The 72,089-nt window shown below is 31.7% G+C and overlaps 3 protein-coding genes across 4 annotated transcripts in view; 2 read left to right on the top strand and 1 right to left on the bottom strand.

Annotated features, from left to right (window-relative positions):
* LOC123209389 (GTPase LSG1-2-like) overlaps nt 1–2,637 on the top strand; it is a 5,593-nt gene extending 2,956 nt beyond the window's left edge. Inside the window, exons 5-6 of the mRNA XM_044627428.1 lie at nt 1,004–1,083; nt 1,177–2,637. Coding sequence (XP_044483363.1) covers nt 1,004–1,083; nt 1,177–2,326 — 1,230 coding nt within the window. The 3' untranslated portion in view covers nt 2,327–2,637. The remainder of the gene's footprint in view (nt 1–1,003; nt 1,084–1,176) is intronic.
* A 26,079-nt stretch (nt 2,638–28,716) lies between these two features.
* LOC123208273 (serine/threonine-protein phosphatase BSL3) lies at nt 28,717–44,859 on the top strand. The gene is made up of 21 exons (XM_044625653.1): nt 28,717–29,492; nt 31,357–31,417; nt 31,551–31,629; nt 31,769–31,848; nt 31,933–32,027; nt 32,218–32,317; nt 32,575–32,644; nt 34,378–34,479; nt 34,597–34,678; nt 36,264–36,443; nt 37,232–37,499; nt 37,580–37,808; nt 37,919–38,089; nt 39,274–39,512; nt 42,026–42,110; nt 42,210–42,308; nt 42,390–42,589; nt 42,676–42,751; nt 43,753–43,888; nt 43,961–44,100; nt 44,192–44,859. The coding sequence occupies exons 1-21, from the start codon at nt 29,069–29,071 to the stop codon at nt 44,273–44,275; spliced, it is 3,000 nt and encodes a 999-aa protein (XP_044481588.1). The 5' UTR covers nt 28,717–29,068; the 3' UTR covers nt 44,276–44,859.
* A 9,122-nt stretch (nt 44,860–53,981) lies between these two features.
* LOC123209728 (dnaJ homolog subfamily C member 8-like) lies at nt 53,982–70,379 on the bottom strand. 2 transcript variants are annotated; one of them, XM_044627859.1, is made up of 10 exons: nt 70,157–70,379; nt 63,697–63,787; nt 63,523–63,583; nt 57,039–57,116; nt 56,625–56,698; nt 55,369–55,482; nt 55,165–55,272; nt 54,560–54,598; nt 54,358–54,452; nt 53,982–54,203 (listed from the first exon to the last, which is right to left on the bottom strand). In XM_044627859.1, the coding sequence occupies exons 1-9, from the start codon at nt 70,240–70,242 to the stop codon at nt 54,366–54,368; spliced, it is 738 nt and encodes a 245-aa protein (XP_044483794.1). In that variant the 5' UTR covers nt 70,243–70,379; the 3' UTR covers nt 53,982–54,203; nt 54,358–54,365. The 2 variants fall into 2 exon arrangements, with proteins under 2 accessions (XP_044483794.1, XP_044483792.1); XM_044627857.1 differs by having other exon boundaries at nt 53,982–54,452; nt 70,157–70,378.
* Between the last annotated feature and the right edge of the window lie 1,710 nt (nt 70,380–72,089).

Here is a 72,089-nt window from a genome sequence, read left to right as displayed (position 1 = left end):
CAGTTTCTTAATCTGGCTTGAAAGTAATTAGTGTTATTTTGTTTTGTTGATTTTGAATTTGTTAACTTTCTCCTCATATTTTATTAGGCTGCCGTCTTGCAACTTATCTTGAAAATTAAGGTCTCTTGTGGTAGATCATTGAGAAATAGAGTAACTGTAGTTTTTCCTTCTCTTCTGGGAGGTATGACCTCCTGGCAACCAAAATTTTTTTAAGCTATTATCATTATCATAATGGTTGGTCTGAAAGGTTTAGATTAAAATGTTAGTATTAAGATAGAAAACATTAGAATGTCAATTAATAAAAGTTTAAATGGGCCCAGATCTCAGCGTTAACCAGTTGCATTCTCTATTCTCAAACTAGTGTAAGAGAAGTCTTATTGGCATAGATGCATGGCAATTAAATCTTAAGGGAATTGGCTGACTCTCAATCTTAATTTAATCTTGCGTACATGCCTCCTTAAATTTGAGTGTCTCAAAGGGGGAGGATCTAACAGGTTGGATAGCTGGGTCAATCATTTTTTGAATACTAGTTTAGTGCGAGAAGCATAAAAATTTTTTTATTCTTTTCGTGTACAAAATGAAGCTTGAGTGGTGTTAATATATTGTGATAGCTGAAGATGCAGTATCATCCCTTGATTTTGCGGAGGAGCTCTAAATGTGGTTTTACACAAGTGTCTATGAAGATTATACACAGGAGCTTGCTAAGCTTGTCAAAGATTTATCACATGTGAATACATAATTCAATTCAAATGACATTTTTTAAAGAAAATAATAATTTGTGAATGGAACCTCAATGTTTGGGTAAAATCTGCTATATTCTTTTCTTCTTTTAAGTAGTTTGGTGTCTTGGAACTTCTACATAACCTAGTAGATGCTATGTGGAGCCATATTGAAAAATAAAGTAAATCTCCAGTTTTTCTTAGAGTGCAAGGGTTTGATTGCATGTTTTTTTCTTAAACAGCAGTATAATATATGATTTTGACATTTGTTTGTTGTGATGCAGGCATATGCACGAGAGATTGATGCATATAAGAGGACACTGCTTTTGGTGAACAAGGCAGACCTTTTACCGTTTTCTGTAAGGTTAATATCTGGACTTTAAAATCTTTGTTGCGGCCATTAAATTCTCCTATGTTGCAACCTGTTAAAATTTTCTGTCACTTGGCTTTCTTTCAGGGAAAAATGGGCTAAGTATTTTCGAGATCATGAAATTCTTTTCGTGTTTTGGTCGGCTAAAGCTGCTTCTGCAGCTCTGGAGGGAAAAACAATCAGTGGCCCATGGAGGACTCAGGATACCCACCAAAAGGTGGATGACCCTGATACAAAAATATATGGTAGGGAAGAGCTTTTGGTCCGTTTACAGTCTGAAGCAGAAGAGATTGTCAAAATGAGAAGGAAATCAAGGTGCAGTAGTACAGGAACATCTAATGCTCAATCTCTCAGTGGAAATCCAGCACCAAAGAACGTAGTTGTGGGATTTGTTGGGTATCCTAATGTAGGGAAAAGCTCAACAATCAATGCTCTGGTTGGCCAGAAACGGACAGGTGTCACCTCTACACCAGGGAAAACAAAGCATTTCCAAACATTGATAATTTCTGATGAGCTGACGCTATGTGACTGCCCTGGATTGGTGTTCCCTTCCTTCTCAAGCTCAAGATATGATATGATTGCATCGGGGGTGCTGCCAATTGATCGGATGACTGAGCACAGAAAGGCTGTGCAGGTTGTGGCCAACAGAGTCCCAAGACATGTGATTGAGAATGTGTACAAAATAAATTTGCCGAGGCCCAAGCCATATGAACCACAGTCTCGGCCTCCCCTGGCCATAGAACTTTTGAGGACTTATTGTGCCTCTCGTGGATATGTTGCTTCAAGTGGACTGCCCGATGAAACAAGGGCAGCCCGCCAAATTTTGAAAGATTTTCTTCATGGGAAGCTACCCCATTATCAAATGCCCCCTGGAATGTCTGGTGAGGAAAATAATATGGAAGATACTCAAGGACCCAGCTTGTCTGACATTCAAGAGTCAGATGAATCTGATATTGAAGATTCTCCAGGAAATGACCATGATTTTGAAAGTACAGATTTTGAAAGTGCACCTGTACTCGAAGACGTGCTGGATCATCTCAACTCATTTGACTTGGCAAACGGGCTTGCTTCAAAGAAGGCAGCTGTTAAGAAGCCCAATGCATCCCATAAACACCACAAGAAGCCACAGAGGAAAAAAGATCGGTCATGGAGGGTTGGAAATGATGATGATGATGGAATGCCAGTAGTAAGAGTTTTCCAGAAGCCAGCGAATACAGGTCCTATGAAGGCTGGATGAAACTTAAATTCAGTACCAATGTCTTGTCTTGTTTGAGTGTGCTTCACCACTCACAAGGTGCGTTTTTATGACTTCAAATTGAGTACTTGGCTATTTATATGCGCGCATATATATATAGAGTATTGTTTTTTCAGAAATATATGCAAAATAAGCATTAATGCAGTAGAAGTCCAGTGATCTGTTTAGAAGATGATTCCAGGGGTGTGTGTGTTTTAGTTCTGGATTATAAACACATAAATTAGCCCATTTTCTTGTTGTTTGTACCAAAAATCTGCCTATGAATGCCAAAGTGAGCCCCTTTTTAAGTAAAATCACCGATTATTCAATTTTATGAACCATGATTCTAATGAGTTCCGACTTTTTTTTTGTTAAATTAATATTTTACATTTCGTATTCCGTGGGTGGGAACTTCATAATCCTTAGGTGTAAAATAGTAATTTATAACTAAATTGAAAAAGTTTTTCAGAGTTGCCAATAAGGAGTTTGAGCATAGAGCAACTTTACATGTGCACATTTTGAATTGCATATCAATTACATAATGGTATATCATTTGTATACATGAATTGTATATCAAAAATTGGTATACATAACATTGCACATATATTAAATAATAGATATGATATTATGAATTTAGTTTCATCTATTCACAAAAATGAATAATTAGGAGAGTTGAATCTTGAGCTATGTCCACGAGCAACAAATCAAGATTTCAATTTCACCAAATAATTAATTTGGTTATTAAAAGACATCAACATTTTAGTAATTTTTATACATGTCTTCAAGTCATATTCTCCCTTGTGCAGGCCAGGAATAGAGAAATTGATAAGCAAATCAAATTAACTAAAAACCAGGAAATCAAAACTTTACAAGATAATTTCCAGCATAATTTATTATTTTTATATTCTCAAAAGTTTCCAGACGAAGCTTCTCTTAGGCCTTCTTAAGGTCTCTACTATTTTTTATGCTACGTAACTTAATTACTCCCTTAAGTCTCTACTTTAAAAAAAATAAATAAATAAAATCGAACTTGTTTTACTAATAAAATACCTGTATAAATAAATGTGTAAGCCTAATAATTCATCAATTTCCTGGATTATTAATTAATTAAAAATCACTGCTTCTTAATGTGTCTATACGGAAGTAACTAACAATTCAAATCTTATACCCATGCAACCATCAGAACGAAGTTTTTTTTTCTTTTTTTACTTGTGTCAGGAGATTTTTTTGGTAATTGGGTGGCAAAAATAGATTGGGTTTGTGTCCACATTGGGAAAATGTTAACTTAAAAATTACAAATGTCTGGTAATATATCAATCTCCCAATTTATTTTACAATTATTTAACATTTTAAGAAATGTTATTGATATATGTTTAGGAGTTGTTCAAATTTTAAGAATCATTAATTATTTTGTTTAATATTTTGTTTCCAATTATGATGCAATATCAGGTTGAAAAAAGCAAAATTGTGGGGTCAAATGGCCAAAACAAATGGGGTCGATGAGATGTTACATGGTCATAGACACTTTAGGGCGCAAGTGATTGTCCAATAGCATAAGGACATAATGGGTGACATACAAAAGAGGTAGATTGATAACTCGTTAAAGCTCTTCAAGGAGACTTGTTTCGAGTCATTTTTGGAGTTGGACAGTAAGGGAAGCCCTACTGATGAGTTTTGGTTTCCTCTTAATGTGGTATATGTGTGATTCAATAGATACAAGCTCACTCTTGTGATTGGTTTGAGGCTTAATAATGTCAATGACTTCTCCAAATACATTTCTCATCAAACTTAACATAGAATACAAGATAGATATTTTTTAACAAATATGGATGGGGTATAGGGGTGTGGAATTTGACCGTCAATTCACTTAAAAGTTGATTCCTCCAGAGGTTATTGCCAGCAATAAACAAAAGAAAAATCTACATCTGACTAAGAATAGTCTAATAGGTTTCCAATTAACTTTTGTGTTTTATAATTAATTATTTAATTGTTTATAATCTTATATCTTTAATATAAGAAGGAAACTCAAATCCATATTCCCAAACCATAAATTATATGCCTAATCCAATATAAGATAAAAAAGAAATGATAATTCAAGAAATCTAGCAAATTACCTAATTGATGTGTCACTCTTGATCTCATAAATCTTGTCTCTTTTTCTTAACATAGGGTTTTCTCTTTCTTTTTTTTCTTTTTTTCCAAAATACGATATACCTACAAAACAAACCTTGGAATGCCCATAGGACTAGGGTTTCTTTTCTTTATTTTTAAATTACACATTTTCTAATTCTTTTAAGAAATATATATATATATACACACACACACATATATATGTATGTATGTATGTATATTCGTATGTATGCATGTATATTTCTTTTTGTAATATATCATTCTCCTTCCAAAGTCCACATAGTATAGTAATATTATACGTATCTATTTTTGAATACATAAATAAATACGTATATGATATGTCATCATATAACTAGATATTATTTTATCTTTAATTTAAAATTTTTTAATCATTTCATGACACATATCAAATATGTGCTTATTTATATACTCAAAATGAGTATACATAATTTTATTGCAACAAAATAATATATATAATTATAATTGGATATCTTATTTACAAAAAAGTGTTATCTAATAATTAATATGAAATGTTATTACTTTCCCTATTTTAAAAAATTCAATATTAAATTAAATTTATATTTTAATATATATTTTTATACAATCTCATAATACATTAAAACACTAGACAGTATTATTTGTTATCCAATTCTGGCCTAAAAAGTTAGTTCAAGCCAGTCCAATTCCATCTTTCTACTTTGTGTGTGTGTGTGTTACATTCCTTCAATGTTAGTGACTCTTTTCTTAAGTGATTAAAGGGTACATGAGAATCATCGGATTTAAATAAGGATAAAATTATGCGTATGAGTAGATTATATAAATTTATCTGAATAAACATTTTTAATAACTTATAATTAAGTGATGTGACTGTTTATTTTTTTCTCACCTCAAAATCACTCAATCAATGCTACCACATTAATTGGTTTAGGCAAATTTATACAATTTATTTATATATGTAATATTATTCTTCAAACAAATCTCTCGTCCACTAATTTCTCAAGAGGCAACATTTGCGAAAGATTATTTACACTACTCAACAATTAATAATGTTATTAGGTGATTGTTTAGTGTAATTTATTTAATTCATATTATCGAATTTAATTAAATAATCATGTTCATTTTTATAAATAATCTAGTTCTAGATTATATACAAATCATAATAAAAGGGCTAGTAACATTTTTTTTTCTACTATTGGATTTAATGAACTTTTTATATTTCTAATTATGTCTCTTAATAAATTCTAAAATCTTCTTTTTAATCCCAAGTTAGGTTAAACTCTCAAAATCTTCATTTTTAATAAATTAACCGATGCACAAATCAACACATGGATTTGTGTGATTTGCATAAATTTGTGCAATAAAATCCAATCCTTTTAGTCAATTTTTTGTGGTTTTTACGTCAAAAAACCACCAGGGAAGAAGATGAGGTGTTGTTTATAAGGTTGATAATATGTTGGAAGTGAATCACTAAGAAGAATGATTGTCGAAAATAGGAAATGAATTTTAGGGGTGTAAATACAATGTTTTAAATTTTGAGGGAGTGGTTGTTAATCCTAAAGTATGAAAACCCTAAGAGCCCTAGATGGTAGAAGTGAAAAAATATTTTTTTAAAAATTAAGTTATGGGAGAAATTATTAGTTCTCAAAAAATAAAAGTGAGAAATGAGGATGAATTATTTTTTCTTTAAATGAAATCTCAAAAAGACAATTTTACCCTTAACAGTAATAATAAAATTTAACAGATAGGTGAGTATTTAAGTTTTTGAAAGATAATAAATGAAAACTTGAGAAAAGAGTAAACTTTAAGTAAGAATAAGTCCTTTGGTCATATTTTTATATATTAATTTTATTTAGTTTATTTCGGATACCCAAATATATTAGAATTTCTAACTCCCTATAAAAGAGAAATATCATCTTCTCATTTTTTCGATCCGAATAGCCCCCTCAAAATGTATAAGAATTGTTTATCAAGACACTTTTATTCTTGTACAATGTGATAGAGAGAAGCTTTGGTGCGTGGAAAAACAAACATGAAATTTTAGAAAAAATGTCATACATTCATTTCAAGCATCAAATCTTAGTTGTTATAGCATCCATAACAATTCATTATTTCATTCACATAGAAGTCATTGAAGATCCTAACTTTGAAATGTATGATGTCAATCTTGATGATATTGTCTCAATAGCACAAGAGATTGCAAGTGTTGATGATGTCCCCTCTGTTGTGTAAGAGATTGCAAGTGAAATACAAAATGATTATATAATAAATGGTGTTAGAAATGGGGTTATATTTGAATTAAGTTTGTTCGAATTCATAAATAAGTTTGGCTTGTACAAACTCAACTCAAGTGAGCTCGAGTTCAAGCTCAAATCTAAGAGTTAAATATTTTTTAGCCTTAACTTTAGACATGTTCAACTCGTTAAGCTTGCAAATCTAGAAAATTTTTATACAAATCAATAAAATGATGTTATTTTAATCAATAAACATCAAAACAATATCGTTTATTCTTTTTTTTTTTGCTCAATTGTAATATTGAGTAAAGTTTAAACTTAAGTCAAACTCAAGCTTAACTATCCTCAACTCATTAAAACTCGAACAGCTTTAAGACAAGTTCGGCGAGTTTTGTTTCACTCTAACTCAATTCGAATATTACCTTAGTTTGAAATAACACAAGTTACTACATCATGTAAATAAATTTATAAATCAACTATATAATTAGCTACTTATGATACTTATTACTTTAATGGCATACATCTGAAGTTAATATTAGACATTTTAAAATGTAAATATTCGTATATTATAAAATTCGTTATATTGGCGTTATATTATCTATCAAATAGTTATAATTGGATTATGATTATTCATAATATAAAAATCCTAAGCTGTTCCAAACATATAATATTACTAAGTACAAAAGATAAATTAAAATAATAAATAAGATTGTGCGAGAAAAACACTGCTTCCCAAATATAATATTTTATAAAAATTTATTTTGCAATGTTAAAAAAATAATATATATTTTTAATTTAGTTTAATATTTAAGATTAAAGAGTGTTATATCAAATAAAAATAATATAAGTATATAGTATATAAGTGCGATAGATTAAATTTTAATAAAAATCAATTAATTTTATGTAATATAATTTACAATCTTAATATTTATATATCTAATATATTTTTACATTTAGAATTTTGAGCATAACAATACATTAATAAATAGAAATTAAAGTATTAGATATAATAGGCATTTTAACACAAATAATTAAAATTTTAAATTATTTTTAAATAGTCATAGTTAAATTAAGATTATTTATAATTTAATAATTATAAATTATGTCAAACATACAAAAAAAATTAATTATTGCATAATCAATTGTTTTTATAATTAATTTTTAATAAAATTATAATATTAAATACCATTTTTAAATATTATTGATATAATAATAATATTGTTTCATTTTGGACTACGATTAGATGAAAATAGGGTTGGTTGTGTTATTTTTTATGAGGGTTAGAGTTTTTAGGTTTTAAGGTAATTTGGTTGATTTAGAATTAGTTTGGTTAGCATTTTCCGGATAAAAAGTCAAATTTTGTATTGTGATAATTTATTTGACATATTTAATAATATGTTTGTTCGAATTTTGTTTGATTGTATTATCATCGATGGCAAAAAACAACATGTGAAAGTCGTGAATTTTCATAGAAAATTCAAGCAAAGAAATGTGCTCGCGAACCTTGTAAAATACAATTCACGTATACGAAAATCATGCAAACCCAACAAACATGCATTCGTAAGTGTATTTTAATTCTAAGAAATCATGTTTTTGCTTTTTCATTCTCATCTAAATATTAGAATTTGTTCTATTTTTATTAATATAACAAATATAAACTGTCTACCAGTAATATAATTGATAATTATTAATAAATACAACAAAAAATAAATCTTTTTTAGAAATTAATATTTAAAGTTTTAATTTTTATTAATGAAAGTTTTTACGACAAGTTTTGAATGAAAATTTTGATTTATATAAATATAAATTACAACTACTTTCAATGTGATAATGTTGTAGTAGAAAGAACATTATTAGAGTATGTTGTTGCCGAGTATGTCGAGAAAGAACACTGTTAAAGTAAAGGTAAACTACAAGAAAAATGTATTATTAGAATAAATTATGAGTTTATTTAGAAAAATAATTACATCAAAAGTTAACATAAAAAGATTTAGATAAAAATTTTTATTTATTTATTTTAATTAATAAATCCTAAAGGAATCCCATAAAAAAATTTAATTTTTTTTTATTATCTTTGAACATAATAGTATAATACGTCCATTTGATTGCAATGTAAATTTGTACTTAAAATTATATATTTAATAGCTATATACAAATAGATAATTATTCACAACTATATGACATTCTTTCACGGCCTAAAGTAATTTAGAAAAGCAATATTATACTTATCCATTTTAGGTACATATTTATATATATTATTAAATTATTAGATGTTATTTTATTTTTAATTTAAAATTATTCAATTACATAATAATATATATATCAATATATATTTATTTATGTATTTAAAGTGAGTACATATATTTTTATTGAATTTAAAATAATAAAGCCTATACAATTTTTTCATAACTCAAACAAAATTTTGGAGCCGAAAAACATTAGAAGAAGAGATAATGTGAAGGTACTTTGAAAATAAATTGTGGTTGTATATTAATGACACATATCTAATATGTATCTATTTATATATTTAAAATAAATATAAATAATTTTATTAAATTTAAAATAATAAAACCTGTACAATTTTTTCATAACTCAAAATTTTGCATGCGGACAAATATTAGAAGAAGAAATAATGTGAAGGTACTTCCAGAATAAAAGGGGTGGGGGTTATCTATGTGCATATATATATATATATAAAATTTTTAATGAACGGCAGGATGATGACTTAATTTGATTTTTAGAAATCAATTCATGTTTCTAAACTCCTTTTGCCCCTATCCAAAATTTAGAAACTACAACTAAGGCAGAATTTAAAGAGAGCTTATTCAAGTTTGAACAAGTTTTGCTTAAACAAACTTGAACATGAATATAAGATAACAAATTTGAGTATGAACACTAGTTTGGGAGTACAAACGAAAATATGTCTGAACCTGAATATGTGTCTTGCTCAGCTTGCATGGCTTGGTTTTGTTAGTAAATCCTCTAAAAACCTGAATATATGCACTTACACTCCAAAACCCCTAAAATCCATATATAGTGAAAGTGAAAGAATAATTTTTTAAAATTAAGCTAAGAGAAAATTATTAGTTTTTAAAACTAAGAGAGAAAAAAGAAATTAATTTTTATTTATTTAAATAAAAATCTCTAAATAATAATTGTATCTTTGACTATAACAATCAAAACTAACAAATGAATAAATATTCAGGTTTTTTAAAATCAGAGAGGTTATTTCAGGATTTCAGTATACCTTTGATAGAAATAAGTCTTTTGGCCTATTATAAATAATAGAAAAGCTCTGTCACGTTATTTTTGGCAACGACTGAGACCAAAATGCTTAACAATATTCAGAATTTGGCCTCAAAATATTATATTTTCTTGTTTACTTTAAAATTTTATTTGAATTATGAAGGGCATGTGAGTTGCTAGGCCCACTCAGCATACTTAGAATGTGAAAGATTCCAACAACATATGATTTCTATTATGTAATGAAATATGCAAAAGCTAATTAATTCCCTATCTTTCTCTATCATTCTTTTGCCAACTATTATGCTCACACCCCACTTCCATATTGCTTTTACATTGAATTTTTATATAAAAAAAAAAAATAACATGAAAATTGACAACTTAATTAGTTATTATTTTAGTGAAAGCTTTGATGGGGTCACTCACTTAATGTCATTTTAGAGAAATAATGAAGAGCAAAGATTTACAATATTTTTTTTTAATTTTTTATTTACTCTTAAATCATTTTTATTATATAATAAAAAAAATGAAACTTGATATTGGCCAAAATCTTTATATATTGGTAATTGTCAATTTTTCTGGTCCCATTAGAAAGAATTTATTAACTAACTTGATCTTGATATGATAGTTTGCTACTCACCACATGAACAAAATCTGATATTTATATGAATTATAATGATCTCTTTCCATATATTATGGATATGTGTCATAAATGTACCAACAATTGCAAACTTCTTACATCACTTGTCCATGTGTCCATGTCTATTACTGCCCACCTGCCCCTTTTAGCTACCCTTTTTTTATTTTAAATAAATTTTAAAATTGAATAAATTTGCCTCCATTTTATTTATAAAAGATAGTATCAATGGAAACATATCTTTAAATGGGACTTTCTTATTCCTCAAAAAGTAATAAATTATAATAATATAATGTAGGCTTGTATATGTGATGGTTTTTGGATCAAATCTTATTCACACGCGCTTCCACGCTGCACTTTCCTACACTTATTTTAATAAACAAATAAATACATGATTTATTATGACTTCATTAAAATCTTCTTGCTATAAAAATTCACATGTTAGATGTAGAATGATAGCAATGTTGATGGTAAATGTCCCATCAATGAGAAGTGGGCAACATTAGTGGTATGATTTATGCAAGTGGCTGAGAATAAGAGGAGTTAAAAAAAAGTTTTTAAAGTAATTTGGTTTGCTATTCGAAAAACCTACGTCTATTATTATTAAATTCTTTAATAAAAGTTTGGCAAAATGAAAATATGGAAATACTATATGTTGCATCTTTGCTTATATACAATATTATATTTGTATAGGACAAGAGGAAGGGATAATGTTGTAATTGCATAAGTAAATACATAAGGATTCTAAATGAACCAAGATATCTAAGGATGCCCGATGGTCATGTTATCCCATGGAAATATGAGATAATTGTTCAATCTTGTGAAAATAGATGAGAGATGAAATGTGATCCTGTTATAACAAGAGACAAAAATTGCATGTTGAGGAGATTGTAAGAATGATTGATATTGTCAAGAGTCACTTTTTTCGTTGTTCTAGATAAAATGGCTTTTACCAATACTTCAAGTTGATCTTTGTACAGGTGACATGTACTATATGTCACTTACATGGCTAGTTGGTTTTTCAGTGTAGCTCTCATTCATTTTAACTAAGAAGGTGTCTAATCGCATAATAATTGTCTTTCAATTTCTCGAGTATGGCATCATATACTTACTATGATAGTTCAAATCATCAAGATTTCATATTAAACATGGTTCGTATACCTTTATAGATCAATGGCATATGTCATTGACTTAACTTGGATGACCAAGGTGATTCTTGGTGAGTCCCAAATTGCCTATAAAAACGCCTTTAAAACCTTAGAGATTTCATTGAGCATTCCAAAGTTTGAGAACCTTCAAGCTTTCAAACTGTTTAAGTGACTTTTTTGAGACCTTTTTTATTTTTTCTCCAAGCAAATGTCATCTGAGTACTTTCTTTACATCTGAATGAACACAATACCAACATTCTCACCAATTCATTCACAGGGTAGGTTTTCTTGACTTTGTATATTGTATTTCTGTGTTGTTTTCTCTGAAGATGATATTTGGGTAAACTTTAAGGCATGACAATTGAGTTTTAAGGTAGAAAAATATTGTTGGGGTTTTGAATTGACATTAGTGCTAGCTAGTAATTTAGTTAAGTAAGGTTAACAATTTTTGTCAGGATTTGTTTGTAGTCAATCATTGGTTGCTCTCTTAGGAAAACTAATATGTGCCTTTGAACTATGTTTTTAGATGTTGTTTGGAAGTTTAGTCATTGATAGAGTTTAAAATGACCTTTTTGGCTCAGAGCTAATAGGCTAAAAAACCTCTTCCATAAGTAGTCAGGTTCTCTTAGTAAAGAAAAAAGTCACTCAATTGGTTACAATGGAACTACATATCAGAGTCATGTTTAAGGCTCAACTTAGTGGCGTTAAACCTAGTAGAGAGCAAGCTAGAGAGAACGAGCCTTTATGGGGAGAAAACTACTCATCCTCTAACATAGGTGATGATGATGTCATTGACACTGACGATAGTAAGGATTACAAATTTAGAGCATAAACATGACTCACGTTGCATTCCCTTCAAATTGCAAGAACTAGGGGATCAATCGTATCACGTGTGTAAAACCCTTATCTATAAGTATGACCCTTTATATGAAAATTTTGTGGAATTTAAAATATCTTGTAAATTTATTAGAATACTCTATATTAAAATCATCCATAAAAAACATAAATGTCAAAAGATGTCCAAACATAAATACTCATAACAAAGCGTATATTTCTTAACACATACATAACATGAACATAAATATATAACATTAAAATATCATGATAAATATGTAGAAATTTGTGGCTTTCAATAGCAAAATAACTAAACAAATTTGCAACAAACATCACCACAAATCCTACTTCGGGTCATCCTTATAGAATGATTAATTCATAAACATACAATCAACATTTAGTGTGTTTAAAGAGATATACATGCGTAAGTGGCTTATTTGTCTTTCATTGATGAAAAGAGGCAATGAAGTTGCTCTTAAACTAAGTGTAAGCCTACACCTTTGTTTTTGCACAAGACACGAATGAAATAGAGGTCGAAAAATGTAATTGGATTATGTTAGGACTTAAGGATGGTTGTGAGTATAGATGAGAGATATAGGTGTTTACTCTTACGTGACCAGGGTTGTAACATATATAAAGATACGTGAGAAAACATTTGTATACATACATATTCAAAAAGGCCTACCCAATCCATGTACAAGGACCTAGTGGTCTTGTCTTTTCTCACCTAGTCCTTACACTTGGACTAGGTGGTCTTGTCTTTTTTTGTTGCATACACTTGGTTCTTATATAAAGATTGTTGCACACACTCTTTAATTTTTGTTTTGTGTTTGTTCATTTATTGCTTAAATTACTATTGTTGTTATTATTGTTTATTGTTATTGTATGTCCTATAAAATTTGTTGTGGTTTTTATTGCTACTTTCCTTTAATTTTTTTAAGTACCTATTCACCTCTCCTTGAAGTTCATATTAGCTATTACATAAGTGATTAAAACATTGGTTGCACTCTTAGGACAACTAATATGTGCCTTTGAACCATGTTTCTAGATGTCATTTGGAAGTAATTACCATTTTAGCTCAGAGCTAATGGGTTTGAATACCTCTTCCACAAGTAGTTAGGTTCTTTTAGTAAGGAAAAAAGTTACTCGATTGGCTACAATGGACCTACCTATTGGAGTCATGTCTAAAGCTTAACTTAGTAGGGCTAAACCTAGCAGAAAGCAAGCTAGAGAGAACGATCTTTTATGGGGAGAAAACTACTCCTCCTCTAACTTAGGTAATGAGGATGTCATTGACACTGAGGATAGTAAGGAGTACTCCATGATTATGGTTACAAATTTAAAGCATAAAAAAAAATCACATTGCATTCCTATCAAATTGTGAGAATTAGGGGATCCATCATATCACGTGTGTAAATCCTTATCCAGATGTATGACCCTTTGGAGAAAAGTACTTATATGATTGAAATTTAAAATATCTTATAAATTTATTGGAATATTCTAAATTAAAATCATCCATAAAAAACAAAAACGTCAAAAGATGTCCAAACAAAAATACTCATGACAAAGTGTGTAGTTGTTAACATATACATAACATGAACATAAATACATAACATTAAAATATCATGACAATATATGTAAGGATTTGTGGCCTTTAGCAACAAAATGATTTTTTTAAAAAATTCAAAAAAGCATCACCACAAATCCTACTTCGAATCATCTTTATAGAATGATTATTTCACAAATATACAATTAAACACACATAGGGTGTTTAAAAGGATATACTTGCATAGTGACTCTTTTATTTTTCATTGATAAAAAGAGGCATTGAAGTCACTTTCAGACCAAGTGTAAGCCTACACTTTGGTATTTGCACAAGACACAAATGAAATAAAGGTAAAAAATCATACTTGGAATCTGTTAGGACTTGAAGATGGTTGTGAGTCTAGGTTAGAGATATAAGTGTTTACTCTCCAGCGACTATGGTTGTAATGCATATAAAGATATGTGAGAAAACATGTGTATATAAACACTTTAAAAAAAGCCTACTCGATCCATGTATAAGGAGGTATGACCAAATGTATATTACCTTAGCATTGTTTGGTCCTTACACTTGGATTGAGTGGTCTTGCCTTTTTATATTGCACATACTTGGTCCTTATATAAAGATTGGATGGCTTTCACCTCTTTTGAAGGCTCACGCCTCGAACATGAATAAGTTATGTCTAGGCCTTGAAACATCCCGCCCAATCCTTGCACTCAGACTAAGCGATCCTTTTTTATTCCCAATCTCATAATTTTTGACAATCAAACAAAATCACAAGTGTGGATAAGGATAAGACAAAATCCTTATCCACCTACAATCAATGAATAAGATCACTTGGGCTAGGCTTAAATTATTCTAATTGGAAAAATCTAATCATATATTTTCTCACATAAACCATAACCTTTTAGGATTATTTCACTTTAGTCCCGAAGTACCATAACACATACATTTAGACCCAAAGACCTTTTTAAGACTAGAGACCCTCTTTCTGAAATCCAAACCATATCTAACTCAAATACTCTTATACCTTTAAAGTTTGATTAATTTTTTTTTTGTGTGTATAACTTATAGACTCTCTGCTAGATTGGTAGTAATTAGATTCATGTTAGACATTTGACCAAACATCTATCTAGAAATAGACTAAGATTGGCCTCAAACAAAGCATCATAGTTAATCGATTAGTAGAGTGTTAATATTTAACTTCTTAACTTGTTAGTGATATGATTACTCATGCAATTCGATCATTTCATCATATATATCTCTTCCAGTTGAGTTATATAGACAAAATGTCTCCCTCAAGGATCCTCGATTCATATAGGCTAACTTTTTATCAATGACTAAAGGGTATCAGATCAAACACTGACTTAATCACACTATGACCATAGGTTTAATTAGTTATCATCTATTAGAAGACCTTAATTGAGATATCAACTTCCATGCTTGAGAGTGATAAATAATCTATTAACCTACCATAGTCTTTGTATATATCTCAATATGGCTAATCATCATCTTTTAGGTAATCCTCTAACTGGACTACGTTGGACTAGTGTTAAACCATATTAATCTTTGCATAAGACAATTAATGACTTCAAGTCTAAGGATTATATGTACCTCTATTCATTAAGATGATATATTTTATAGACACTAGAGCAACCATCCACATAGAATCCTTTTGACAAGTCTGTTTGGTCAATACATCCACAATATGCACCGTGTGTTATACCAAACTATCAATAAACAACTTTGATAAGTGAGAATTGCCACCATCTTTCAATAGGGTAATTCAACACTATATATGATAGCTTTATCAGCATTAGCCATGCCCTTGGTCATGGTAATATTGAAGCTATAAATATTTTAAAAACAATTACCAATGTGCTTATAAGGTTCTCATCATTAGGTGTCATTTACTTATTCCCTTATCATGATTCAACTATTCTTAAGGTAATTATCTAATTTGTAAAAAAATAAAAGAAAATGAAACGTTATATTTATTAATTAAAATGCCAAAGATCACATAAACTATACAAAAAGTTATAAATGGCTCAAGGACATTACCCAACAATCTCTTACTTGCAATACAACCAATAAGTCTTTTGTCTAATGTTATATGAAGTTATATGTATGTCATGCTTTTGCTATGATAAAGGTTTTGTCAATGGGTTAGCTAAATTATCATCAGTATCTACTTTTTCTATCTATATATCTCAATGCTAAATGATATATCTAATTAGGTGGCATCACTTGAGTATATGTAGACCTGACCACGGTTCATGAACCACTAGTTTCGGTTCGAAATCATGGGTTCATGGTTCGAAAAAATAAGGACCCTGAACCAAAACTATAATAGGACGGTTCGTCCACGGTTTAGAACCGACAGTTCCGGTTCATGGCCTGGATTTGGAACCGACGATTTTGGTTCGAAACTGATATTGAACCGTCAATTCTAATACATGATCTTGATTTAATTTTTAAATTATTAATTACAATAATTGAAAATTAAAAGAAAGGCTTGGACTTAATTTTTCAATTAAGCTTCATACGTATCTTCTTGGGGTTTAGAATAATCAAAGCCTACGTAGTTCTCTTACCTTTGCATATCTAATAGCTGTCAGTACCCCCTTACCTTATCATTCACCTCCACTATCTTGAGTATTATTTTCCGTCATCGAACTATCCATAGTTAAATCAAGCGATTCTTCATTGAAGTCCACTTTTATTTCTTGTTGGCGTAATTTGGCTCTTGTCCAATCGTCCACGCATACTTGGGCTTCAATAGATTCGGGAGCCAAACTTGATCGTCTCTCATCCAATATATTACCCTCTTGACTAAAAGCTTGTTTTACTGTGACAGTTGATACTGGTGCTGCTAGAACTTGTTTAGCAATAACTGCTAATATTGAAAAAGTTAATGCGTGTCGACTTCACCATTCTAAAACTGGAAAGTCTTTACCTATATTACTGTCACCAAACTCAAAAATAGTAGTTAAATAAATATCAAGCTCCGAGGTGGAGCCTAATGTTCCTCTTGGTCTTTTGCGCATTTACATCATAATACGATTATCATAACTCATATTTTGGGTTGATAATGGGGCAATAGATGGTAGAGAGAAAGAAGAACCACCATAAATTAATTAATATTCAGCATAAATTTCTTTAATTAAATTTATAATATTAGTTATAGTTAATGGAATATTAACTTCATATAATTGCAAACATTCATAATATAATGTCAAATAATCTGTGACACCATCTAATTTAAATCTAGAATCAAAAAAACATGCAACAAGAAAAAGTTCTGGAATTGTTTTATAGTAACTTAACCATTTTGTTTTCATTAAAAAAATAACTTCTTGTAGAATAATATCTTGTTTGGCTTCTTGTAAAGCCCTAATAATATTAACAACTTCATTTAAAAACAAATGAGAAGTGGGATAATAAACCCCACTTAAAATATATGTTGCATTATTAAAATTTCTTAATACATTTAAAACTTTTTTACAAATATCTCAATGTTGGGGATATAATGTAACTTGTGGCACATGTTGTGAAATAAATGAGCATAATAAATCCTTATAATCAAAAGACTCGTTGAGTAATCCATATGTAAAATTCCAACAAGTCGACACGTCTTTAGGAAATCTTTCTGGTATTTTATTATATTGTTTACAAAATTTACTCCATTCTTTCATAGTTTGGGGATGTGTCCATAAAAATGAAATTGCTATTTTTATTGGACTAATAAAATTATTAAGACAATGTAAACCATTTTGTACACATAAATTTAATACATGACATACACATCTAATATGAAAAAATCTACCACCTAAATTAGGTTTACAAATATTAATTAAATCATTTATTAAGGCAGTATTTGAACGTGCATTATCAAATGAAATTGAAAAAATTTTATAACGTAATTTATATTCTTCTAATATTCCTTTAATTATTCTATAAATATTATCAGTTGTATGTCGTTCATCAAACACCCTAAATAATAAAATCCTTTTTTGCAATAGAAAATTGTCATCTATCCAATGACAAGTTATACCCATATAAGAGTGAACTTGCCAATGGTCACTCCAAATATCACTACATAGAGATATACGTCCACTAAAATTTGTAAAAAATTGAATTAATTCTTTTTTTTTGTTTTTTATATAAACTAAATAATGTTCTTTTTAATGTATTTCTTGGAATAGTTTTATGTGTAGGATTTAATGCAATTTTACAATAATTATTAAAACCTAAATTTTCATCAAAACTAAATGCTAAATGATCTATTGCTACCATTTTTGCAATTTCTTCTTTACTTTTATTATCACTATATATAAATAAATATTTGTGTGTAGAACCATACTCGGTTATTTATGTTTGGCCTCGGCTTTGCCCCATTTTTTCTAGATGCTTTGACTCTAAGTGCCTTTTGAATGTCCCGTATCCATCTCTTTGTTTGAATTTATAAATTTGCCTACAATAATTGCAAGCAATATCGAAATTATCATCTTTCTTTTGTATTTTCTTGAAATGAATCTTGAAAATATCGGATGTAGAAATTTTTGAGAGTGTTGTTCTATCTCCATTTGTTGTTGATGTTGTTGTTGTTGCTCTACCTCTTCATATTGGCTTTCACTTTCTTGTGTTGAAAAATCATCTATAAATTGATTTTCATTCACATTTGATATATATGAATATTGACCAAATCTCCTATTACCAGAAAAATTTCCACTACTTGCCATTTTTTGATAATAAATAAAATTAATTATATAAATAAATTATATGATTAATTATAAAAGATAATAAATAAATAATAAATAAAATTAATTATAGAAATAAATTTTATAATTAATTATGAATTGTATAATAAAAATTGAAATTGAAATTAATAAAAAATTAAGAAAGAATTTAATTAAATTTAAGAGAATTTGATTGAATTGAAAGATTAAGAGAGTATTAAAAGTAGAACGAATGAGAATGAGAGTTTAAAGGATTGAGTGAGAGAGTGGAGAGATTGAAATTTGAGAGAATGAAATTTGAATGGGTATATATAGGAAAAAACTTTTTTGAAAAAAATTAAAAATAGGAGGTGAATTGAGATTTTAAAAATGGGAATTTCTCCTTCAGGCTTCAACAAGCCAACGGTTCCCTGTGCAGGGAACTGTTGGCTATTTAAATAAATTTAAAAAAATTCAAAAAATTCAAAAAATTCAAAAAAAATTCAAATTTTTTCGGTTCAGCATAGTAAACTGCCAGTTTACATGTCGGTTCATAAATTAGGTGTGAACTGGCGGTTTCATGGTTCAAATTTATGTAAACCAGAACCGAACCGCAAAATTCCAATTTCGATTCCGGTTCAATCCAGTTCCGATTTTATCCAGGCTGGTTTCGGTCCAGTTCACGGGCCTAACCGGCCCGTGGTCAGGTCTAAGTATATGTTTAGATCGTTAGTGAGACTATGACTCATTTGCTTGTGCTATCATTTTGTTGTTATCACAACGAAGCTCTATAGGATTTGCTATAGATGGAACCATGCCAAGTTGTGTTGTGAATTTCTTTATCCATACTAATTCCTTTTACCGTATCTGACAAAATAATGTACTCAAACTCAGCTATAGAATCAACCACAATACTTTGGTTAAAGCTTTTTCAACTTACTACCCTACCATTTAGGCAAAATAAAAATCTTGATTAGAATTTGAAGTTATCTCAATTTGTTTGAAAACTAGCATCATTATATTCTTTCATACTGAGCTCTGATTTTACTCCGCAAATCTAGAACATATTCTTAGTCATTTTCAAGTACTTTAGTAAATTCTTGACAATTGTCCAATGTTGTTTGTTTGGATCTGATTAATATTTACAACAAATGCTTAAAACATATGAAATATCAATACTTGTACATAACATGACATATATAATCGATCATATTATTGATGCATACGAGATTCAATCTTATCTCTCTCTTCTTATATCATAGGACACTTCATAGTAGAAAGATATAGGCCATGACGCATTAAAAGAAATCCCTTTTTAGATTCTTCCATGTTAAATATTTTCAACACTTTGTTTATGTACGCATTTTGACGTTGTCCAAATAGTTTATGTGATCTATCTTGGTAAATCTTTATTTCAAGGATATATGTTGTTTCTCCTAAATCTTTCATAGAAAAGCATTTTGATAACCAAGTATTTACTGATTACAAGTTGTTATGTCATTTTTTATGATTAAGATATTGTTGACATACAATATTAAAAATGCTACTTTGCTTTCATTGAGCTTCTTGTATACAAATGACTCATCTTTGTTTTCAATGAATTTAAACTCTATTATAATGTCATCAAAATGGATATTCCAACTCTTAGAAGTTTGCTTGAGTCCATATATTGATTTCTACAATTTGGATACTTTATTCTCTTGTCTATCAAGAATAAAACCATTAGATTGTGTTACACACACACACACACACACACACACACACATATATCCACTATTAGGTTTTCATTTAGAAAAACGGTTTTGACATTTATATGCCAGATTTTATAGTTATAGTATGCAACTATTATAACCATAATATGAATAAACATTAACATAATAATTGGTGAAAAGGTTTCGTTATAGTTTATGTCATGTTTTTAGGTGAATCGTTTTACAACCAATTGCGTTTTACAAGTATGCATGTTACTTCCATGTTGGTCTTCTTTTTGAAGACTTATTTACACCCTATGGGTTTCATCCTTTCAAGTTGATCCACCAAAGTCCATACTTGGTTTGGGTATATGAAGTTTATTATTAGATTTCATGGTTTCAAGCCATTTTACTGAGTTGAATTTGAGATAACGTCTTCGTAAGTGCTAGGTTTGTCATCTTAGATTAAAAGATAACCAAACCTTTTAGGCTCGTGACATACTTGTTGAACCTATACAGATTGCATGTAATTTGAGTTAGTTGTGATACACCCTCCTTATGATGGTCAACCACTTAGGGTGGCATATCTTCTTGTACTATATTTGTGGTATCTTACGTTTCCTAAACTTTATTGAATTCTATCTTTCTCACACTCATTCTTTTAGAAATAAGCTTCTTTTCTCAGAAAAACTTCGATTTGAGCAATACAGACTTTTTACTCATTTGGCGGTAGAAATAATATCCATTGATTTCTTTAGGATACCCCATAAAGATACATTTTTCATATTTAGAATCAGTATGTTTTAAATCAATTTCTTAACATAAGCTTCTCTACCTCAAACCTTTAGATGATTTAGATTAGATTTTTATTGAGTACCTAACTCATAGGGAGTTTCGTCCACATATATACGAGACTTGATTTAGTGTATACGCGGTTATTTCTAGATCATAGCCCCAGAATGATGACGGTAAGTTAGTAAAGCGTATCATAGACCTAACCATGTCTATCAATGTTCTATTATTTCATTCAAATATACCATTGTGTTGTGGTGTACCATGGGGAATGAGTTGAGATCCTATTGCATGTTCCTTTTAGTAGTTTTTGAACTTAATAGATAAGTATTCACTTTCTCGATCATTTCAAAAGATTTTTATACTATTTTCAATATGCTTTTCCATTTCATTCTTGAATTAAAAAAATTTTTTAAAGTATTCAGACTTGTGTTTCATCAAAAACACATTGTCATATTTATTGAAGTCATTATTAAATATGACAAAGTAAGAATACCTATATATGACTTATACTGTTAGGGGTCTACACGTATCACTATGAATGATGTATAACAATTTAGTTGCTCTTTTAGTGTGTCTAGTAAAGGTTAACTTGTTTATCTTTCCTAATAGATATGATTCGCATTCACTATAAGATTTGAGATAAAATGATTATAAAAGTACATCTTTGTGGAGTTTCAAAATATGTTTTGATCCTATGTAACCAAGCTTATATGTGGTGTTCAGATAAAAGTCGTTAGTTCTTTCATTTTCAATACTGAGTATTTTATCATCTAAATCAAGAACATAAATACTATTTATCAAACTAGTAGTTCCATAATGAATATTATTCAAATTGATGGTTATAAAACTGCTAATAATCAAGAAATACTATTCAAGTTTGTTCAAAATAGACACAAAAATTAAATTCCTAGAAATGCTATGCACATAAAAACACATATTTAGGTCTAAAATAAGCCCATATTACAACTAATGAAATAAGTTCCTACGATTAATGTAGCAACTCAAGCTCTATTACCAAGTCCACTTTTTCTTTAGAGAGTAGTATACTTTGTCCTAGTTCCTGAATATCAGAGCATATATGATGAGAAGTTAATCTTAGTAATGAATATACTTGAAATTAAAGCAACAAACTTCTTCTTCTTACTCTTAAGGTAGAATGTACACTGTTTCCTTCAATATCCAGTCTTACCACAATGGAAACAAATAGTCTTACCTTATCATATGACACCAATAGGATGCACTGTAACACCCTCGGGTCTATTCTAGAGGTTATTGTCTTTTTTTGAAATTTTTATTATATTTTATTCAAATCAAATTTAGATCAAATCAGGGTCAAATTTGAAAATTAAATTCTAAATGAATTGAAAACAAGAGGGCTATGCTTAGGCTTGATAGGTAGCCCAAATATTTGTTAAAATAAAAAAAGAAACAAAGAAAAAAAATAGAATCCTAAATAAGGTGGGAATGTGCTAATATTTAAACAACTTTCCACTAAGTTTAAAGGCAAATTCCATCACCCTTCCTTCCCTATGAAAGCAGAAAACTAGAAAGTAACCTTCTAGCAATTGGAAGGAACAAATTCGACAATTAGGGACCATTCTTTAGCATCCAAAATCCAAAAGAAAATTGAAAGAAAATCAGCCTGTCGCGAACTTTATTGGAGTAAGTTTCAAGTAAGTAGGATTGTCATTCTTCTCTCAATTTGTATGAGTTTTGACTTGATTTTGCTTAAATCTAGCACAAATATGAGTTCTTAGGTTGACATGATTGCTTTTTGCATGTTGAATTTTATATGTTCAAAGTAACTCTTGTAAGAATTTGATTTTTGAAATTATTTCTTGTTTCATATGTTTGCATGTGATATAGTTATATGTGTGATCATGTGCATGGTGTGGTTGCTAAAAAGGGTGTAGAACTGTATGGTGTATGGTTGGTTTTGGTTAAAAAAAAAAAAAAAGAAAACAACAAGAACTTTAGGATGGATGTGGTTGTCGAGTGGGAGAAGGAATAAGAAGAAAAAAAATTTTCAAGGTTCCTAAAAAATTCAGGTTGGTTGGTAGACTATGTTTTGGTAGGAAAGTCCGCTTAATAAGAACACTAATGAGTTTCTAAAAGGTATCCTGTGAAAGTGTCACATACATTCTTAAATTTGAGTTACAAGTTTGGATAGGTTTTTTGGTAAAAAGATAGACCATAAGTTGCTTGAGAATCAAACCATAAAGAAAAAATATTGTATATGATTTGTTGATGTAGATTAGACAATATACCACTTTTTGACTAGGAAATCTACCTTTTGGGGATACCAACGAACTTATGAAATGTAGCTCATGAAAGTATCACGCACGTTCTTAAACGTGATGTGTTTAGGTTAAAAGTTCAAATTGGTTTTTTGGTAAAAAAAGTAGGTCATATGTCACTTGAGAATCAACTTATAATGAGACATTTGTATATTATATGTTGATACAAGCTGGTTGGTAGGCTATGTCTTGGCTAGAAAATCTGCTTACGGGGAATGATGACAAGCTTTCAAAAGGTATCCTGTTAAAGTTTCACACATGCTATTGAATGTGATACGTTTGATTCACAAGTCCGAATTGGATTTTGGGCCAAAATGTAGGTTGTAAATTGTCTTGAAAATCAACCTATAAATTCCTTTCGCAACTATTGATTTCTAATTTCTTGGAAATTCTTTTCCTACTATCACAAATAGGTTTTAAAATAAAGTTTCATATACGATAAAAGAAAATACAATGAACTTTAATCAACTTTGGTAATGTATACCTAACTGGGGTGAATTGTACATCAGCTTATCAACTTAAACGTCCAAATACGATTGAAGATTTTTCATATTTAAATGAAAATTATATATGGAAGTAAATAGATCACTTGTAGGCTAAATATTAAGCAATTAACAAAAATTAATATTAATGTGATTTAAATTTAAGGTCGAGAGTTACCAAGAGTTATCAGAGGGATTAAATATGATCAGGAGAAAAAAAATCTCAAATAGAGAATTGATTAGACTTGAGATAAGTTTAAAAGTATTTTGAAAAAATGGGTATCAATAAGGACCAGATATCCCATTGAGATTTACAAATATTTGATACCTATGAGACATAGAGATTGAGATAATTAGACTAATAAGGGAGTGCCCATGACCTAGACATACTCGTAGATAGGGTAAAGTCTGATGATTGGTGTCTTTAGATTGAAAGGTATATCATTGTCAAAACTGTTTATTGAGTGGCTAAGACTTTTCAAGACAAAGGTAGTTCACAAATTTAAAGTTTATGACTTATTAAGATGTAGATAATTCATTGATTGATTTAGTTAGGACTATGAATTTGTCGAATGATGATGACTAATTAGATAACCTAGACTAGAGAAAGATTATCTAGACAGTGGTCATTAGAGTAGATATATTGATTCCCTAAGATTCGATTTAGATATTGACAACCTAGGATTGAGATCAAGATAATTTGGGTACTAAAGGAAAGGGATAAATTGAGGTTTGAGATCATAGGATATATCATCCTTATTGAGTTTTATACTCATCTTATTCAGTTGCATTTTTAAGTGATAATTTAGAGATGATGGTGGCGGTGAGGCGATGACTCAGTGATCAAGCAACACAAGAGAGATGGACTCTTAGGCTTAGATAGCTTGATTTATGAACTTGGATAAAATTATGATTATTGATTTTATTTTATTTTCTAGTACATGGATTAATTATTAGGTGGAGTTTTATTCTTATGCTTAGAGATTGTTTTGTAAGACTTAGTTTTTATTTTTACAACAAAGACTTTGATAAATTATTTAGATATGAGATTTTTACATGTTGATGTAGGGTTCATAGATTAATTTTAAGTAGATTTTAATAACACTTTACTTTAAAAGATAGGATATTTGGGGTCGGGTGTTACATGTATTGTAATGGAAGCCTATTTTTGGACATTGGGTTTGGACTTGGCATTTCATGCCTTGGTATCAACTAGATACACATTGGCAAACTTCTTTACCTTATGCTTAGTAATCCTCAATAATCCTAAAAGCTTAAAGAGTGATTTTTTGTTCTCATTGATACGGTAGTTCATGATGAATGTCTCATCTTATACGAGTTAGGAAGGGACTAAAAGATAAGGTCGATGACCAAGTCATTATCTATTACATTACCCAATGACACCAAACACTCAATGTAGCTAATCATTTTGACCACATGAAGGTCTACTAGCTCTCTTTCAGATGTGTTGCACCTATAGAGTACTTTTGACACTTGGTATATTTCATATCTTACACTAGTTGCAAAAATCTTGCGAAGATGAAAAAAAATGGATTGGGCATCCATGTCCTCATATTGCTTTTATAGCTTAGGTTTCATCGATGCCAACATTAGACATTGGACATCGTTAGAATCATTTAGATACTTATTATAAACATCTTTCTACTCTTGGGTGACATTGAGACCAAACTTAAAAGACATAACTCCTTCAAGAATATACAATTTTTTTTCTTAATAAAATACAATGTAAAAGTTTCGGTACTAGTCATAAAAGTTATTGCTTTCAAGCCTGTTATCCTTTTCTAAGATTGATCATGCATTAAAATTATTTAACATGGTTGGTATGATCTACAGGTGCAAAAAAGTAAATATTAGTAGTCTAAATGATTTTGAGAGTCATATATAACATCAATTATGTCTATGGAAGACATCTTGAAGCCATTGGGTAGAGGTATATGGTGCACAATTAGAGAGAATGAGTATTATCTAATTCAAACATCTGGTTCATCCTCTTAGGTGGCTAAGATGTGAAAGGCTTGCTTAAGCCTTATAGAGGAATTTATGCTAGGTTGTGTTCGACCATCTTCTATGGATAGGCTAGTCAAACATTCAAGTATTCATGTAAGTTGGGTCTTTATGTGCGACTACCCAGGTTGCCTAATCTATCAAAGACATTTTTCTGCAGCATTGTGTGGTGGTAATGAGAAAATGATATCTTATGACATGAGTTGTTATAAGTACCTTACATGTGATCAATTATTGTCTTCACCTGCTTGTTGTGAGTTATGTTTTACAAGTCGACAGTCAATGCCTTCATGGTATGGGTTATTTTCTACATGACTCATGTTAACACCTTGACTTACTTGACAAGAGCAATGCCTTACAATTTGAGAGTTGGCTTGTGAATTATGTTTTGCACAACGTATGTTCACAACTTAAGTTTCTTTATGTGAGTTATATTCTACACATCAAAAGGTATTGCCAACATATTGTGAGTTAAGATCTATACAATGCATGTTGATGTTTTAATCTAGTTGATGCGAGTTATGCTTTATATGTCAAGAGATAATGTCTTCATGACATGAGTTATTGTTTACACGTAGAAAATAATATTGGTTTTTATGTTAGAGATCACCTTGATCTTGTCTTTATTGTTGGAGACAAGAAGTAGTCGTGTTATAAGGTTGTGTTCTTCTAATGGCTTGCCACTCGAAGGGGATTAAGGTCCTTGATAAAGGTATTAGGGCAGTGTTATCCATTTACTAGATCAAAGTATTGATGACATTAGCCATGCCTTCAATAGTATTGTTTAGTTATGCATTCATGTCAAGTGTTATTGGTTGTGCTCCAATTGTCAAGGCTAGTTAGTTTTTCAACAATAGGTTAGAGTGGTTTTGTAGAAGAAACACTCTAACTGTCCTTAGTAGTTTTACAAGTTAGGGCCTTTTTGGACTTCCCCCATGGGAAACCATCGAAAGATTGTGCTAAAGAAAGTAAGAATAACTTTTTGGAGATTCTCCTTTTAGTGTCAAATTGTTAATCGTAAAAATCCACCAATGAAAAGTACACAAGATCAATGGTGTGATCTTACGCAAGTAATTAAGAATAAGATGAGCAAAGACAAGGTTTTTAAAGTAGTTTCGTTTGTTACTTGAAGCCTACGTCTATTGTAATATTATTGAATTCTCCAATGAAAAATTGTCAAAATGATAATATGGAAATACGATTTGCCATCCATTTACTTTTGTATAACCTTGTATTTATAGGACAAAATGAAATGACAATATTGCAATTACATAAATAGATACACTTATATCCTACTACAATGAGATTGGACATCTAAGGAAATCTAATGATTGTTTTATGTCATTGAAATAAGATAATTATGAAATCTTGTGAAGGTAGATGATAGGGATAAAATGTGATCCTTTAATAATATGAGATAAGAATGTCAAATTAAAGAGATTATGGTATTGATTGAAACTGTTAAAAGTCACTTTTCCCACTATTTTGGAGAGAAGGCCTTTTACTCATACTTTGGGTTAATCTATATAAAGATTATGAGTCTAATCATTATCTATCACTCATACGACTAATCAATTTTTTAGTACAACTCTGGTTTATTAATTAAGGAGAAGTCTAAAGGCACATTAGGTGTCTCTTACTGTATCTCTTTCATTAATGTTTCTTTGTATTACTATGTTTGATAAAATTTGGTAGGTATAAATAATTATTATATTTGGTTAGAAATAATAAAAGAATACTAATAAATTATTTTACTTAAATGCCCTTAAATATAATTATTCTAAAATATTTTTATATTACTTATCATATTAATTGAAAATAAAGTTTTTTTTTTTAAATAATAAATTAAAATATAATTATAATAAAATTAAGATTATCTAAATAATATTTTAATATTTAATATGAATATAGTAATTAGAATATGATCTATATTACTTATCACATCATCATTAAAAATAGAAGATTATTATAATATTTTATTACTGATAAAATAAATAAGATAATATAACTAATAAAAAATATATTATTAAGATAATCATTATTACACATGAATCAATTGAGCGTAAAAAATACAAAAATAAGAATAAAATTTTTACTAGTTTAAACTTATCTTTTTAACTTGTGCAGATAGAATATTTTTTCAAATGTTTGACAATTCAATATGTCCTAAACGTAAAAGAATATTATCCAAAGTTTTGTTTTCTTGAGTTGAACGGGTACAACATATTTTATGCTTTTATAAACAGGTGATGAATTTTGTTCACTAATTGAGCCACCTGAAAACAAGCAACACCCTCAAGTGGATTGTACAAGCACGCGACAAACATAGCGCGTGTTCCTCTCCCACTAACCACCTTATTACTTCTGACAAAGCCTAATATACCTTACAATTAGGAACCGGTAATCACCGTTAATACTTAAACTCAAACCCGGTTATTCCGGTTACCTTATCCACTGCTGCCGTCACTCATTCGGTCCGTACACAAACTTTTACCGGTTGCTTACGGTAATAAAACTAAAATCCAATCATTATTTACTTGGACATTTATTAAGCATTTAATAATTAAGATAAATTAATTCAACACACTGTTAACTTTATGATGTGTTTCTGTTTGTGCAACTTGTTTTTTTAAGGCCTTGAGAATTGCCTCCGTTCCGTTCCGTTCCGTTTTCTTTTCTTTCTATTCTTCGGCCGTCTCCGCTCGATGTCATAGAAATTGAAATAGAAAGTGAGAGAATTTTATGGACGGATAGGATAAACGAAACCTAAACAAATTTTTTCTCTATTTCAGGATTTTTCACCGAAATCAATCGAATTTGAGATTCCACGATCCGAGCTTAGGTTTACAGTTTTCAATTGTGAATTATTGGTTGAAACGGAATTGGAGAAGAAATGTTGATCAGAGATGTACAATTGTGTTGATTGTACCTCCGATCTCGAAGCTAGGGTTAAGGTTATTCGGCTAAAGAAATGGATGTGGATTCAAATATGGTGCCGGACACCGATCACGATCCGGCTGTACAGAAGCAGAATATGGCGACGTCGCCAGCACCGATAGAGAGGGAGCAATTAGCTGAACAGCCTCCTGGATCTCCGACGGCATCTGCTGTGGCTCCACCATCACCACAACAACAACAGCAGCAGCAGCAGCAGAGTCCGGTGGTGGGGCCTAGGTGCGCACCTACTTACTCGGTGGTGAATGCAATTATAGAGAAGAAGGAGGACGGGCCGGGCCCGAGGTGTGGCCACACGTTAACGGCTGTTGCTGCAGTTGGAGAGGAGGGTACGCCTAATTACATTGGGCCTAGATTGATATTATTTGGTGGTGCGACCGCACTTGAGGGCAACTCTGCGGCCTCTGGAACACCTTCTTCTGCTGGAAGCGCTGGCATTAGTAGGTTTTTTGTTTTTAACTTCATTTATTTTTGTTCCATTGCAAATTTGGATTTTGCTTAAAGTTTTAATTTTATTAGAGGTTAACTAACTTATGATTTGAGATTTAAGGATTGTAGCTGGAGACTAGGTATCTTGTCAAGAGCCTGCTTTTGTTGCTGCCCTAGTAGTTTAAGATGCATCTTTTACTTTGTAATTGTAGATTCTGTGGTTGATGAGAAATCCTCATTTTATTAAAGCCAATATAAGCTAGGAAGCAATTTTGGTGGCAATGAAGTAATACTTGGTTTTAAATTTGGTTAATATGTTAGGAATCTTCATATAGTTAAATCCAAAATTGTTGAAACTGAATGATTAGCTTGTTTTGCTCTATAAGCTCTGCATGGTGTCTTATTCAGTGCTATTTGGTCTGGCACAAAAACTGTAGCCTTTTTTATTATTCCTTTCAAATTTGAAAGGCATGTTTATTTGTCATTTGCTTTTTATTGTGTGAATAAATTGAGGGTTTTTTTTTTCATGTTGAAAATTTTTGTTTTCCAACTGGAATATGTTTTTTCAATCAAACTCCCTGTGGATTTGAGGCACATTGTATGTGCAATCAACCTTGATTTTGTTGTTTCAATTGGGGTAATTGTTTGAATAAAACAAAAGAAAATCACCAATCTGAATGGCATATCAAGTTAGCTTTGTTGAAGCCAAAATAATTCAAGTTGGCGTTTTTGCCTATATATATTTATTACATGCTGTTGAGTAAGACTCACTGTAAATGGATTGAAGCGTTCAAGTAATTCAAGTCTAATTTTTGTTAATAAGGTTACACCATTGGCATAATTTGGTTACATGAATTGGACTATGATGGTTGGTTCTGTTTTGTCCTGACTAACTCTAGTTGCTTATTTCTTCTTCTGTTACTATTTGTGATGCTTAGGGCTGAACTCACTGTTTTTTAGTGGAATGAATCCTAGTTTCTGAAGTCAAATTAAATGACACATGATTGTGTCTCAATGTCCTTGGTTTCTTATATGGTACCAGAAAAAGAGAAAGGGGTCTATGTGCATGTTAACCCTTTTGTACCAAATTTCAGATATCAAGGTGCATGTTTTGTATTTAATGTTCTGTGCATCTGTAGATTCTTAATTTATTTTATTTAATTTACAATTTAAAGGGCACATAGTTTTGTAAAATGATTTTTGAAAAAATGTTGAATAAACTTGAAATTTGCTTTTTCAAGAATTGAGAATTTATTTAAGCATAGTAAAGTTATCGCTTTCTTCGAACAAATACAATGAAAATAATTTGGTATTTCTATTCTCGGAGCATTATAAGGTGACTTTGGCTTGTTTTTGTTATCATGCTTTTCAAAAATTTGAAATATCTTAAAAGTCCTCTTTGAGTTCAATAGAGTTCTAGAAATTTGAATTTTGTGCCTTCGTAATCCTTATTTCTAAAACCTTTTTTTTTATTGATTTGTTTGTAAAACAAAAGTTGAATTGCATATTGGTATTAGATCTCTTTCAAATGATGTGGTGTTAGTATTACTGTGGAAGTTCTTACAGTCTTGTTTACTAGTCAGGTTCTGTGTTTTAGTTTTTCAGACTTTGTTTGTGGTGCAAATGCTTGTCTCTTGGATTGCTAGTGGATTTGAATCTATAGTCAAAGAACTGATTTTACATGAAGATAACATTATCTGTCTGCTTATCCATGCTTAAGAAATGGCATAATTTTAAGGACAATTATATTTATTTTTAAATCAATATTTTATCTCTTAAAATTTTCCTGAACGGGTGATTCTCATGTGGAGTTTCATAGTGTTAACATTACAGGTTTTGGGTCCTCATTACCAATTTCTTTTACTTGAATTGCAGGACTAGCAGGTGCCACAGCTGATGTGCACTGTTTTGATGTTTTAACAAATAAGTGGTCTAGGTAAGTATCGGATGAAGGATTTATTACGTAATTAGCTTGTGGCTTTTTTAAACAACGCCTGCATTCTTTTGCCCTGTGGTAATATTCTTGTGCTTTTTAACAATTCATGCTTATGATACATGTTATTTTTCAGGATCACTCCTTTTGGAGAACCACCCACACCAAGGGCTGCACATGTGGCAACAGCTGTGGGGACTATGGTAGTTATTCAGGTAGAGTACATTGCATCATCTGAGAAGCTTGCATTTTTGCCCTCCCTCCCCCAACTCATCATACACACCAAATAACACCCAAAAAAAAAAAAAAGAGACTATTAATTAATTTTTTACTGGAATTTCCATTTCAACTTAGGGTGGAATTGGTCCAGCTGGTTTGTCCGCTGAGGATCTTCATGTTCTTGACCTCACACAGCAACGACCACGATGGCATAGGTTAAACTCTTGAAGGATGTTGCTGCCTTTTATTTATTTATTTTTAAATGCGTGTTATTAAAATGGTTGCGAATAATTGTGTAGAGTTGTTGTTCAAGGCCCTGGACCTGGGCCGCGTTATGGACATGTGATGGCATTAGTGGGACAAAGGTATCTCATGGCAATTGGAGGGAATGATGGTAAGTCTCTTCACAGTATGGTATCTATGTCTTGTTTGCATTATGTTGACATAAAAAAGGAAAAGAGAGAATATAGAAAAAATATTATAATAAGACTCCAAATAATTTGGTAGAAATTTTGGTTGTTTCAAGTTATAAATTTCAAAAAGTACTGAATTATGGAAAATGTGGGCTCTTTTTTTTTTTTCAGGAAAGCGGCCTTTGGCTGATGTCTGGGCCTTAGATACAGCTGCAAAGCCTTATGAATGGCGTAAGTTGGAACCTGAGGGCGAGGGTCCACCTCCATGCATGTAAATATTTTCTCCTTGCTACATGAATGCTGATATCTTCACTCATCACTTACTATTTACAGATTGTTCTTAAAGCATTTAGAGCAAAAAGCTCTGTTTATCAAATATGGACTGTCAGTGGTTGTTTCTTAAATGATTATTTCATACATTGTTTGGTTGCATTCGTGTAATTTGGGTTTCGTTTCTCACTTAAACCATAGAATTGACCCAAGATATATTCAAGTTGTGCTCATATCTGATCCTTTATGTTGGAATAGGTATGCAACTGCAAGTGCTCGTTCTGATGGCCTTCTTCTGCTTTGTGGAGGGAGGGATGCAAGTAGTGTGGTGAGTATGCATGTACCTGCTTTTAGTTTAAATGTCCTTTATCTGTAGTCTTGCCTTCTTCTTTTTGAGATTGTAATGAAAAAGTATTTTCTTTTTGTGGCAGTAGTGCTTATTGTGGTAATTTTTCTCGCTTTATATTAGTTAAGTATTATTTGGAAGATTATCTTACCATGAAGGTTTAGATTTGAGTCTGGGGATGTGAATTATATTTGCACAACAATACTGGTATATGAAATTTTAAATTTAAAAAATAAACTAAGATTTTATTGTAATCATGAGTAAAGACATGTTTAGCATTTTTGATAGATTGGCCACTTATATTTTTGAACTTTCTTAGTATTACCCTTCCAATAATGCTTGTAGGTGTAATGTAATCAAAGGCTGTGCTGAAGGCGTGCCCCCCTTTTCTGTTGGTTTCTTTTTGTTGATGTGTAAACTTTTTTTGGATGTTAGGGCTGGAGGGTTACATAATTTGAGAGTTGGTTTGTGAATGACGTATTGTGTACGTTTTCCTTGGATGATAGATTTTTTGGGTAAGGGAGCTGAAGACTCCCATTTTAAGAGTGTGCTCATCTCATGACAATTTTGGAAAGAGACAATAGTCAAATGAACCGTTACCAAAAAATAGTTAAATGAACATTCAGTTGGTTTAATTAATTCTCTTACTGTGAAAGTTGTATAATTTTGGATTTTTTTTTTTATTTCTAGTAATTATATTTTCTCTTGTGCCTGTACCTTTTTATAGTGTTTTTATGTTTTTATTTGCAAAGTTTTCTTTTTTGGGGAAATAATCTATGGAAGGAATAGTATTTCATTATTTCAATATCCTCTTGTTTTATCCGGAATTTTTATGTGCTGTGTTTTTCACTGCAGATTGATTTGTCAAATGTGGTAGAACTAATTTTATGATTTATTAAAAAAAACTGTTAGGATTTTGAAATGGCGATAAAGTTGCTTTTGTATTTTATGCAACTTGCTTTCTCTGACATATAGTGTGTATTTAACTCTTCATGAATTGCATGCACTGATATTTTCGGTTTTCATCCCTGATATTTTAGCCTCATCACCCTTGTGCCTTCCCTTAAAGTTTATTTATCTTTTCTTTTTTTTTTTTTAAGTTTGACTCTTGCAAAGTATTAATTGTTTCAAAGCTTTGATTATGTCTGTATGTATTTTATATTATGACAATTTATTTTTATTTTATTCTATTATCTGTTGCATTAAATTATTATTAATTGTTGAATTTTTTAATTCTACTAATTTTAATGTTACATTGTATACAATTATATTGAAGTAACTGGACCATCATCATGGTTCACTTTTCTCTGTGTTCTTTGCTTTACTCTCCTTATAATTAGTTAATTGAAGTCTCTTTTGTTACCATAAAAAAGAAAAAATGAAGATTTCCCTGAGCAACTTATATGATTTTTTAGTTTTCATTGCTTATATTAATATAATTAGTATAGCCCTGTTAATGAGCTACTTATGCAATATCTTCTGAATGTTAGTATTCTTATGGTGCTTCTCACCAAAATTCCTGGGTCTACCACTGATTGCATGAATGGTATCAGAAATCAAAGCTATGGGTAATTAAAGGAACTTTGGTAATATATTGTGTACTTATCAAACGTACAAAGTTTCCACTGACAATCACGTATGGCCTGTATGTAAATTAGTCTGACAAGTGTAAATGATATTGTGTTGTGTGATTCAAGCCTTTTTTATTTTTGCAGCCTTTGGCAAGTGCATATGGACTTGCTAAGCATAGAGATGGTCGTTGGGAATGGGCTATTGCTCCTGGTGTTTCGCCTTCTCCCAGATACCAACATGCAGCAGTGGGTTTTGTTTTTCCCTTTTTCCTTTAATTTTTCTTAAAGTTTATTCTATGGCTTCACTTCTTTTCTTTTCTTAATTTTTGGCAAAAGATCAATCATTTCTTACTATACTTGTAGGTTTTTGTTAATGCACGGCTCCATGTGTCCGGAGGGGCACTTGGTGGAGGACGCATGGTAGAAGATTCATCAAGTGTTGCAGGTATTTGAAGCTGGCTTTTAAAATCTTGGAATTCTAGTTCTTTGGTATATTGTGATGTATGGCCTTGTATTTTATGGTATGATGAGATGTTTTACTTGAATATATTTTACATGCATTTCCAGAAATAGAAGGCATGTTAATGGCTGAAATAGTTTTGTATGTAGTTTATGACCTCCTTACTTTATTGCTTCAGATACATATATATTCATGTTAGAAATATTGTGCATATATACATGTACTTGGTACAGCTGGCTGAATGCATGGTATGGGGCAATTATGGTAATTTAAAATGTACCTGGTGCTAGGGCCTTTGATCATAGTTTCTAATGTTTTAGATTGAAAGGGTTCAATAATTGATGGTGTTTAGTGTTGAGTTTGTAAATATCTACTGTGGGATAGGGGAACAAAGATGTAAAAGTAAAGATCATTGAAGAATGAGAAAATAATCCAATTTACGGCTAGCCCCGTCGTTGTTTCTCTGAACAGTTGGATCACACAATCCTTATTAATTGTGCATTATCGGGAAGTTTCTCTTACAGTCTGTTTTCATCTATAAAAAGTGTTTGCATGCATCTATATATTTTGAATGATTCTACTTGAGTTGGACTTGGACAATATTATTTTTGCAAAACACTGAGAAGTATATAACTAACCTAGTTATTGATTGGTGTTGATGGGAAGTGACTGTGGCCTTGGGATTATAGAACTTCTAATTGTTGGTGTTGAACAAGGCATTTATTTTTATCCATGATGGGGATCATTGCTAGTTTCCTTGGTAGGTGGCTCACAACTCAAGTGTAGAGAACAATATTTGGTGTTCCATGCCCAATTCTGATTTGATGGTTCTAGATGTTTCTTTTTTTTTTTTTTCCTCTCCTTTTTTTCTTCCTGCTCTTTTTTTTTTTTCCTCAGCTTTTGCATGTTCTTTGTTCTCCAATCTGGGGTTGCCTTTAGACTTTACAACCTTAGTAGTTGGGAAACTTTTATGACATTATTGTACCTCAAGTAGGTGCCCCCCATGTATTTGAACAATTGGCTTCTTGGTTAGAAACAACGTGCTTAGCTACTTGTTCTAACTTTTTGGGTCTTTATCTGCTAATTATTTTGCAGCATTCATGTTTTGGTTTGAGAGAAAGTAACATATTATCTCATTTGTCACTTGCTTTATCTGAGAAGTTATATCTTGTTTTGGCATTTGTTTGTTTTCTTCTTGTTGTTAGTGTAAGGTGGATTTATTTTTCCTTTAAGAACAAAATAAAAAATAAAATGAAGATAATGATTTTTGTTCTTATTATTGTTAACTCTTTATTCTCTTTTATCCTTTTTTTATTTTGAAAGTTTAAAGTTGTTTTTGTTTGCAATGTATTGGGTATATTTCTACCTCTCCTCAAAATAAATGACTCTGTGTAATGTTTAAGAGGACAAGAATCGGTAAGGGTCACATATGGCAATGGACATTACGAAAACTGTTAATTGTTATTGTTGATAGGGTGTTTTTATCCCATTGCCTAGAGAATGTATATTTCATCAGGAGCTGGCCCATTTATATAAACCTTACTGGTCCTCTATGTTTTCCTTTCTATAGTGTTGGATACTGCAGCTGGAGTTTGGTGTGATACAAAATCTGTTGTTACTAGTCCTAGGACAGGCCGATACAGTGCTGATGCGGCAGGTGGAGATGCTGCAGTTGAGTTGACAAGGCGTTGCAGGCATGCAGCTGCAGCAGTTGGTGACTTGATATTTATTTATGGTGGTTTACGTGGTGGTAAGATCTACATTCAACTTAATAATTTGCTGTTATTCTTTCCAATGTATTCTATACCTCATAAAAACCTACCCATTACAACATCTGTCTTCATAGTTTATTTGCTTAGTAAAGGGGCTTATTTATTTTGCCAAAGTTAGCAGCATATTCCACTGCACAGTTTTGCACTGCCAATTGAACTTTTCTTGGAGAAAATAGGCGTCTATGTTTCTCTATCTGAATTAATGGGTGTGTATTTTAATTGACATATCACTACCATTGATGTAATATATCTTCCAGCTTTGTGTATGCTATGTTTGGGTGGAATTAGTTCAAGAGGGGATGTGCTGTCAATTAAGAAATAAGCTCTTTCCAGTAATAGGAAGAGTCCCTAGTTGATGGAAAGTTATGTTAATGTTATTTTGAAGAATTCAGTTCTTGCCATATGTTGATGATGGCATGTGTAAAAGGAAATTCAAAGATGCTGAATCAGATTGAAATAGTTTGGAATATATGTGCTGTGATTTAACACTTATTATAAAATTACAGATGCATTTTGTGTGAAATTTTTGGGAAACTTAAGAGGGGAAAAGACTTTGCGGTGGATGACTGAATTAGATTTGAAGGTAGATGATAGGAGCTTGATATTGTCTTTGTAGCTTGCATGTTAGAATGCATCTTCAGAGCCTGCTCCTTTAGTCAATGGTTGTCTTTCATTTTTTTAAAAAATGGCGGAAGCATGATCTTGCAAGCTAACAAGTAATATGATGACATTATAATATTGTTGTTGATGTATGCTTATGTTTCAGGGGTGTTGCTTGATGACCTACTTGTTGCGGAAGACCTGGCTGCAGCCGAGACAACAACTGCAGCTTCACATGCCGCCGCCGCCGCTGCATCAAATGTGCAAGCAGGGCGGCTTGGAAGGTATGGATTTCTTGAAGAAAGAGCAAGGCAAACAATGCCTGAAGCAGCTCCTGATGGTGCAGTTGTACTGGGAAATCCAGTTGCTCCTCCAATTAATGGTGACATGTATACTGATATAAGCACAGAAAATGCCATGCTCCAAGGATCTAGGTGAGCTAGCTTCTGGGCATGTCATGATTGCTATGGTTGGTTATTATTCAAAGAGTTGTTCACTTTAAATTGATGTGCAGAAGAGTAAGCAAAGGTGTTGAGTCGTTGGTTGAAGCATCAGCTGCAGAAGCTGAAGCTATCAGTGCCACACTAGCTGCAGTCAAGGCACGACAAGTTAATGGAGAGGTTGAACTACCAGACAGGGATCGTGGGGCTGAGGCTACTCCTAGTGGCAAACAGATGATTAAACCTGATTCTGTAGGGTCCAATAGCATTGCTCCAGCTGGAGTTCGGCTGCATCATAGAGCTGTAAGTACAAGATTTTGACAGCTGAGTCAAATCTTATAGTGATGCTATATTAGCATGAAGGTGCTTATTTCTTGGCTTCAAGTCTGATGTGCTCTTTCATGCTGTATTAGGTTGTTGTTGCTGCAGAGACTGGTGGAGCATTAGGGGGTATGGTCAGACAGCTTTCTATAGACCAGTTTGAAAATGAAGGGAGGAGGGTAAGCTATGGGACCCCTGAGAATGCAACAGCAGCAAGAAAGCTATTAGATCGCCAGATGTCCATCAATAGTGTCCCAAAGAAGGTAAAATTGATGAGGAAGTTTGGTAATCCCTCTTATAAAGTTTTACAACATGACACTGAACTCCATTCAATTAGTCAATGGCTATGGATAGAGAAGAGTTAAATTGTTTTTCTGATTCTGCTTAAGAAAGAATGGAAAGGTAAAAAGGCTTTTTAACCCATTAGGATTAAGTAAACAACATTTATACACAGACACAAACACAAATTTTGATGAGAGTGCACTTGTAATCTTGTATACCTATTACAGACATCAAAACTCATCTTTCACCATGGTCTCTTTTCCAAACATCGCTAACCCTTGGTTTTCCTACAGGAAGTGCATTGATGATTTGAATCCTTAACTTCTGTCTAGGCAACCACTAAAATCAAGCTGTGAAGTTTATAACACTAAGTTCATCGTGGTCTTAACTCTGGGTTATAGTATTATTATTTTAAGGACATTTATACAAGATAAATGTATTCTCATGATTGGTGACAACCTTTCTCACTTTAAGAAATAGCAGTTGGCCTACAGATTTTCTTGTGTGAAATTTGCAAATTGTGCTCAATGTTAAGTTGCAAAATGTTTTGGAGTTTGGTCTTGGGACCTACAGAATGAAGGATCATCTTGTATAAATATTCTTGCGCCACAAAATTTATTCCCTTGTTATTTGCATAAAACTTTATTAGAGATCACCTTTCATATGATATTTGTAATGATTTTAGACGATTTTAAAATGTTCCAAATTTGTTTATGTTACAGGACCTAGTCATTTATGTTGGATCACAGCTATTCAGTGTCACATTCATATACCTTTAAATGTTGGGACAAAGTAGCTCTAGGCTTGCTGAGGTCTCATGATTTTTTAATGTACTTAGTGAAAATTAGTGTCTAAAATCCCCTTATTGCACAAAACATTCTCTTTTTTCAAAGTTTTTTGTAAAATGTGGGCATATGGAAGTTCACCTCAATTCTTTTTGAGACAGCCTGCGTATGAGTATTAATCTGAGAGGATGATCAATTAATTTTTTGAAGCCCATGTTTGCATTACTTTGTGCCTGGCATAGGTGTTTGACCAATTGTAAGTTTTCAAGTAGTTTATATCAGGCAACAATAATTATTGAAAGAAGGTAAAGTTGTGTTCAGCCTAGCTTGCTTTGTTGTCAAATTACCTTCTTTAACTTTTTTTTTTTTTTAAAAACCAGGTCATAGCACATCTTTTAAAGCCTCGAGGCTGGAAGCCCCCTGTCCGACGGCAATTTTTCTTAGACTGCAATGAAATAGCAGATCTTTGTGATAGTGCTGAACGAATATTTTCTAGTGAACCAAGTGTCTTACAGCTTAAGGCTCCTATCAAAATATTTGGTGATCTGCATGGGCAGTTTGGAGATCTCATGCGCCTTTTTGATGAATATGGCGCACCTTCAACAGCTGGGGACATTGCGTAAGCAATTTAATTATTTATTTTTATTTATTGTTAAGCACTTTTTTTTTTATAACAAATTCAAAATTGATTTTTATCATGTTGGACGATTCTTTTTATTTGGTTTGACTGATACAAAATTGATTCTGTTGTATTTACTAATATTGCAGAAGTCTTATGAGGAACCTAAGTATACTTTTAACTATCCTTCATATTACAATAAAAGTGTTTGTTGAATTGTGACAGTTTAGTTTTTCCTTATACTTGAAAATAACTGATTATTTCTAGGTTCTTAGTTTACTGTAATGTCACTTTCATATTTGGATCGATAACTTGTCTATGTAAAACTATTGCTTTTGGAGCAATTACCACATGCGAGTGTTATTGTAGACTGAAGTGCCTCAGAGGTTGTGAATGAACAGTGGACTTTAATTTAGACTTATTAATAAATTGTCTTACTGTAGTTGAAGGGGTGGTTGTGTTTTCATTAGTAAGGTTAATTTCAGTATGACAGTGGCTTGGTGATGATGAAGGCTGTATCCAGTAGTGGGTAGTAATGATGGATCTGGTGGTGGAAATTTTTGTGGCAGTGGTGATCTCTTGGTGCCAGAACTGGTGACGTTGGTAGCAATAGCTAGTGATGGCTTGGGATGTAAATGGAGAAGTGGTGATGCAGTGTTTGAGTGTGGGGACAGCTGCTTCTCTTCCATCAAATGTTGTTAGAGTTACAAAATCTGTGACACTACAATTGATGGTCTAGAAGTTTTATGCTCCATTTGTATACATCTATATAGTCATACTGTATATATGTATATAAACAGGGAAGTTGAAATTCAAAACTTATTTTTTTTGTGAGCCATAATTTGGTGTGTCATTAGCTTCTGATCAGCTGGTCTAGTGGTTGTTATAATTGTCTTTCTTCATTGTAATGAGTTGCAATCACTAATTTAAACTTGTTCTTTTGTTAGCCACTATACTGGTCCTGATATTAGATGGTCTTGTGGTAGTTGTAATTTGTTCATTTGCCAATGCTATTGGTTCAATAACGAAGGAGTAGAGAGAGATTTCTTTTTTCTTTACTCTTAATATTCAGGAAGCAGGTTTTCCATGGTGGGAGAGTGAAGTTTTTAAAAATATTTACTCATCCTTTATTAATTGCATGCCTGGTCCATAAATATTGCATATTTTTTATATTTTGATAAATAATTATCTTTTCTTGTATTATTTTATTAAATTGAACTGAAGAACTCTTCGTTTATGACAGCTTGTGCAACCATTATCTCTCATTCTGATTTCAGATGATTTTTAAGAGATTATATTCATATATTATCTATAATTTTATTTTATTTTTGGGCCTAAAGATTTATATTTTGTTTCAGAACTTAGCCATCATGGAAATTTATTACTTTGCTTTTACTATTATGAGGAAGAGATGATAAAATTAATACATTATTTGTCTTGATTGTTTCTTGTCTTCCAGTGGTCATAGCAACATCTAAAAGTGGTGAATTATTGAGTATCTTTGTTAAAATATTATCTTTAAGTACACATTATCTAGTCTAGTCTGCACTTAAGTGGAATAAAATTTAATTTTAAAAGTAAATGCTGATTTTGACTATCATTTTTCTAATGTTTACTGTGATGAATAAATAAATGGATACTTTTTTTTTTTTCGGGTAAGTAAATAAATGGATTCTTTTATCTCACTATATAAAAGATGTTTAGTTTTCTCAGGTAGAGTGCCTTTTTGGTGGCACACATTACCAAAAGAGAGTCAGGAAAGCTGTCCATCCTTCATTTTGGAAAACTAAGATGTAAATTTTGTTAATCATTGGGTATAAAAAATTATATGGTAGATGCTCTTTTTGTGCTAGTGGTTTTCCTTTTCTTAATAATAACCTTGAGGTGGAACACTGCTTCATCTCTGTTTTGTACACTATTTTCTTACTAACAAAATTTATGCAGTTTGTTTGGAGAAAAAAAAAAAAATGGGACAAGAAACACATAATTAAGTTTACCTATAAGTTGGCTTAGTCTGTGGATTACATCCCATGTTTGAATAGAAATTAACTGAAGCTTCCAAGTTAGATAACGTGGTTTAATCTGGTCTGTGACTCTTGAATTAAAGGTCTAGTACTTAGAATTTTCAAGTTTTTAAATGCATGTCATCTTGGTTAGGGTTGAAATGATCATACATCGCTCAAGGTTGTTGAACTTGTTGAAATGATCTACCCACATTTCTCTGTGCATATATTCTTGCTTAAAGGTGTATAAAAAGTCCATGTGCTTGAAAGTATCGCTGTGAGACAAATATATGATTATTTTTATAATTGAGGTGGTTTATTATTATTTTTATTATTCTTCTATTTTGATCATGTGGGTTGATTTCTTTCCCCGCTGCCAGCATAGATGGGTGGTTTATTCACTGTTGCAAAATTACTACTTTATGCATTGGAATGCATGTTGATCGCTACCTTTTACAGTCAAGTTTAACCTGGGAAACTCCATGACATTAATTTCGTGAATGACTGCAGATACATTGATTATCTCTTCCTGGGAGATTATGTTGATCGTGGTCAACACAGCCTTGAGACCATTACTCTTCTGCTTGCTCTGAAGGTACCTTTGGGATTTTTTTTTCCCAATATCATTCATCTGTCAAACTGAACTTTTTCTTGGAGATGGACTTATTGATGTATCATTACATCAATTTTGCAGGTTGAATATCCCAACAATGTACATCTAATTCGTGGGAACCATGAAGCTGCAGACATTAACGCCCTTTTTGGTTTCAGGATTGAGTGCATTGAACGCATGGTATCTTAGCCTATGCTTTCAAAAGGTCTTTTTTCTTTGTATGAAGTGGTTTCTCTGGCAATCTAATGCATCGTTGAACAGGGTGAGAGAGATGGAATTTGGTCTTGGCATAGGATAAACCGTTTGTTCAATTGGCTACCTTTGGCGGCTCTAATTGAAAAGAAAATAATTTGTATGCATGGTGGTATTGGTCGGTCAATAAATCATGTGGAGCAGATTGAAAACCTTCAACGTCCGATCACCATGGAAGCTGGCTCAATTGTGCTTATGGATCTATTATGGTCAGTGCATGTCTACAGTATTTCACTTTGATGCTTTCAATTATGTTCTGATTTGTCAATGACATTGTAGTATGTTTTTTCCTTAGGTCTGATCCAACAGAAAATGACAGTGTGGAAGGACTGCGACCAAATGCTAGGGGTCCAGGGTTGGTTACTTTTGGGGTGAGTATCTTTCCTTTCTTCTATTTTTATATCGTTATAATGAGCTTCACAAATACTTCAATTATATTGAATTAAATGGATTTCTTGGTAAGTTCAGGTTCTATTTTATAGTGCAAGAGATGGCTGAATATTTCAAATTTTAACGGTCACGAATGAATTGAGATTTTAGAAATTAACATCTTTTGATACACTGGTGCCATTCCCTGTGCTGAGAATTTTTAAAGAAGTACTAGAATTTGGAGTTTGTCTATGAAATTTAGGATGTTTTAAAAGATAAAGCTCCATGTCTGAAGCTATATTCTCCCGATTATATGATCTGAATTTGCAGATTAAAATTCCCAAGCCCAGGATTTTGATTTCACCTGTGCATTTATTATATTTTTAACCTTGTAATTTCCTCTGACCTCCCTTATGAAAAACTCCATGTCATTAAAGTGTTTAGTCTTTAATAATCGTTGCAGACTTGCTAGTCAACTAAAGCAGTGGGTTCCACTTATTCATCTTTGTACTAATCCTTAAATTTTTTACTTAATTTTCAAACTTTAATTTAGGCTCATTCATCAGTAATAATTCAATGGTTGGAGGCTTGGAGCTGCTACTAAATGCAATTGCCTTTTAATCCTTGTTTCAAAATGAATTCAAATTACCCATTCATTTATTTGATCTTGTTGTTGAATGCGGCTAATTAGTCCATTGTGAAAATTTAGGGCTTTTATCCAAATCTTGATAATTTCTTCATTCTATTGATAAAATTAAGGCATGAAGCAGATTAGACCTGTGATTGCATCTGTGTGTGTAGTTTGAGTTAACATTAAAGGTCAGTTAATCATATAAAATTTAAAAAATACTTATGGACTGTAGTCTATCAACATCAAATTTTTGGATTAATGTTTTCTGAAACAACTTTCAATATGCTAACCAATTCATACTGGAAAATTTTCCACCTGGTATCTTTGTTGGTTTTGTCTGTCGTGCTCATGTTAGAAAGTTAGCTTTTGCAGCCTGATCGAGTTATGGAATTTTGCGATAACAATGATCTTCAGTTGATTGTACGTGCACATGAATGTGTGATGGATGGCTTTGAGCGATTTGCCCAAGGACATTTAATTACACTTTTCTCAGCTACCAATTATTGTGGTATGTAGCCTCTCCCTTTTTGATGATTGATGTAGTCAATGTTCAGCCTTTTTCACTTGGTTGAATCTGTAGGTACTGCAAATAATGCGGGGGCAATATTAGTTTTGGGTAGAGATCTTGTGGTGGTTCCAAAACTCATTCATCCTTTACCACCAGCAATTTCATCACCCGAAGCATCACCAGAACGCCATATAGAAGATACATGGATGCAGGTGCCACTAATTAAAATCCCATCTGCACTGAGTAGTGAGATTTTTGTTTAGTTCCTGGTGTTTATTTTGTTTATTGGATTCTTGCAACTAGGAACTTAATGCTAACAGACCTCCGACACCAACTCGAGGCCGTCCTCAAGTACCAAATGATCGGGGCTCTCTTGCGTGGATATAGTAATCTGTCTCCCATACAATTGCTTTGTATACTCTCATTATATGCTCATGCTACCACCTGGAGTATATGGTGTTCTGTATAGAGTATGGTGCCATATACAGGAAATCTCAAAGGTGTAACGTATAGTCCTGAAGAAATCTGGGGGCTTTCTAAAATTTTGGTTTTGGCCACAATTAATAGGCCTTGAGATGATGAAGATTACTTAGAGAAGCAGGTGACTGGAAGCAGGCAGGAAGACTTAACGTTGGTTAATGCATAAAGAGTTACAGTTTGGACCGTCCACCTTTTGTAAATTGAGCGACAGGCAGGTAGAAGTCAGTCATTGTTGTTTTGTGTATGGGTTGGTAGTGCCGGGTTTTTTTCTTGTTAGTTTTCATATATATTTTTTTCCCTCGTTTTAGGTCTAATATATATTTTTTGTGTATCAAGAGGACATTGAGGTCCTTGTATGTGAAGGTGAGAGAGATAATACTAAAATCTTTGTGGGCATCCTTGTATGATAGAGGTGTTGCTTCCTGTAGTTGTCAATTCTGGTTTGTACAATGTAACAATTGTGTGAAGATAAGAAGCATTTTGGTCTGGCATATCATTTCTGAAGTTTTGGTTATAAAATGCCTTTTAACTTGTTTTTATTTAGAACACTTTATGTTCAAGACCCAACCCAATTGACTCTCTGAATGTGGGATTATGGGTACTACCTCTAATATCAATTGTAAGGGAATTTGTATAAAGCTTAGATTCGCTCTCTCTTTTAATGTTTTAAGCATCGTATTGAAAGATGAATCTTTTCCTGTAGTAAACAGAATAAAGTGTAAGATGGAAATTAGGTGCAAGTAGAGAATTGTTTTCCAGGCCAGGTGGAGGCACAGAGGCCTCAATTGCTTCAATTGGAGGTGGCAATGGGTTGTGTTGGGTTGGGCCTTAGAACCAGATTGGCTCACAAAATTTTTAGGTCCAAGCCCAGTCATATATAGGACCGGGTTGGGCTTTAAATTTGTACAAATTATTTTTCAATTATTAAAATTGAAGATAGTATCTCAAACATTTTATTGATAATCTCACTTGTTGTAAAAGAATATCGTAGTTATATGATAACAAATATTAAACATAGTACAAATAAATTAATTTACATACTGTACAATTATAAATATAAATAAAATATATTATTATATCGTTTATATACTCGTCTTCAAAATCTAAATTTCTAAATTCTTCAAAGATATCTCCTGTCACCCAAATTTATCATTTGAAATTAGCTTTGAATAAATCTTTCATACATATGATCGTCTCGACTATGTTTAGATGTGAGTTGGATCGCATATCATCCAGTGCGCAACCACCTACATTAAAAATGAATTCTGATGCTACAGTCAACATTGGAGGTGTTAGTAAATCTCGGCCCATGGCGGCAAGCATAGGAAAAGTTTATATATTTTCTTTTTATCATGTCAAAACATCTAGTTTTTCAACATTATATCGTTGAACAATTTCTAAATAATGGTTAATGTTGATATAATTAGAAAATTGACCTTAATTTCTACTTTGACTCGTAGGCTACTTACCTTTGCGCAAAAGTGACCATATACGCGATTTTTTTTGTCTGAACTACCGGAATTTACCTCTGGTTCTAAACCTTGTCCTGTCTTTTCATATTTTTATTTATAAATACTATACATTTCAAGTAAAAAATCTTGAACATATTCAACAGAATTAAAATTGCTATTAATTGATAAATTTTTATTAATAATATTAAAAAAATTTTGTAGTCCATTAATTTTTGCCCTATGATCTAAGACAGTAGATATGGAATAAAGTAAAAGAATTTTACTCTAATATTTAAAAAAATTTTGTTCTATTTGTTTAGATATATTTTGGAAAGTTTGATAAGATCCATGTTCTTTAAAAAAATCATTTTTTTTAATCATACTATATATTATTGAACAAGTTGTTAGACAATACACACATGAGCAATGGTCCGTGACTGTCTTTAATGGCTTTAAAATGTTCATTAGAGTCATAGTTATCTCTCAATCTTAATCTGTAAAAAAAAGATTTTTTGAATATTTGGTTGGGTATTGAAGTACCGTTTTATAGGAACTTCATACCCTTCACATGTTTTTAACATGAGGAATATTGAATTTTACCTAGTTTTAATAATTACTTTTAATTTTTTCTTGTTTTATCCCATTAATTTACATAATTGATTATATACTTGTACTTGTGATGGAGATGATGAAATGTATGTAATGATATGTCTAATTATTTGCATATGTTGTTAAACCAAACCCAAACCTTCTTAAGCCATTAAAAGAATGTTTCAACATAAATAAAGGTGTTCTTAGCAACAAAAGAACTATAGGTATATCATACATTGATGTTAATCTAGCAATCTTTTTCATAAATAATTGAATATACTATATATATTGATGGTTTGATGATTTTTTAATATGACCAATGAACTTGAATGCTATCAACAAAAAAGGGAAAAGGAAAAGTGGTTGATGATAATGAAATGTAAGTTACGAATGAAGAAGATAGAGAAAATGAAGAGGAAGATGTGTTATCCATTTTGCATGATAGTGATAACACTAGTGGAGATATAAAAATTGACATTAATCTTGGGGATGATATGAATGGCTAAGAGAAAAGACATTATGTTTTTGGCTTGATATTTTTCTAATAATTATTTTTTACATTTGAATCATTAAGATTTGAGAGTAAAAAGTTGAGTATGAAATGTTTTGATTATTGTCATTTGGTTAATAGATATAATATTCAAAGATATGTTAAAGCTAAAAGTAGAAATGATTTTTTTATTGTAAAGTTTGATATTTAATATATAACTGCATATTTTTATTTATTTATTTATTACATTACTTATTTTTCATGATAAAGTTTAATTCAAGATTTTTTTCCTTTATTCTTTTCTTGACTAAGCGAGTCACAATTTGATAAAATAATTTTAGTATTTCATTTATGTTTTAGAAATATTGGTCACATTAATATGAAGTGGAAGACAAAATGTAGAGTATTAAAAAAGTATTTTGTAGAATTTTTTATTATCTTATTTAAAAAAATATATCTTATGATATAATACAATATATAATATGAAAAATTAAGTTTTTAATATATAATATGATACGTGATTCGACTAACATGAAACAGTTACCTCTCACAAAGGTAAAGTAACTTGAATCACAAAGGTAAAGTAACTTGAAGTAAATCGTTTGTCATCTACCAATTTAACCTAATTTGCATCAATATATGGTCTTGTGTGCACTAGGTATATTAATCTCCTAACAAGTTTTTGGTATCTTCATTGTCAATTGGTACATGATTTGTCTTAATACATAACTTCAGGCCTTTTTGAACTAGTATATTATTTGATTGACCTGTTGATATAGTAGTCTCAAGTAATAAGTGTAAGACATACTTTAGTTGAGATAGGAATATTTCTCCATTAGATCAAGACACTTCAATCCTGAAAAATATGTCAAAGGACATGGTTCTTTCATTTCAAACTCTTCAAACAAGTACTCTAGTAGAGTTTTTCTTTCATCTATATCATTTCTTGTGACCACCATTTTTTTTTTAATGATTAGGAAACCTTACCCAACTGCATCGAATAATTCAGGGTTTTGTTTTATTGTAATACCTCACTATTCAATATCAAATTAATTAATTTAAGTTTTTCAAACAAGAGATCATACTTGTCAAACCTTGGCCTTTCACAAAGAGGGTCTTTCGCTGCATCACTCAAGCTAACCTCTAGGATCCTTGTGACCACCATGTTATCCACATATACAATTAGTGCAGTAATTTTTATTTGCTTCTTCTTCATTAATAAAGTATGGTTTGAATTGCTCTATTAGTAACCAAAGGTTGTCATAGACCTTGTAAACCATGCTCTCAAAGATTCTTTAACCTATAGAATGATTTTTTTTAATCTGCATACATTTTAACTATTCCTGTATGACATTATGCATTCTGGTAAGAGATTCATATAGACTCTTTTGATAATTCACCATGTAGAATGGCGTTATTGACATCAAACTATTGCAATGGTCAATCTTAGTTTACAACTAAAGATAGTAAAACTCGAACTATATTTATTTTTGCTATAGGTGCAAATGCCTCCATATAATCAATTTTATATGTTGAAGTGTATCGTTTTGCCCCCAGTCTTGCTTTGAAGTGTTCAATTGTATATTTAACTTTGTACTTTACAGTGTAAATTCATTGACATCCAACTAGTTTCTTTCTAGGGGATTGATTGACAAGTTCCCAAGTTTCAATTTTTGTTTTTTTTAGAAATTTCATCTTTTTGTTCATCATTGTTTTACATCTAAGACCATCTAAAACTTCTTGCACACTGTTAGGAACAGATACAGTACATAATTGATTTACAAATGATATATTAGATTCAAACAAACAATGGTTAGACACATCATGACTCATAGGATATTTAACTTTACAAGAAAGCTCGTGTTCATATATGGGTTTAGGAATGCCTATGGTATGGTGATTGTTTTTTGTGTGGCTCAGGAACATCTTTAGACAACAAGTGGTTTAGTGTTATGACTGATTATGGGATAAGGGATTCAAATTCAAGTTTAGACTTAGGTTCAGTTAGAAACATAACTTAAGTGTTATTATCACTTGAATTTAAAGTTGTATCACTCAAATCCAACGCACTCACTTCTTGATTAAATGGTTTAATCACCATTGAACTCTAAATTCATACCCCTAATGTCCAAGTCACTCATATTTTGATTATCATCTTCAAAATCATACATTAGAAACTAAATTTCTTCTTGATACTCCCTTTAAAGTTTAGATTTGGAGGGAAAATACATGGAATCTTCATAAAAAAGACATCCATTGTGATAAAAATTCATTGAGTGGGAGGATGGTAGCATCAATACCCTTTATTATGAGTAGCATAACCTAGAAAGATACATAGCAATGCTTGAGGAGTTAGTTTGTTGCACTTATGTATATAAAGGTATACAAATGCTACATAACCAAAAACATAAGGAGTAGATTTGGGACAATCAGTTCACTGATTGCTTCATAACGTTCTGAAATGGTTTTTGGAAGTTTATAGGGTTGTAAGGTACACAATTGATCAAATAAGTAGCAGAGGCAAGTGTTTCTCCCAATAGCATAATGGCATGTGAGCTTTTATAAATGAAGCTTGAACAACCTCCAACAAGTGTTGATTTTTGCACTTGGCTACCCCATTTTGTTTTCGTGAATTGGAACAACTAGTTTAGTGAATGATTACTTGTGCTTCTAAATATTGTTGGAGTTTAGAACTTTTGTATTCACCTTTGTTATCACTTCGTAATACTTGAATATGTGAGTTATATTGGGTACTAACAATTTGGTGGAATATTTGAAATAATAATTTTACCTCACTTTTAGATTTCATCAAGCACAACCAAGTCATCCTAGTATAATCATCAATAAAAGCAACAAATCAATGAGATCCACTCAAAGTAGTATTTTAGATCAACCCCAAACATCATAACAAATAATCATAAAAGAAATTGGACTTTTACGTAAGGTAAAAGGAAATGAAGCAAGATGGTTTTTTTTCTAATTCACAAATATCACATTGAAAACTAAAAACATTAGTCTTTTCAATTAAATTTGGAAATAATTTTTTTAAATAAGAAAATGAAGTATGCCTTAAACATCAATGTTATAACCAAATATGTGTCTTCTTTTTCTCCCCTTAACAATTATCTATAGCTAATGCTCGTTGCAACTTGTTTGAAATCAATAAAGCAACATCCAAATAGTACAATTGTCTTCTTTTAACATCATAACTAATCATCTGTCTTGCTTAAATGCCTTTGAACAAACAAAAATCAAGTAAAAAATAACAACGCAAGATAAGGTCAAGATTATTTAAGAAATTGACAAAGATTGTAATTTAGTGATGGAACAACTAAAATAGAATTTAAATGCAAATTATTAGTATGGGATACAATCCTTCCCCAATAACTAGGGTGGTTGTAACACTGGTAGCACATACAAACTTTTTTTTGGATGGGTTAAGAGATAAGACATGTCTAGAATAAAATGTTATATGATCTGTAGCGTTAGAATCAATTATCCATGTACTATTAAAAACATGTGTAGAAATATTTAAAACTTTACCACTTTTGTTTGTACTCATTATCAATGTTGAGGCTTTATTTACTTCTTCATCTTCTGTCTTTATTTCCATAACTACAATAGTAGAAGTCTTTTTGTAATTTCTCTTTCGTGTATCACAACTATGATTCCACCATTTTGGATTTCCCACAAGTTCAAAAAATTTACTCTTGGTAAGACTAGTTTGACTGTAGTGAATGCATTTGTAGGTAGATTTATCAACACCATTGAAGGTCTTAGAATGACTGAACTTTGATAATTCTTGTTTGTTGGACTAGTTGCAAGCCACCATGGCAGAAGCTTTAATGTTTTTAGTCTCATCTTTTAAAGTGATACGGTGCACTGTCTCATGACAAGTCAAAGCATAACATTCCTCCAAATCAGGAACTTGTTCTTTGTGTTATATCTCTTTACAAATTGTTTCAAAATCAACATCTAGTCCAATAATAAACAAATGAACCTGTTGCCGCTCAATTGACTTTTTGTATGCTATAATATCATCAACATCATAGTTTGATTTATTTAGACTGATTTTTGCATTAAATGCTCCTTCAGATTAAACAATAACAGACAGCGACATTGTTGTGGAGGATTCAATAACTTTTTCATTCTTTTTTTTATGGGAGAATCAAGAAAATTAAAAAAATTCAAAGAATTGAGGTTGATTGAAATAGTGGTTTGGGCAAGTAACTTCCAGTGAGTTAAAAGAGAATTTTCTAATTCAAGGTGCATTTAAAGTTTAAATTCCAGGGGTTTTTTTATAGGTGGGAATTCAGATTCAAGGTTTAAGCTCTGATACCATCTTTAATAGATGGAAAATAATTGATTTTCATTGTTATTCCAATGAGTTTTTATATATTCATATACAGGGATAGGTACCTAAAGATACATGTTGTCTATAATTTGCCAATTCCTATAATTAAGCATAATTTATATTATTAAACTAGTTCTTATAATTATGTTATCAAGGAAGAAAAGAAAGAATTCTAAGTATTAATTACAAATGGCCAACCCAATATTTCAACAGATACATGTCATCCTTATTTTGTACTTGAAGAAGGGGTCGCCCCTTTGAACCGATCACACTATAGAAAATAGTTAGGAAAAAACTTGATATAAATATTATTATCATGACGAAAGGCGAAGGTTGACACTTCAGTTTTTTATGTAAAAGAACGCAGAGAACATCATGAAGTTTAAAGGTAAAACTTTTTGTTTTAAAATAAGTGAAGTCAATATGTGTGTGATATGCAAGCCTGAGCCATCACCAATAACCACTTCATCAAGTCCATCAGACTTAGAATGAAGGGATAGGTTTGCCAGGTCACCAGTGACATGATAAAAGGCTCCAGAATTAAGAAGCCAAGGCTTACTTCCTAATTTAGAAGTAGAGATGTAGATAGTTTGAGGATCTAAGAAGTGTTGTTGCCTACATTGTTTTGAAGAATGGCCATGTTGATCACATATTTGATAGGTGATTGGTGACTTGTCAAAATGGCATTGTTATCGGTTTTTATTATATTTTTTGGAAGAACTATTGATTGAATAATATTGATTGCCTTATGGTTGTTGCTGGGTTGGTTGATTTGTAAATTCCTTCGACTAGTAAAATTAGTAGTCACTATCATGGGTTCATTGGTGCTCTTTAATCGCTTGAGATAATTTTCATGCATGATTAGCATATCATGCAATTCAAGGAATGAACGAGATTTCTCACGAGATCAAATAGAGGTGGCAATGTCTTTATTGTCAACACCAATGTTGTTGAGAACAGGTGAAGTTATTTCATCATCACTAAGGCGAGTATCAATGTGAGCAAGTTAATCAACCATAAGTTTGACAAAGTGAAGATATTCTGCCATTGTTCGGCTACCTTTAGGAGTGATCATGAGGCTTTCTCGCAATTTCATTATGCAAGATCATGATTTGGTTGCAAACAAATGTTGCAAAGTTTCCCATGTTATTTTGGAGATTGCAGCTTTTGAAATAAGAGGAACAATTGATTCAGTGCAGGAGGCCAAAATATCAAGGAGTATTAATTTGTCTTATCGCACCCAAATAGTATACGTTGATTTGGAGGAAGTCTTTATCAGTGGGCAAGGATTTTTACCATCTATATACCCTAATAAATTATAACCAATCAGAAAAGATTCGAAAGTGGTCTTCCATGAGTAGTTTGTAGCACTCAAACTTGGGAGTTGGGCAGCAACATTAATAGTTATAAGTTTGTGGTGTGTTGGACACGGCTACGGTTTTGGAAATAGTGGGAATGGAAGAGCTAAACCTTGTTGGTGTAGCAAAAAAATAAATAAATAAATAAATCTTTGAATGAAAAAAAAAAAAAGGGAACTTGTGTGAGGATAAAAGCTATGATCCTATAACAAAACTTAAGAAAAAGAGAATTAATTTGTATCTGTATGATTGCTTCATATACAAGTGGATAGGCATAACAAAGATAAAAAAACGTGAGAAAATTTAAATAATTTAGAGCTTATATTGTGCTCATGACCCATAACCATCAAGAATTTGTATTTTTTACTGATACAAAGATAATTCTTTTTTTTTTTTTAATGTCTCGGATATTTGAATCTTTGCTATCTTTATTAACTCCCACTAATCTTGCACATGACCCATAACCATAACCAAGTACATGACTGAACAAAGCACATAGAAGTGGGCACTCATTTTATTATGCAAAGGCTGGAACTTGGACTAATCTACGCATCTTATGTGTCTAACAGAGGTCAATGACTAGATGTATTTACCAATGGGTTAACCATTTGAAAATTAATAATATATAACACGAAGAAAGCTCCCAACTTTCTGACAATTATCTTCGGTTATTAGTTCTAAACTAAAATAAAGTTCACTTTGTATAAGTTCACTTTATTAGTTCTAAACTAAAATTAGCCATTTTATAATGGAATGAGGCATGCGAACCACGAGGAGAGCATGCTATAGATAAGTTCCCTTTGTATATATGTATTATAAAAAAATTAACGAAAATTATACTGCTAGGCAAAATAACCAAAACAATATTGCAAAGAATTTTGGTCCTAACTCCGTCTCTGTAGGCTTAGCTTCTTGAGAGAATTTTGCTTAATTAATATTGTGATGTTGATGTGGAATCTTCCAATCATATCATTAATGACATGCTTAATTGTAGTTAGCTCATCCTTCTCTTAATGGCCATTTCAATATTGCAAAATTACTACAAACGATTTTGCATTAAAGAAGCACCATGATGGCCAAGATGCCAAACAAAACAAGCTAAACAAAAGATACTAGAATCTTCAAAGATGATTATGTGGCTGTTGATATTAATCTTGATCCAACTTGTATAAAACAGGGTTCATTTGTGGACCAAGTTGTTGCCGAAAAAGATGATTAAGAGAGAACTAAAAAGGTAAGAGAATCATGGGCAAACAATGATCTAATAAAATCATAATATAATCCTTATGTTTTCGATGACTCCATCTCTATTCATATTAAAATAATTGTAGATATTCATCTACCTACACAAATAATAACCACATTTGCATATTGTGAGTTATTTTGCCATGTATTGCTTTTGTTTAGTTGAATGCTGAAAAGTTTGTAATTACACCACCTAATTTGCCAATAGTAAACTACATATTAAATGGGTTGTCATCTTCTTGTGGGCACAATAATTAGTTATCCAATACTATAATGATAAAGGTGCTTACTCCTATAGCCCATAGATAGATATACGCATTATACATTCTCCTTCATTTCTTCTAACCTATTAAGGAACAAATCCCAAACCCCACTTTAGCTTCATTTATTGGGGCAGAAGACAAGCTCAAAGGCTTCTTTCTGAGAAGTAATGAGTCCTTTCACAGACATGGCTATGAATCCATACAATTCACTCTACATCTAAAGCCTTGAAAACTCACCTGGTCAGTTAACCTCGCTTTACAGGCCTTTGAACATATGATTTGTTGGGATCCTCTGTCTTGAGCTTTGGGGGTCTAATTTCTCCTTTCTTTCCCTGCATATAAACAATAGTCAAAACCATTGTTTCAGGTAAATCTCACTTAATATTATTAATTCAGATAGACTGTTTCATCTTAAACAGTTACTAATACATCATGTTACCTTCTTTCCTGTCTTCATGAAGTCTCTCCAGCTTGAAACCTGACATTAATATATAATGAAAAGGAGATCAATTTTAGTCCAATAAAGCAAAACAAGTTTTAAAAACATTTATCACTGTTTTATGTTACTAACACTCGTAAGCTTAGCAACATGTCTAAAGTATGACATAATATTTAGACAAATATATCTCTATTTCCATATGTTGATGAAGATAATCATCCTATTGCTTGAAATACTGAATGTAAAAGCTAAAAATTCATGTGCTCTGATCCTATTTGTCACTATGTCTAGCATTGTTTGGTTTGACCTAAAGTAGTACAACTGAAGGGGCACTTCCATGAAAATCCAACCATTGCAAATTGAAACATTTTACAAAAGAGCATGCCCTAAATTACAGCAATAGACACCAGGTCATGTGTTGAATTATTTTCAACACTTTGGGTACGGCAAATTACTAATTTCAGAATAATACAAAATGAGAAACCACACATCAAATTACTTAAAACCACTCTGCTCCAATTAGTTAATTTACTAAACTAACAATTTCCCAGTTAGGTGAAACATCAGATGCACAGAAAAGAAAAAGATAAAAAACAAGAACAAACCCTTTGTTCTCTAGTTCCTTCCCACTGCTCCTCATGCTCACGCTTTCTCTTCCACATTTCTTTTTGTTCCTCTTCATCCTTTTTCAATCTACCTTCCTCTTCTGATATCTACATTACAACAATAAGAACAAAATGAAGGCAAGCCATAAGACTTAAATTAAAAAAGAATAAAGAACACAAGAAAACAATCAGCATTCAGGATACCCTCATCTGCATTTTCCTCCTCCTCCATTCTTGTTCTGTTAATATTTCTCGAACCTTCAATTTCAGCTCCTGCCTAAACACCTCCGACTCTTCATACTGTTGCTCATATTTTCCCTATATCATACAGAGTGGTCAAATTCCACAGATTGAATGGAAGATTAGGACATTGTTAAATGGAATATGGTAATGAAAACAGTAATTTAAAATACAAACAATATACAAATTAGAACAACCAAGTGGAGTCACCGGCACAGCAATTACTTCTCAGGAAGAGACATAAGCTCAAAAGATTAACAACACATTCATAAAGTCATAAAGGGGTCCAAGCAACTCAGTCAGTCAGTCCAAGCAACTCAACATGAGGGAAGAGCACTCGTTAGTCCAATCCTTTGCCTTTGAGGGCCGGGGGAAGCAATGAACTACCCGCGGTAAGAGGGTCCCGCTATGAGAGTCCTCCTCATGCTCTCCTTGTGGTTCGCATGCCTCATTCCCAACTATATCCCAAATTCCTACTAGTTGAGAGGTCTGCCTAGCAGGATAACCTTCATGGGGAGCTCCCCTATGCAAGCTCAATTAAATCTTTGATGGTATTGTCACCCTTGTCAATTTATTATCACATTGGTACTGAAACAAACAATTCACAAGTGGAATGGACCATGCCATCAGACTGTAAGTCATACTTACTACACAAACTGAGCAAAAAGTAACCTAAACAATGGAAAATAACCATGAGAGTTTCACTTAAATTTCTGTAAATTCTCCAAAACAGATATATATGATTTTGCACATTAAAACCGAAAGTAACATCTAATTGGCCACAATGATTTCGGTACAAATGATTGGAAGTTCGTAATGATGGAACCCTGTGCTTTGTCTCATATCACAAAGTTTGGAGGTAATAAGAGCACCAGAAGCCCCTTTAACTTATTCAGTAAAGCAGAGGAGAAAAACATCCTAACCTGTAGTCCTGTACTAAAATGTGGCAAATATATAAAGAATTTCTAGGAAGCTTTGCAATTTACAAAAAGTAAGTTGCAACCCCCAGCCTCTAAAGTAATTAAGAAAACATTTTGACTCAACTCTTTAAAATATTAAATAATCTATATCAACCCTCGATGTAATGATTATATTAGATCTAAATCTTGAAATCTAACTCCAAGAAATTTTTTTTTGTCCATATTGACTACAGATAACTCAATGAAGATCTGTATAAAATATAACAAAGGATACAAACAGACCCATGATTTCTCACATACCTCATCAACTAAGGACTTTATTTTAGAGGCTGCATCTTTCTTCAACTGCCTCTTTCTCTTTGCCCTAAGTTCTTCTGCAGAATACAAAAATTAGTATTTAAGAAAGGATATAAAAAAATCGATGTATAAAGAAATTATAATTCATACTCTTGAACAGAAGTAAAAAAGAAAAGTGGAATTATGCCACAAATCAGGACACAAGACAGTCCACATATGCCCATGGGAATTAGCTGTCCCAATGACACAGTTCATACAAAAACCTAATAATAAGCTATATAATTCATAAAGTATTTAGCCAAGTATGAACACGAATGAATAACCAAACTTGCATCATGAAATTCCTCTAGAAATGAAGTGAAATGAGAAGACAGTTAAACTCAAGCAAAAAGAAAATAATGAGAACACAATACTGACCTCTTGCTGCATTAACTTGAGTAAGAATATAATCCCTTTCTTGTTCATCACCCAGTAGTTGCTGTGCTTTTGCCAGTGCTGCTCACGGTCAACAACTTTATGATTACAAACCACTCAAAACATTTATAAAAAAAAAAATGTTTGAATTTATCCAGACACCCCCAGTGCATAACTTGAAGAGGGCAATAACAGCAATATAATGTGGGAAACATTAACAAGACCATGCATAACAAATCAAAAACACTAAATTACAAGTTAGGGTGTAAGTGTGATTTCAATATGCAAATACATTAACAGCTTAGCACATCTCATAAGAAATTGATTAAAAAAACTTAATGCATCTTCCTTAGGTGACGCTAAACTAGAAATTAAAATTAAACTGAAGGCAGTCTCAGTTATGCCTCAAATCTATAACATCAACAACAACTAGGTTTTCAATTTCTTCCCCAAAAGCTTGGAAAGAGTTGATATTCCAACAAACTAGCAGGAGTAACTTCCTTCTTTTAACAGTTGTAGAGGCAGCCCAAGGTCCCTGATAGGTGACACAAAATTTGGTTCATCATTGTAACACACAAGAACAATTGTGTAATCCTCAATATTTCATAAGAAGGAATTACAATCATTATATAGAGAATTAAAAATCCTAATTTAGAAAGGATTATCAATATATCCCTATTTTAACATGATACAATTACCTAATTTATCATAATCCTATTTTAGAGAAATCCTAACCTAATATGCACAACTCAACACTCCCTCTCAAGCAAGAGCATATAAATTATATGCACCAAGCTTGTTACAAATGAACTCGATACGGGAACCCCAAAGAGATTTAGTGAGAATATTTGCAAGTTGATCGTTGGAGTTGACATGATTGGTCGTGATACATCCAGACAAGACCTTTTCCCAAATGAAGTGGCAATCAATCTTTATATGTTTAGTCTTTTCGTGAAAAACTGAATTAGAAGAAACATGAAGTACTGTATGATTGTCACAAAAAAGCTTCATTTGAGATATCTGTTTAAATTTTAACTTCTGAATCAATTGTTTTAACCAAACAAGTTCACAGGTAGCCAATGTCATAGCATGGTATTCTGCTTCTACACTCGATCTAGCAACAACATCTTGTTTCTTACTTTTCCATAAGACTAAATTGCCACCAATAAGGATATAGTATCCTAAAGTTGAATGCCTATCAGATAGAGAACCTGCCCAATCTGCATTAGAATATCCGACAATATGTGTATAACCTTTATCTTCATACAACAACCCTTTGTCTGGTGCTCTCTTAATATATCTCAAGATTCGAATAACTACATCCCAATGAGGGTCACCCGGAGATTCGAGGAATTGACTGACAACAGTAATCGTAAAAGGAGATATCTGGTCTCATGATAGTAAGATAGTTAAGCTTGCCTACTAACCTTCGATATTTTCCAGGATCTACGAGTGACTCCCTCTATCTTGACTCAAATCTAGTATTAGGGTCCATAGAAAAATCAATAGGCTTACAATTTAACATCCTCGTCTCTTCCAAGATATCCAAGGTATGCTTTCTTTGAGATATAACTATACTTAACTTAGACTGAACAACTTCTATCCCAAGGAAATATCTAAGTAGCTCCAAGTCTTTAGTCCGAAAATGATTAAATAGATGTTTCTTTAACTGATCGATACCCTCTTAATTATTATCAGTGATAACAATATCATTGACATAAACAACAAGATAAATATACTCTTCTTGTGATGTATGCATATAAAATACAGAATGATCAGATTCATTGCGAATCATTCTAAACTCTTGAATAATTGTGCTAAAATGTCCAAACTAGACAAGTGGAGATTGTTTTAGGTCATATAGGGAGTGTCAAAGTTTACAAACCAATCTAGACTCTCTTTAAGCAACGAAGCTTGGCGGTTGCTCCATATATATCCCCTCCTGCAGCTCACCATGAAGAAAAACATTTTTAATATCCAATTGAAACAAAGGCCAATGACGAATGATAGCCATAGATAAGAACAATAGAATTGAGGACATCTTGGCTACCGGAGAAAAAATATCATTATAATCCAAACCATAGACTTGAGTGCAACCCTTGGCAACTAGACGAGCTTTAAGGCGATCAACCTGACCATCAGGCCCAACCTTAACAATGTAAATCCAATGATAGCCAACAGTGGATTATCCTGAGGGCAACAAAACTAGATCCCAAGGACCATTGTGATGTGTACCCATCTCATCAACCATAGCCTATCACCATCCGAGATTAGCAAGTGCCTCACAGACAAAATTAGGAATAGAAATAGAGGATAAAGTAGACACAAAGGCATAATATGGTAAGGATAAATGATAATAGCTTAGGAAATTATAAACAAGATGAGAGTTACGAAAAGACCTTACACCTTTTCTGATGGCAATGGGAAACTAGTCATGAGGAGACAAGCCTATGGAAGGTGTAGATGCTGACACAGGAAAAGAGTCAGGAACAACATCTGAAGCAATAGGAGTACCAGCATCCGGAGCAAGGGAAACAATATGAGTACAAACAACAAGACTAGGCGAGGGTAGAGCAAAAACAAGCAATGAGCTGAAGAGTGGATCGGGTGGAGGTGTGAGCCCAAGAAAAGGGATCAAAGTAGGTATAAGTAAAATGTTTGTGATACACAACGGTTTACATGGAGAAAAAAAGTAAAACAACGACTCAAAAAAGGTAACATTGGCAGAAACAAAGTAATGATGCGTAAAGGGACAATAACATTTGTAACCTTTCTAAAGCTAGGAGTAACCTAGGAAGATACACTTAATAGACCGAGTCTTTAGTAAAAGTAACTATAAAATTCAAGGTGCACGTAAGTTTGCTAACAGACACAAGATTAAAAGGATAGTAAGGAAGATAAAGAATAGATCTTAAAGATAAAGAAGGTAATGCCTGGGCAGAGCCCACAACTTTAACCAAAACTTGTGTAGCATCAACTAGAGTGACAGACGATAAAGATGTGGAATGAACTAAATGAGAAAATAATTTAGAGTTACCAGATATGTAATCAGAATCTAGGACCCAAGGTCCCAAGTTAGAAGATTGAGTGAGACAGACAACCAAATTACCAGAATGAGCAAGAGAGGCAACTGAAGATTGGGATGACTGTTTGGTGGCCTGAAATTGTAGATATTCTTCATAATCAACACTTGTAAGAGTCAAAGAGGGCTGAGAAGATTGGCCTGTAAACATTTCAAGTTGACTTGCTAAATGACTTAATTGGGCTTGTGCAATATTTGCATTCTGAGTGGGTTGCCATGCAATTTATAACATTTCTTCTTAGTATGCTCCCACCAGCTATAGTAACTACATCTGGGTCGACTCCCCTATTTCTTCGAGCACCTAGATTATGTTGAGAATTGAAAGCCAAAGCAGAGGAATCAGGAGCTATAGATTCAGATCCTATGCTATTAGAAGAGACCCGGAACAGTGGAACAAACACATCATTCAGAGTGGAAACAGTAGCACTAGACAGAATTTGATCCCAAACTAAGGCAAGATCTAGATAAATAGCAGAAATGGTGAACACCATTTTAAAGAATTTATCCCGCTAAGCCAACTCTTCGATGACAGTTTTGCCAATAGATGTCAATGAATTGAACTCTACCCTCAAGGAGGCTATTCGACCATGAAACTCAGACATGCCCATTTCTTGTTGTTTTAGATTGACAAGGGAGGACACAACAGAATAAAATCTCTAGATGTCATTAGTGTAAAGGCGTTTGGCTTAAGTCCATATCTCAAGCAGGTTCTGTAGGCCCTATAGATAGGATGGAATTGAGAATCAATCGTATTATAAAGCAAACTACATAACAAAGCATCTGTTTTCTTCCATGTCAACTTATTTGCCTCAATATTGTCAACCTGGGTAATTAAATGATCCTCGAGGTCTTGCCCTATGCACCACAATTCAACTGAGACAGCTCAGGAGGTGTAGTTGGCACTTTCTGTTAATTTTTTGGTTGTAATAACAAGAAGAGAGAGAAACGAGAAAGATCCAAATTTAAAACTCTCGATAGCCATATTAACCAAACAAGACGGAGAAATCAATCAGAAATTAAGGAATGCTAGTGAAGAGCACTTGGAAATAAGGTTGGAAGAGCGAACACAGCCTAGAGAGAAGGAAAAATCCAGCAAAGACTGTTTTTCGACGATGATGGAGACGATTGGCAATGAACAAGAGGGTGGATGACTAGAGAAGATGAGTTAGCGATATAAGTCCATGTGCGTCGGAAAAGCAGATCGGAGTAGTTGAACCGAGAAGGAAACAGCTAGCGTGTGTGGCTAATTTTGGCGTTTGATGATGGCAAGGTTATCCCAGATACACTAGTTGGCGTCTTCTGAGTCCAATAGGAGAGGTGGTATCGCTGCACGGTTGTAGGAAAAGGAGATCGGCAACGGAAGCTATCGAGAGAATAATCGGCGTGTGGAGGCGCATGCAGCGGCGAATGGAGACACTTCTTCTAAAGGTTTGTCAGTGAGACAGCTCCGATCACAATGATATAGGCATGACCATCAAATAAGGAAACAAACACAGTGATCAGAGAAAACAGCCAAAAAGGGACTTGAAGACACCAAAAAAATTTTAGAAACTTAATATAGACTCTAATATCATGTAACACAAGAACAATTGTGTAATTTTCAATATTTCATAAGAAAAAATTACAATCATTATATAGGGGAGTAAAAATCCTAATTTAGGAAGGAGTATCAATACATTCCTATTTTAACACGATACAATTACCTAATTTATCATAATCCTATTTTAGAGAAATCCTAACCTAATATGTATAACTCAATAATCATGTAATGGAGAAGCAAAATGAAAAGAAGTGTCTGGATAATTTAGTGATTTAGTTCTATTTTTATTATGTTTATGTTTTCGGTAAAGGGTTTGTTATGTAGAAGGTAGTTTAGAAAATTACTCTATTTTTTATTACGTTTGGCATCCCATAAACAGAGGGTTTGGCTACTGTTGTTCTCAGATGCGATTTATCATTCAAAATAAATTTCAGCTTTCTCCCAAAAAGGTTACTATGTTTCTCCCCTTTTCTAGTTCTTCTCCCCTAATTATACCCTCTCTTTTCTCCATACTATTAAAAATTCATTCTTTCCTCCTTCCAAATAGTCAATGACATCACAAGGTATATTAACTCCATTAAAATGTCTAATTTTCATAGTTGGCAAGAACAGATATCCCTTTTAAATAATTAGCTTCAACAAACAAAATAAATTCTTGCAATTAAATGACCAAAAAGATCATATTAGAAATGAATTTTGATTAATGATTAGACAAGAAGTTTAAAAAACCTAGATTCTTTATCAATTGATGGTTTGATTTTGTATCTTATCAAAACCAAAAATCTAGACCTGGAGACTTCACAACATTGAAGATAACAGATAAGCCCACTCTAAATAAAGATGGAAAATATAATTTCACAAGGTTCAAAAAATCAAGTTTCCCATCTTGAAGGTTTCGGTGAAAAGGATTTCTACACAAGGCAACCACAGACCTGCCTAGATTTGCTGACAGCATTTGCATTTGCTAGATGAGAGAGATATAAGCACACCGTTATCATGACAAATATCTTCCTGATATAAAGCAATACTTCCATTATCAATTTTTTGCCCATTAAAAACTTTGTATCCATTATAAAAAGTAAAAAGATAAACAGAAAAGCAAATACATGTTGAGTTTGCCACTTATAAGACCGGTGCAAATACCCATAAACCGCCATTTAAATCATAACTTAAAATCTTTCAGATAATTCGTCAACTCAACAATATGTCAACCTTCGTATACCCTCTTTACTTTTTCCAAAAAGAAAAGAAAGCTACGGCATCTAGAATATGCATACAGCCAAGTTTGGACCAGATGTAGCATTATTTTAGGTTATGATTTAAATAGTTAGAACTGTGAACACACCCAAAACACAAGCACAGAAGGCAAAGAGTCTTAGCCATAAGTCCCAATTCAAACATTGCCAGTGGATAACTTATTTCGATATAAAGCGCCTTCAAGTATACATGACATTATCAACAACTGACTATCTGGGACATGTAGGTTTATACTTCATGAAAAGGTACCAATCTAGTTTCCTAGAAATTTAAAGTAAGCTCTATACCTAAGTTCCCACAATCCATCAATCTAAGAAATAAAATTAATATCTCACAAGACCATACCTTTAAAGGTTGGTTTAAACCATTAGGCCCTGAAGGGTCAAAACACCATGACAATATGATAGGAGATTTTTTTAACAGTTAACCATATGATCAAACAGAAATAACTTGAAGATATCCTGGTCCCTTACAAACTGAACTTTTAGTGCTCAGTACTTATCACATAGGATAGTAAAATGCCATAAAAAAGCAATGTAGTAAGATGAGAAGCCAAATATGATATCTTTATTCTCTGTAAACAAGGTATGAAGTGGGGTTCTGCTGACCTGCAAAAGCTTCCTTTGCTTGTGGATGCTTGCATTTGTCAGGATGAACCAACAAAGATAACTGTAAATGTTGCACACACAAATGTGTCAACCCCTGGTAAACTCTAGAGATAAGAAATAGTCAGAAAATTTATATCCAGCCGTTTTTCATTTTCTGTCTTCCAAAACAATTACCTTACGATACTGCTTTTTTATATTATCTGGAGATGCATCAAATGGTAGATTTAAGTACTCAAACGGATTCAGCTTGAAGCACGATAGAATCCTAAATTTTAGTAGTTTTTCATAAAGAAGAAGAGATTAATTAGCATTGAGCATAATAAACAACAGAAACAATTAAAAAGAAAACATGTTACATGAAGTGTGCAAGATTCAAAGGAGTTGACATCGTACAGTCAAAAGAGAAACACAAAAATAAAGATAAGAGATCCTTCCCAGTGTGGGGGAAAATGAGTCCTATAATCTGGGAGGATGGGGATAAAGGAGCAGGCATTAAAAAATATCAGTGATAAAATTTAATTAATAAATGTGTGGTCAAAAAGTCAAGTAAACTATAAATGCAAAAGAGTACTGTTACTTGAGTTTGGGGTCAAGAATCAATTACGTTCTTGTAAGACAACAGTCCATGAAGTCATAGAAAAACCAGTACCTTTGACTGTGTATATGAGGTTTTAAAGTTATCTAGAAAATTTTTGTTAGTACTGTACTTGTCATTAAAAAGACAAAGAAAATAAAACAGGTCAACTTAGAGCTATAGAAGGGTGGAAGAAACTCATTGTAAATAGATTTCTAGCAGCAAACAAATCAGTGTTTTATCCAAAATTCTTACTATTCTACAAGTGTGGCTCTTCCTTGATTTAACCTCGGGAAATCTTGGCTCAAAAGGCATTGCAAGAAATTCAGTCCCTAATCCATTAATAGCTGGCTATACTTATTTACAGCTAGTATTAAATAATGAATTAAGCGCTTTTAACAAGCAAGACAAAAAACCTACAAGAAGTAAAACAAAATCAAGGGGGCATAAGCCTCCACAGAGGTTCTTTGTTTTAGGTAACAGTGTGCATGAGGAGAATATCTACAGAAGTTCAAGCAAGGTGGCAGCTTCCTCAAATTATGAAAAGAAAATGGAAAGGATATCCACATTATGAGATGATAAAATATGAATAATTTGTATTTTTGGTATATTTAACTATCTAAATGATACATAAATTTATACATATCATAAATCTTATATAAGAAAATAAAAATCAATATGATTAATAAACAATAATGTAAAAAGGGAAAACATATATTTAGAATATATATGTCAACCTAGTAAACCATATATTCAAGATAAATTCTAACATAGGAAACTATATATTTGAAATATATTTTAACATCCCCCCTCAAACTCAAGTAGGCAAAGAATTTGCTGAATTGAGTTTGTAATATAATGCAATAAGTGATGATGCCAATGACAAGATGACAATGCAAGTATAACAAACTATTGAACTCATCTTTCCACGTAAGTGACAGTGTGAGCGTATTGAACTAATAAACTCATCTTTCTATGTAGGTGAACGTATGAGTATACCGAACTAATGAACTCATCTATCCACGTAGGTGAAAGTGTGTGTAACTAAACTAATGAATTCATCTTTCCACATAAGTGAAAGTTTGAGTATATCCGAACTAATAAATTCATCTTTCCACGTAGGTGAAAAAGTGAGTGTACCCGAACTAATGAACTCATTTTTTCACATAGGTGATAGCGTGAGTATGTCAATATAATGAATACTGACAAAAACGTTTGATCCTAATACCATGATAAAATATGAATAATTTGTATTTCTGTTATATTTAATTGTTCGAATGGTACATAAATTTATACATATCAACCAAAAAAAGAAAAAGATCTTAATTTCTCCAAAAAAAAAATAAAGAATTAAAAAGAACAAAAATACTCCTACAGTGAGAACATGTATAAACATACTGTGGCATTGAGGGAGACTTAAAGAAAATGTGAGAGTAAGACATGACAAGATGTTAGGACTAATGTTAATACTTCTAGAAGATTATAACTAAAGAAACAAGTAGAGACAAGTGGAAGGAGCATGGGATTGACAGATGGCGACAAAAACATATGTGAGGAAGTTGAAAAGGGTAAGAAGGGAGCTAGAGAGTTGGTTACACAAGGTAAACAACAGTGGGAAGGGAATCAAGAAATCAAAAGCCAAAAGAGCAGAATAGGGGGAAAGAGTCGGCATCTCCAAAAGCCTGGCAATTGTAGGGGTTACTGTTTTATTGTGGGTAACTATTTTATTGGATTCCAATGGTTTTGAACATTCTAGTGGAGATTCAATCAATGAAAGTTGTGTTGAATTGCTATTATTTGTATATATTTGTGTTGAGTTGAGTTGATTATTAGTTGTGCTGGAACATTGCACGTGTGTTAACTATCATTGAAGAGGAGTTGTGTAGGAAATTTTCTAGGTTGAAAGGAAGTAGAAGGGTTGCTATTGTGAGGTAAAATACGTCAGGATTGTATCACCAAGTATCAAAGCATGACTAAAATGGAGTCTAGCATTGAGGGAGTAGAGAAGGAGTTTTAATTTGCGTTAAGATTTAAATAATCCTATTCACCCCATTCTAGGATTATATTAACCATTAGGGTGTTTTTAGAGGGTTGCTCTAATGTCCGGGGATTAATCCAGTGCTCGTGTGAAATGTTTTTGGGATAAATACTCAATGAGACAGCATTGTATGTCAACAAATGAATGAAAATTTAAAAATCCTTTAACCTTTAAAAAAAGTGAATATGAAGTGTTCTAGGAGTTTCTTGGTTGTTCTTGAAGGTAAGTTTTTGAAGGCTATTGATTAAACAATATGGCTGCAATCTACTTTAAGAACTAATCATTTTATTATTAATCACACTCCACAAACTGAAATTCACACACCGTTATTCACCTAGTGCTAATCCTGCTAAAATAATCAGTATAAACCCTAAATTATGAAATGAAGAACAGAAATGATGTGCTGAATAGCATATCTACATCTCTGATCTTTCTTTTTTAAGTGATTATGCAACCATGAATGAGAGATTATTTTAGTTTCATCAATAAATTAATTAACATAAAATTTTACGATAGTTGAAGGTACACATTTTTTCCTCACATTCATTATGGTTTGACTGTTCTCAAGTCAAATAAAATTTTGATATATTTTCATCATTCCTCCCAAATAGATGACTCTAAGATATCTCCAAATGTGAAAAAAAAAAAAAAAGCCTGAGTCACTAGCAAGTATATGAACCCTCCCATCTTCACACCAGCATTTGAAAACTATAATATCATATTGCCTAAAAATGCAGCACATATATATTAACTCTTCTAAAATCCCTCCCTGATGTATTCAAAACAACATCAGCTTCAAATTCTTATTTAATTGTATTTTTTGTTTTGTCCTACCATTTCATTTACAGAATTGACATTTTAACCACAATATATATTTACATAAAAAACAATAAAGATAAAATATTTCTATTGTAAACTCAAATTGGAATAAATAAGAAAAAAAAATGATACCTGCTAAATTGCATGAAGTACTGTGTTTAATATATATAAATTAAAATAACACTCAAATTGGTACTCATTGTAAGTGCACATAGTGTTACTCTAAATTAAATGAACATATCGTGAAAATTTCTTTTGAAACCCCAACAGCTACTAATCAAAAGCAAATTAAATGCCCATAGAATTTATTACTTCTTATTTGAGCTACATGTCATATCTACTCTTTAAGAAAGCTGATTCTTTACACTATTTTATGTCTTGGCTTCAAGATATTATAGTTTAAGACTTAAAAAAAAGTACTAAGGAAATAAATTTGAAGAGTAGCTATAATAAAGGTTGATTATAAATAATTTATTATTTGAAATTTGAAATTTTTATTTAAACTTTAATTATTAAAATAATTAAAGAATCAAAGAATATTATTCAAGGAACTTTTTTAATCATTATACATATACCACATTTAGTCTCCTAAACAAGAGGGGAAAAAAAAAAAGACAGTTTAAAAATGAGAATTATTTTAAATAGCAGTATTTTGAGGTCTTCATTGAAAATTAACTCTTCATGAAAAATCTTTCACAATATAGCATAATTCTATTTTACAAAGGGAAATGGCCTTTTTGACTCTTTCTCTGACCTTAAACTAAAACTCATTCTTCAACCATTAAAATCTAACACAATCTAAATTAGTAAAATCTCTACCATATCAAAGTATATTTATGTGGATAGGTGGTTAATATTGATTGTTTGGATTGATGTTTAGATAGGAACTTTGAAAATTGAAGGACTTTGATGTTTTTATGAAACATGCAATTGCATATTGGCTGGATTCAGTAGTTTAGGTAGCCTAAAGTTGATAACGATGAAACATGACCAACACCGGATGGAAATTGACCAATAAGGGTGTATCAAACACTAAATTGGTTGATAGAGGGCATTATAATTTTACCAAGTATGAAAGTGTTAGACACCCACATATTGGTTGGTTTTCATCGATTTTGACTAGTTTTTGTTATCTTCAACCTTAGGTTGTCCAAGCCGTTAAATCTAGCTTATACCCTAGTCAGTCAAAAACAGAGGTCCTTGTGCATTTTCCATTGACAAACCATTAGAATCACCCAAATTTGCACCATCAAACGACTATCAACCCACACATCTTCAACCAACAAGTCCATAAAAAATCCAAAATCTACAACAACACAACAAAATTCAAAATGCAAATCAAATAATCTAAATCACAAGGTCAAATCGAATAACAATATCATTTTATAATTTGGGTTTTCAAAGTCTTCAATGGAAGAAATGGTTAGGATGAGTTCGAAAATACGAGTGAATGTTTAGAATTTATTTACAAATGAGATCATTTTCATCCTTCAAATTTGTGCAATATTTCGGATTATGCTATTTGTTAAAAAGGTTTTCAAAAGTGCTCGTTTTCAATTTCCTATCCAAAATAGTGTCATTTATATAATTTCTCTTAAAAATTAGCCTAAATAAAAACCTTGTAAATATTTTTCAAAATTTATTATTTATAAAGTTAAATCATAAGTGAATAAAAGAAAATGACAACAATTCCAAAATGGACATAAATCAATATATGCAAGTTAGCATGGAGGTGAAGTTGTTCATATTTTAACATTATGATAGGTCCCAGTCAAAGCCAAGTAATATATCTTAAGTCTACAGTATTCTCTTGGAGTGAGAACCAACCACAGAATTTTGGATAAAAGCATGATTCTTTTTTATTGAATTTTGAAGAATTTAAATACATAAAATTTAACTACTACTCCTAAACTCACGACCACACTTGCTAAAAATAAGGACTTTAATTAGTGACTAACAAAGCCACAATAGACTAATCATTATCCACAATGAAAGGCCAATTCTACTACAAGACCTATTCTTATGCATATTGTGGACATTAGCTTGGACCACTTCTTGACAACACATCCTTGATATTCTCATGCACTCCCCCACGTGACTATGCATGACAGCACATTCTCAATCTCCTCATGCAATCCCCCACGTGACCGTGCATGTCTACCCTCCTTACATATATTTCGAATTTCTAATTGGGATGCATTGAGAACATCTTGGTTTAACACATTACTTGAGACTAGTGCTTCTCAAAATATTTTATACGTCATAATTTGTTGAAATTTGAGATTTTGAGTGCGAAATGTTCCTCATTTCATAACATAGTTGTTAGGGTTATACCCAACTAGCATAGTGAGTTTCTAAATAAATGTTAATGATTATTTAATAATAAAATTTTATTTTATTTATATAACCATTTTAATCTCCTCTATAGTACTTATATGTACGTATTTACATTAATGGTCAAGGTTTTGGAACTACTAAATAAGATAGAATCCACATTTATATGAAAAAGCCATATATGAGAGATATAAGGATTTATTGTAGCTCAAAATTATGTTCACTACTAAGAATTAGAAGTTTTACAATTGTTATCTACCTTTATGAGTGTGATGAGTCTAAAATCACTAAAATGGGAATTCTAGGGCAAAGATTCTAGACCAAATAAAGTATATGATTTTGTATAACCACCTCACCCTAGCAACTTTGACATATGTACCTTAGCCTTCGATGGTAGCATACCTTTGATTTATAGAATTGATCTTTGATTAGAATAGAGTGAGACTTTATTTGTCAATGAGTCGATACATTGGCATTTTAGCCACATTCTACAAATTTACATTAAAAAAAAGATAATCTATTTCTATTGTAAACTCAAATTGGAATTCATACGAAATAAAAATGATACCCAATAAATTGCATGGACTACTGTTTTTGATATATACAACTTAGAATAACTCCCAAATTGGTACTGATTATAAAAGCACATTGTCTTACTCTAAATTAAATGAAAATATCAAATTTTCTTTTGAAACCCCAACAGCTACTAATCAGAAGCAAATTAAATGATCTTAACTTTCACAAATATATATAAAAATTCAGAGGTAAGTTGACACCAGAAACCCTAGTCTCCTATTAAAAAATCGAACAATAACAATCAAACAAACGAAGAAGAATGTAAGAATTAACAGAGAGTGCGTGAGAGGGACCTGACGACTTCATTATCTCTTTCAACTTCGCTGACTTCGGCGAAGAAGCTCTTGAGAAGCAAATCCTCGTCGACGGTGTCTCCCATGGCGCTGTTGCTTTTACGATATCTGTCTTCTCTCCTTCTGTGTGTTTTTCTCTACTCGAGTAATTTTACAGATTAGCCGATTTGGGAGTTGGCTTGACCGTCCAGATCAAACGGAAGTAACAGTTACCTCTTTTTAAGTAAGGCCCTTTCGAGAAGAGTGCGCTGTTCTTTTACATACACATATTATTAGCCTATTATTTATGTTATTATATTATTCGTATGTTAAATATGTTGAAAAAAATTATAAATCTAAAATGAATTAAATATATATTTTATATTATTTTTATATTAAACATAAAATATTTATTGTATTTTATATTTATCATATTTTTAAATTTTTAATTAAATTTAAAATACAAAATTATTTCATCTATTTTCTATTATTTATTAAAATATTATTATTATTTAAAAAAAATCTAACTGTATTTCTTTTTTAATTCCTAGTCTTAATTTTGTATTTTACTCTCTTATGACTTTTACAAATATTCACTTTAATCTAAAGTTTAAAACTCAAATTGATTAATTTGTTTATTTTTCTCAACTGGCTAATATATTACTTATTATATAAAAATGTATAATTATGTATTATGTTATATTAGATTTAATAGTTAATTAAATGTTTTACGTTTGAATTGTTATATTAATTTTGAATAGGAGATTCATGAATAGTACTAAAATTATTGTAATAGTGTCATATTTTTAAAAACATATTATTAACGATATGTTGTATTAAACCTATATATACATGTTGGTACTTTTCCCATATGTAAATTTTAGAGACCTTTTTTTACAAACATATTTTTCATTAGGGCAAAGGACTATTTCCCACATAAATTTTAACTCAAACTCAAAAATATACTCATGACAGATGAAAAACTCAAATACTCATCTAATCCTAAATTGTCCTTAGATTTTTTATTAAGTACAAAAGTAAAACCGTTATTTAATAATAATATTAAAAAATATATAATTTTTATCTCATTTTTTCTCTCATATTTTAAGAATTAACATTTAACTATTGTACCTAAACTTTGAAAAATGACTCCTTTCCCCCTAAATCCCTAATTTTTTCTTCATCATCTATTTGGCCACTAGCGACCGACATGGGTGGAGGGTAAATGACAAGCATTGTCCAAGTATGATAATCGTTAAATGATAATATAACAATTATCATACTTAGACAACGATCATCGTCTAAAGGACGATCTTTGGATGAAGACTCCTCCGTCGTTGGTCAGTTGTCGCCAAAGAAAGTGGTTGAATTTTAGGGAAAAAAAAACGAATTATTTAAAACTTAATTAAAAGAAAAAATATTAGTTTTCCAAATTAAAAGAGGAAAATGAGATAAAATTTTAATTATTTTATTATCATTGATAAAATGATGAATTTACCCTTTAACTCTAATAGAAAATATATGCATGTGTCCTAATAGATTAAACTTTGGGTGGGTATATAGGTTTTTTATCTAGTATAGGTATATATTTGTCATTTCAACAAAACTTGGGTGAGAAATTGTCTTTTTCCCATTTCATTATTTATTGTATTATACCCCTTATAATTCACGAACCGTTTTTTTATTCTTGTGTATACTAACTAAGCTTACCACCAATGTTTTTAAAACTAGACCAATGCCCAAACTAGTTATCTCATCGGTTCATGGGTCAATCGATTCGATCGAGAACCAGTCAGTTCAACTTATTATCAAATTATAATAAGTTTTTTAAATAATATCAGATTAACAACAGATTTTACTTAAAACTTTATAAAAAAATCAATTAAAATACCCAAAGCTATGGAATTAGAACATATCATTTCTAAAGAGTGATAATTATTCACATGATTTCAAT

Source organism: Mangifera indica, chromosome 2 (assembly GCF_011075055.1).
Source record: "Mangifera indica cultivar Alphonso chromosome 2, CATAS_Mindica_2.1, whole genome shotgun sequence".
Lineage (NCBI taxonomy): Eukaryota > Viridiplantae > Streptophyta > Magnoliopsida > Sapindales > Anacardiaceae > Mangifera > Mangifera indica.
Note: the sequence above shows the minus strand (reverse complement) of the source record. Positions and strands in the feature narration are given on the sequence as shown.

What these genes read in the sequence shown, in the direction of transcription:
- LOC123208273 (XM_044625653.1), top strand. Translation starts at nt 29,069, where the DNA reads ATGGATGTGGATTCAAATATGGTGCCGGACACCGATCACGATCCGGCT. An exon ending in CAACGACCACGATGGCATAG is followed by an intron (nt 31,849 to 31,932) that starts GTTAAACTCTTG and finishes ATAATTGTGTAG; the next exon opens with AGTTGTTGTTCAAGGCCCTG. An exon ending in GCCATGCTCCAAGGATCTAG is followed by an intron (nt 37,500 to 37,579) that starts GTGAGCTAGCTT and finishes ATTGATGTGCAG; the next exon opens with AAGAGTAAGCAAAGGTGTTG.
- LOC123209728 (XM_044627859.1), bottom strand. Translation starts at nt 70,242, where the DNA reads ATGGGAGACACCGTCGACGAGGATTTGCTTCTCAAGAGCTTCTTCGCC. An exon ending in TAAAGTCCTTAGTTGATGAG is followed by an intron (nt 55,483 to 56,624) that starts GTATGTGAGAAA and finishes TGTATGATATAG; the next exon opens with GGAAAATATGAGCAACAGTA. An exon ending in AAGGAACTAGAGAACAAAGG is followed by an intron (nt 54,599 to 55,164) that starts GTTTGTTCTTGT and finishes TATTAATGTCAG; the next exon opens with GTTTCAAGCTGGAGAGACTT.